The sequence below is a fragment of the Myodes glareolus genome, chromosome 17 (genome assembly GCF_982192425.1).
Source record: "Myodes glareolus chromosome 17, mMyoGla1.1, whole genome shotgun sequence".
NCBI classification, from domain to species: domain Eukaryota; kingdom Metazoa; phylum Chordata; class Mammalia; order Rodentia; family Cricetidae; genus Myodes; species Myodes glareolus.
Genome location: NC_142042.1, coordinates 48,594,362 through 48,658,252, shown reverse-complemented (window position 1 = coordinate 48,658,252; position 63,891 = coordinate 48,594,362). Strand labels below are relative to the sequence as shown.

At 44.6% G+C, this 63,891-nt stretch overlaps 2 protein-coding genes across 4 annotated transcripts; both read right to left on the bottom strand.

Moving 5' to 3' along the window:
- Positions 1–3,912: 3,912 nt before the first annotated feature.
- Gnai3 (G protein subunit alpha i3) lies at positions 3,913–39,983 on the bottom strand. 2 transcript variants are annotated; one of them, XM_087897635.1, is made up of 9 exons: positions 39,736–39,983; positions 20,209–20,251; positions 19,958–20,099; positions 14,728–14,885; positions 12,576–12,704; positions 9,003–9,132; positions 8,515–8,668; positions 6,017–6,227; positions 3,913–5,926 (listed from the first exon to the last, which is right to left on the bottom strand). In XM_087897635.1, the coding sequence occupies exons 1-8, from the start codon at positions 39,851–39,853 to the stop codon at positions 6,037–6,039; spliced, it is 1,065 nt and encodes a 354-aa protein (XP_087753761.1). In that variant the 5' UTR covers positions 39,854–39,983; the 3' UTR covers positions 3,913–5,926; positions 6,017–6,036. The 2 variants fall into 2 exon arrangements, with proteins under 2 accessions (XP_087753761.1, XP_087753762.1); XM_087897636.1 differs by lacking the exon at positions 39,736–39,983 and adding an exon at positions 22,820–22,847.
- Positions 39,984–42,484: 2,501 nt separating this feature from the next.
- Gpr61 (G protein-coupled receptor 61) lies at positions 42,485–48,794 on the bottom strand. 2 transcript variants are annotated; one of them, XR_015735330.1, is made up of 3 exons: positions 48,694–48,794; positions 43,633–45,799; positions 42,485–43,005 (listed from the first exon to the last, which is right to left on the bottom strand). XR_015735330.1 is itself a non-coding variant. In XM_087897634.1 (2 exons), exon 2 carries the CDS (start codon positions 45,222–45,224, stop codon positions 43,875–43,877), a length of 1,350 nt encoding a protein of 449 aa, XP_087753760.1. In that variant the 5' UTR covers positions 45,225–45,799; positions 48,694–48,794; the 3' UTR covers positions 42,485–43,874. The 2 variants fall into 2 exon arrangements, 1 of the variants encoding a protein (XP_087753760.1); XM_087897634.1 differs by having other exon boundaries at positions 42,485–45,799.
- Positions 48,795–63,891: the final 15,097 nt, after the last annotated feature.

Below are 63,891 nucleotides of genomic sequence, written 5' to 3'. Positions count from 1 at the left end.
GCCCGAAACAATTTTACCCCGTTATTCCTTCTAAGAGAGCTGCCCCTCTGGACTGCACTGGCTTCTTTGCTTCTACCGATCTCTTTGGCTGCTAATATTCACACTCGCCCTCCAGTGTAAGAGCCAATGGAACAGGACTTCTGGCAGAGCAATGAAATTCTCAAGCCAAAACCAGCTGCATTTTAGTCTTCTCCTGTTTTCTGACAGTTTAATCTTTAACCGGCTCACAGATTCACATAATGTACCTTGCATGCACATCTCACAAAATGACTCTCTTGGCAGACACAGGAGACAGTGACTCCTGAGAGGCCCACCTCCCCAGCTGCTCTCAACTGACGTTAGGATGTGGCTACAGACACTAACACTGTGGGCCCCACTGGGTCCCATGCACCTGCTCATCCATACCTTAGAACAAAGTCAAAAGGACTTCCTGAAACTCGGCCAAGGCTCACCTCCAAGGAAAAGGGGAAACGTAGTTGCTGGTGCCATTAACCCTCGCCCCAGTTCAGCCTGTCCCCTCTGTTCCACTCTCCAGAGCTACAGAGAAATTTTTACTTTCATATAAATGGCCTGGTTCTCGATTGTTTTGTTTTTTGCTTGCTTGCTTTTTTTTATTTTTGAAACACTGTATAGACTATGCTGGCCTCGAACTCAAAGAAACCTACCTGTCTCTGTCTCTCAGTTGTTGGGATTCAAGGTGTGAAGAATCAGGTTAAATAGACTATTTTTATCTCAGTCATTTTGATTATGTGCATGAAAAGATTTTGTGTAAAAAAAAAACCACAAAAATGCCTAAAATCAAATCTAAGCCATTTATTCTGCTCTTTCTTTTGCCTCATTAAAAGCTGACGTTAGTCACTACTGTGAGATGTCACATTCTTTGTAAGCCAGCAGAGTGTTCTCACTAACCCAGCCCTCGTCTTCTACTGCAATCTTAGTTCTTAGAGAGCTGAATTCAACAGGAACTCAACTAAGATAAACAGGTTCCCACACTGAACTGAGCAGCACAAAAGTATAATCAAATCTGTTTATCGGCCTAAGTTTCTGGTACAGCCTTAAACGGCGCTGAGAGGCTGTGAGATACTGCCTATCACCATGATTATAGAACACTGTGACAATCTGGGAGAGGCTGCTAAAATCTCACATAAATCTGATGAGTATTTTAATACTGGGATGACAGGATGGGACAGATACTGTGTAAATCCGCTTATCCGCGGAACTTAAGAGCATGAAAAACAGAGAATGGTAGTACCAGGGCCTGGAAGAAGAGGGAACCGGGAGTTACTATTTAGCATGTAGAGCTTCCAATTAGGAGAAGAACTAAATTCTGGAGATGAATGGGGGTGATGGATATGTAATAGTGGGAATGTGCTCTTCAAATATACTTAATTATAAAACCTGGAGTTCTTGTTATGTATTCTTTCCTGCAATAAAAACAATGGAAAAACAATTAGCAATGTGCTGGACACTTTCTGTGGGTAAAGGAATGAGACACAAAAGCAGAAGCCACAGTGAAAGACACACATACTTTAAGAACACTGACGTTGTCTGAATTCCCTGCTGTTTTCAAGGCCAAACAGCACTTCAACCCCTCTCTCTGCTTGGAGATAAGTGGGAGACTGAAGTGTGCCACGGATGCCGGAGGTGCTGTGCTGGTACTGGTGGTGAAGGGGGAGGCGCTCACCTCCCACTGCCCTTTCCCCAGCACAGCCCCCAGAGCCTGACTCCACTGCTGGCCAGGGACTGCAAGCGCTAGAGCCTGGAGTGCTGCCTGCGTCACACAGGCATACAGAGACCTTCAAGGGAGCACACCAGCGGGAACAGAAAATAAGATGGCTGAATACAAAACAAAGACGTTACTCTGTTTCACAAGAAGAACAGAAATTCAGGATCAGCTCCATCCATGTCTGCCACATGCTGTCTGCACAGCATGCTGCCGTAAACAGGCGTTGTGGGACATTAGTATAACCTGATTATCATAAAGCACATTACAAAACATCTTCAAATGTTTATTTCTATCTGGTCAAAATTATAGAGTACCATACCTGGTATTTATTCAGTGCAGCTCACCTTTGGACAACACAAGAGGAACGTAAGACTGAAAGTGACCTGCTCAAAAGTTCACGGCTTAGGTAGAAGCTGCGAAAGAGCGGAACCCAATACTCCAAGTAATTCTCAGTCTCCTAAGATTTCTAAGAGGTCTCAGGCCTTTTGTCCTACATGAGCAAAGATTGAAAAAAAAGTAATTTCTAGAATTCTATCTATCTCACAAACTTCTCAGTTACAACGAATATCGAGGTGGGCCCGGAGATAGGTAGAAGATGACATGAGTCAGATCCCACAAAACCAATTTAGCCAATGTATTCAAGTTAGCCAATTTAACACACTGCAATAATGCATCACTAATTATGTATTACTTCTGCCACCTTGTGATCCCCATAAATGCATATTTATCTGTTATTACACACAGTCATTTGTTACAGTTTGGCTTTTTAAGACAGGGCTTCTCTGTGTAGTCCTGGAACTCGCATTGTAGACCAGGCTGGCCTTTGATCTGCCTGCTTCTGTTTCCCTGAGTGCTGCTGGGATTAAGGGTGTACGCCACCACTGCCCGGCCTTGTCACGAGATTTTTTTAAACATTTTACTGCATAAATAAATACTATAAATAAATGATGTGGAAATAAATGTTTGGGTGCCCCAAGTCTCTTGCAATTCTGCATAAAAATTAAATACTCTGCATCTGAGCTGTAGAAATGGTTTGACCCAGCAGCCCTCACACCAACTGTCTGTACGAAAGGCACTTTTAAGGCATGTGAGAAAATAAATTTAAAAATGTTAAGACATTTTTTTCCGTGTATGAGTGTTTTGCCTGTATCTATATACATGCTTGACCACTTGTACCTGGTGCCCACAGAACACGTCACAGTCCCAGGGACTGGAGTTATCAATGGTGGTGAGCTGTCATGTGGGTGCTGGGAACTGAAACCAAATCCTAGGGAAAAGCAGCCAGTGCTCTTAACTACTGAGATAATCCCTATTCACCCAGAAATATTTCTAAATTACTGACAGAAACCCTGTCATTCACCAGTGACTTCGCGATTATGCATGAATGGTTAAAAAGTCTATGTGTATGTATAACTATATGGAAATTTTTAAAAGAAACTTTTTAAATTGGTCCACTTGTCCTATGATTTTGGTAGCTTTTAAACAGTAACAACCCATCAGTTAAGTAATACAGTGAGCTAGAGCTGTACAATTTAGAATTCAAATTATCTAAGAGGAAAATATTATGTGAAGCTCCAGTGTCAGACACCTGTAGTAGTTTCGGGAATTTCATGGCAGGTGTAGTCTATTACAAACCTGAACTGATTAGGTAAGGAAAGACAGTCCATTAGAGGAATGCCTCCCATCTGCCCAAACTTCCATTCAGGAGAAGATGTGGCTGTCAACAACAAAGGCTATGGTTGCCATCTTCCCAACTAAGGTCAATCTATTGTTTTTTATTAAATAAACATTAATTTTTCTTACTTGACTTCTTAGATGACCCAAAGGTCTGGCCACCTCAAAATGAACATTATCCATTATAAAACTCCAGCATTCTCCAGATGAAACTCCTAACTTTCGGCTTCAATCTTTTTTCCTCCAGGCTCATAGGATGCTTAACTCCCACATTCTGACTCTGCCTAAGATATATTCTTCAGAATACAAGTTAGAGATCTGAAAGTCTAGCTGAACAGAAACGCTTTAAAGGTCACAGATCACCAGCCCACGACCAAGAAGTCAATCTCTTCAGCCAGTTTCCGTCATTCTCCCCCTCAGGTCATCTCAAACTGCCTCCCTTCCGTCCTAAATGAAGGAACCTGGCTGGTTAGGAGGATTCCACGTAAACAGAAAGCAATAGAAGGAGTATGTAGAGGCGAAGAAGTGGAGAACTTCTATTTTTAATTAACAGAAAGGTTTAAAAAATAGACAGATTCAAATGAAAATACAAAACGCATTCTAAAGTAAAATTAAGCTTGGATTATCTATTATTTTAATTATCAACACCATTTCATTAAACCCAAAGTATAGAAAAGTCATGAAAACAACATTTCACTAGTTCTCGTTCCCAGATATTTTATATTACAGAATACAACAAAGGAAAGACAAGTTCAGAGTAGGACTTAGGAACCCCTACACTTGGGAATTAAGTCAATTGCTGATTAAAATCAATACTTTTCTTTCTTTCAGATGATATTTTCCTAGACCTAAAGAAATGCATGTCAGATAATAGTTATACTGTCTGCACAAGAATGATTTCCTGTGAGAATTAAAAATTTTAAAAGCTGCCAGCAAAGGCACTGGTCACTGTGGCTTGCTCTCGGAAGCTGTTCTGACCATCAACCTTTTAAATGAGTAGGAGGTGTCATCAAAAGATGAACCGGGTCCAATCTAAAAAGACTGGACCTCAAAAGGCACTGCTCAAACGACTGATCTGAAATGCTCAAAATGCACTCTCTGTTTGCCAATCTCAGTGGTCTACTCAGTGTTCAATGACAGTTGCTATACATTGTACAAAAGGACCGTAGCTCTCAGCACAAGCAGAATATAAATCAGGAAGCAGGACTATGACTCATACCCCTTGTACACAGACTGGACATAACAGTCCTAGATTTGAGAACAGTACCACAAATCCAGAGACCCCCATTCTATTGAAACCCACTCTCAAAGGCCAAAGCATACTCAGCAGGAGCAAAAGGAAACAGAAGACAGGGTTTCCAGAAAGGACTAGCTACAAGCAGGAGTAATCCTGGACTCTACTCACCATTTTAACACTGCTGCCAACTGTAACATATTACCATCTGCACACACGACAAAGTGGAAAAAAGTCCCCAAAGGCAAGTTTTAGAAAAAGAGCAGACTGACTATGGATCACTACTACAATTAACACCGCTACAGTAAAAACAATGGCAAGCAGGGATTTGGCACTACATTTACAGGAAAAGCATGCACTGTTAATACAATTTAGATGTCTCCCAACAAAAAAGGCCACGAAGATGGAAAACAGGGGCACCTTATACAAAATTCTCCATGACTGAGACAAACAGGCAAGAATCAAGTGGTCACTTTAGTAGATCTGTAGCAGCAAGTCAATGGTTCTCAATTTAGCAGTCTGCATCTCTAATTGACAGCTATCCTGTGTGTGACTGTATCCAAGAAGCGGAGTTTCTATCACATTACGTCAGTACTCACCTAGAAATAACAAGGCTAACCTTCAACCACAGCTTAAGAAATGAGTGCTAGAAGCAAACTGTAGAACTCTCCAAATTAATTGCTGGTTAGAAGCCACCATGGCACTTTAAACATGACAGTAACATGAATTTCATTCAGAAAAGCTGTAGTAACGTAGTTCCGATAACCAGGAAACAATTTTAATTATGGAAATATTACTCCTGACTGTTCCAAGAGGTAAAAACAAACAGCTCCTACTAAGAGGAATATTTTCAAGATGTCTGGTCACATCATGTGCATAGTTAAGACTGAGTTCTCAGAAGATTCTTTTGCAAACAAGTAAGATTTCTTTAGTTTTTCTTCTCTTGATGAGAAAAATCTTAGAAACTAACTACTGGTGATTTGTTAAGAAGGAAAAAAGTAAGCTACATATTTAAGTTCTGGAATGCAGCACCTTGACGTCAACACGTCCTAAACATTTGAGATTAGAAAATCCAAGCGATGCCTCGATGAGCCAGCCACACGTTACAGCTGTTCCAATTCCAATGTCTGACGCGAACGCCTCATGCCAACTAAACATTCCCTAATACAGAAGATTGTGCTAAAGAGTGCTAAGATTCTGCATGCTGCTGCCATTCCCTGGTCCCGTCATGCTTGCAGCTGACCCAAGAGACAGTAGGTGGTGTCAGGTCTCAACACTCTTCATTGCAGTAACTAAAAAAGAAGAACACCATTAATTAGAAAAACAACTACAAAGGCAAAACACACCACCAGAGCACTGTAACTAAACTGCCGAGAGTTTACCTTTCACTAATCCCATCTCCTCAATAAAGTCCACATTCCTTTAAGTTGTTTTTAATGATGACATCTGTAACAGCATCAAAAACAAACTGCACATTTTTGGTGTCTGTGGCACAGGTGAAGTGAGTGTAGATCTCCTTGGTATCTTTTCTTCGGTTCAAATCTTCGAACTGGCACTGAATGTATGCAGCTGCCTCTTCATATGTATTGGAACCTGAAACAGACAACCAACACTGTCAGCTCCAGTCATAACAGCCATCCGTATGTACTTAAGAAAGGCAACACAACACAACCGAATACAAACAGAATTCTTCCTCTATTTCTGCTGTCATTAGGATTTTCTATAATCACTAGATTCTTCAGGAAAACAGACTACCACTGTAACTAAAATAAAATCACCACACACAAGGAATAAGGAAAAGAACAAGTTTCACTTCCTCTTCATTAAGATTGTTCAGCTAAAAAAGAAATCTAGACAGGGTACAGAGGAGCTAGAAAAGCAGGCGGGATGTTTCTAGAAAATGCAAGGGTTTAATTGGCACATTTTGCCCCTTGGGGTGATCCTGAAATAAGGATCCCAAGAAGGTAAAGCATTCATTTCAAAATCATTCCAGTTTTTAAAAGGCTTAAGTCAAGGCAAACTAGCAGACGGGAAAGAAGTGGGACCCTAGTTCCATACTTTGACACAAGGTCTCACTCTCATGACTTCCTACCTCATCCTCCCGAATGCGGGCACTCAGGCATCACCATTATGCACAGCTAGCAACACTTTACAGGGTGAGTTCCATCTCAATAGAGTTGTTGCATTTTAAGGAGCAGGAAAGACCAACAGTAAGCCTTACTTTTAGTATGTATAATCAGCATTCGCCATCTACTTTCTATATCATCTTTTGCCCTTGGGAAGCCTTTAGTTAGGACAGACTTAGAAACTGCCTGTTAAAGCCAGGTAAACTACAAAGACAACATGCAGCTTGGTAGTGTTGGTCTAGAGGGATGGCTCAGCCCTTGAAGGCTAGGTTCACAACCAAAACTTTAAGAACAGTTAGTTCGCCAGATGGTGGCAGCACATACCTTTAGTCCCAGCATTCGGGAGGCAGAGGTAGGTAGATCTCTGTGAGTTCGAAGCCAGCCTGATCTACAAGAGCTAGTTCCAGGACAGGCTCCAAAGCTACAGAGAAACCCTGCTTTGAAAAACCAACCAACCAACCAATCAACTAAACAAACAAACACAAAACACTCCCCACAAAACAAAACAAACAGTCAGTTCCAAAGGTCATTTTCTAGTCCTTTTAAAATCTGTATTGCTGACTAGTCACTTTGTAAGCATGTACCTTGCTTTCTTAAAAAGAAAAGAAAATTATTACATTTATTTGTTTGTTTGTTTGTTTATGGGGTGTATGTATATGGGTTCATGCATGCCACAGTGTGCACATGGTAGTCAGAGGGCATCTTCCAGGAGTTGATTCTATGTCCCAGAGACCGAACTTGGGTCATCAGACTTAGCAAAAAGCACCTTTACCTGCAGAATCATCCACTTGGCCCAGTGCCCTAAAGTAATATACTGGTTGTTTTCTTTTATAGACTTTATAAACCTTTATTTCTCTCCTATAGACAGCTAGCATGTTTCTCACTTTATCTTTTTCTCTCCTCATTTTACAATCATCTCTCTGACTATAAAAAAGAATATTGTGTCTCAGCTAACAAGAGTCCTTCTGTGGAAATAGTTAACTATGGCTTTTCACAAAGTGGTACAGTCCTGCCATTCTTGTTTGTGATCCCTAATCTCAAATAACTGACTGGCCTCCAGCTTTTTACCTTCTCCTTTTTTTTCCACAAGATTTATTTATTTATTATGTATACAGTATTCTTAGTATTCTGCATGTATGCCTGCAGGCCAGAAGAGGGCACCAGACCTCATTACAGATGGTTGTGAGCCACCACATGGTTACTGGGAATTGAACTCAGGACCTTTGGAAGAGCAGGCAGTGCTCTTAACCTCTGAGCCATCTCTCCAGCCCTTTTTTTGGGGGGTTTTCAAGACAGGGTTTCTCTGTAGTTTTGGAGCCTATCCTGGAACTAGCTCTTATAGACCGGCATGGTCTCGAACTCACAGAGATCCACCTGCCTCTGCCTCCCAAGTGCTGGGATTAAAGGCGTGCGCCACCACTGCCTGGCATACCTTCTTTAACCATTACCAGAATCTTTTGCTAGAAACTCAACTTGAGGTTAAGCAATCCCAGTGCAGCCTCGTTGTTTTAATGGAGGGGACACAGAAATGGTGGCAATGCCATCTTTCATCTTATGAACTGAATAGCCAAGAAAGTTTGCAAGTGAACAGAAAAGAAAGAATGAACACGGAGTTGAGGTAAGAGATAAAGGTTACTTGCAGTGGGTACAATATGTACAGTATGTACCCACCGGAACTCCATGTTACACTCAGTGAATGCGTGAGTCATCGCTGCTGACCTAAAGACACACCCAACAGAACCCACAACCTTTACCTGTGTATTCTGGGTAACAGATTGTTAACGGGCTCCTCTTTATTTTTTCCTCAAAAAGGTCTTTCTTATTAAGAAAGAGGATGATTGATGTGTCTGTAAACCACTTGTTGTTACAAATGCTGTCAAACAGTTTCATGCTTTCATGCATCCGGTTCTGAAAAACAAACAGGATTTGGACGGGTTAGCAGCAAAATGAGCTCATGGAACTAAGTTAGGCATTAGCATAGCTTGAAGCTGAGTCAATCTTGATTTGTGCAATTCTTGGGGTTAGGAAATGAGAAGGGCTGGCTGACGAGATGCAATCCTGTGCACAGAATGTGGCTACTGAGAGCAAATGGAGCCTGGAACAATTAATTGGTTTTGGAAATCTAACCTCACTGACAAGAAAATAAAGGGCATTAAGTTTTGGTTTTCGTGAGCAAATGGTGGCAACCCATCTTCCTAGGAGTTCTGTCCATTTCTTAGCTGCACCGAATGTTTCAACATACCATTTCCTCATCCTCGGCCAGAACAAGGTCATAGTCACTGAGGGCCACACAGAAGATAATTGCTGTCACCCCCTCAAAACAGTGAATCCACTTTTTTCGTTCTGATCTTTGGCCGCCTACATCAAACATTCTGAGTAAAGAAAGAAAGCACAGATTCAGCAAAGTCACATTTATAGCTCTCTCTAGTCTGTCATGGTTAAGAACCTCCCCGTTATCACATATTCAAACCCCATTTATAACAGAAAAGACAAGGTTCAAATCAAATGTGTCTAAATAATTGTCAGTGGCTAAAAGTAGAGGCTACAGCTGAGCTTCCTCCCTTTCAAACATGTAGTGGATGTGCCAAATGTCAGCGGAGTTAGGAACTAAAAGTGCATTGAAGGGAGGAAGGAAAAGAAAGAACCCAGGCAGAGCTGAAGGGCCCAGCTGAGGGGAACTGCAGCCATAACAACTGTGTTTGCTGGGAGTTTACCATGGTGCCAGGCACTACACCCTAGACCAGCTGGCACTCTAAATCCACCTCTTTCTTTTTTTCTAAAAATTTATTTATTTATTTATTATGTACACACTGTTCCGCTTGCCTGCATGTTTGCATGCCCAAAGAAGGCACCGTATCTCATTATATGATGGCTTGAAAGTTCCCAAGAAGGTGCTGGGAATTGAACTCAGGACCTATGGAAGAGCAGCCGGCACTCTTAACCTCTGAGCCATTTTTCCAGCCCCTCTAACTCCACTTTCTTTCCTCAGCCTCACTATGCTGCCTCTCAAAGTGGTTTGTCTCTGCACACCTAACTTGCATTCTGAGTCCCAAGTTTATTTGCCTTGTGTTAATGAAAAACATACAGAGATACCTGCAGAAAAAAAATAAATTTTATATTAGAATTCTAAGAATTTGATCAATAATTTTTCTTTAAATCCCAGTGCCAAGTTTGGGGGTAATGACTCAGCCAGTATTCTGGAGGCCTAGAAGAATGGCAAGTTCAAGGCCAGTCTATGCTACACTGCAAGACTATCTCAAAAATAAGTAAGCGTAAGCAGTATTTCCCAACACCATTAGGTTCTAGCTTGAACCTAATCATCAGCAGCAAAGCCTCAACTGCTCACACACTATGTTCTGTTCCACATTTATTTTAGACCTCTAAGTGCTAAGTTTGTGTCAACAGTGTCTGTTTTTACTTCCTACAATGACAGGAACCGTTAACCTCCTCTGATGGGGTCAGCAGTCAAATGCTCCCACACTCTCACGATCCGTGCCTGGCAGCAATGGTAAAGTTTTTAAAGGCTAGTGACTGAAATCTTCAGTAACTCAGAGCCTAAATGTCCAGGGATTTTTTGCCCCTATAGATTAAGAAAAGTAAGATCCATGTGATTTCTCTAAGTACGCTTGACGTGAACATTCATCCTCTCTCTTCCTGGCCTAGCTCTCCCTTCTGGAGGATCTTGCAGTTCTTTGCAACCTTTGGTCTTGTGTGACAGCTAAATGATGTAATCACAAATTGGCCTTACTCCAGAGTCGTACTGAAGGGTTTAAAAAGGCTAGCATTTCACCATACAAATCTTTGAAAGAGAGGCACATTAGTACACCAATAATTCCAGTTAACGTCCCATTTTCTGTAAAGTCCATAAAACTAGCAGAATGCTATAAATTCCCACTACCGGCTTTTAGTACATAGTAACACAGTATTATTCACTAACAGATCAACATTTTATAAACATTACCTCATAACTGAGAGGCAAGTAAGCAATTACACAATGCCTTGCATATGGTAGATGCTCAATAAATGTTTGAATAAATGGATAGTGGTTTTGCCTAGAGAGAAGAGGAAAAGGAAGAGGTGATAGTACTTCATAATCAGATATCTCCAGCCAATAATAATGTGAATGTGGCACTTTTATCCTAGCATAGAAAGAGAGTAAGTAATCTGACTTGGCTACTGACCCTTACATAGAAAGACAAGGTTACCTAGCTAAAGACCAATCTATGAATGATCAAAAATGTTTTCCACACTAAATATTGGTTTTGGTATTTAATTAGAATTGAATTATTAATTTTACAGTACACAAAGAAACATCTCATTCCTATGGCTTCAAGGGTAATCCATACAGTTTCTGCTGATTTTGTTATTAAGTTCATCAGTACTTAAGATAAGCAGCCAGTTCACCCTAAAATCCTTCACTAGGTTTCAAATCCAAGTTAGTGTACTAAGATTCCAATACCTTACCGGGTTGTGGTGTACGCTTTTAATCCTAGCACTCAGGAGACAGGCAGATCTCTGAGTTTGTGGGCAGCCTGGTCTACAGAGTGAGTGAGTTATAGGACAGTCAAAGCTACATAGAGAGACTAAGTCTCAAACAAATAAAAAGACTCCAATACCTTGCTGGATGGTAGTGGCGCACACCTTTAATCTTTAATCCCAGAACTCAGGAAGCAGAAGCCAGTGGGTCTCTGAGTTCCAGGCCAGGCTGGACTACAGAGTAAGTTACAGGACAGCCAAGGCTACACAGAGAAACCATGTCTCAAACCCTGCCAACCCCAAGAAGAATTCCAACCTCAACTGGTACTGGGGTTTAAGTCCTGTGTGGACTCGGACTTGCCCTGACTCTTCACTTGAGGATCTGAGGTAGTGCTCCCTTTGTGTGCAGTAGCGGTGACTTCCACACATCACACAGTCACAACCAAGTAACCTCTCAAAACCTTACCACACCACATTGAAGGGGGAAAGGTTGCTTCCAACTCAAAGGTCACAAACAGAAAAAAGGAACCAACAGCAGTTTTAGCATTTTTAAAAGACCATTAGCAAAAAGGGAGGCGGAGGCTTTTTCTTAGAATTCCTGGTGTTAGGAGGAAACCCTTTTAAAGCACTAGAACGTCCTCTGAAACAATTACTGTTCGAGTCATCACACCGCCATAAACGCCTCTGTTCCCAGGCCTGCTTTGCACTGCAGACATCAATACAAAAGCCAAGTTTAGCTCCACCCCATTAAGCTTACCGGGAAGGGGCCATTGAGAGAATGCTGCTAAGAAAATATTTCTATTTTAGTATCACAATGTCAGAACAAAGCCATCTATGAAAGATATTTTCTAACTACTTAGCACTGTTGCAATCCTAACAACACTCAATACCTATTTGACAACTAAGAAAAAGTCTTGAAAATAAATGTGAACTAACACAAATTGGCAATTACATGATTAAGTCTAATGGTAGTTAAATTGTTAATTAGTTTTATATTCAATTTCCTCTAAATGAACATAAATACTGATGCTACTTGGAGAAAAAAAATAAATATGTGGGCTTCAATTAGATGCGACCTTAAGCTAATGGCCAATAAATATATTTAGTTTCTAAACAAAGGAACACTGCTTACAAATCTTTACACCCCTACAGAGAAGTTAACTAAGGGGACTAATAAGCCAGGTGTGGTGGTGTATGCCTCAGCACTCGGCAGTTAGCAGCAGAGGATGCAAGTTTGAGGCCAACCTGGTCTACATAGTGAGACCTTGTCTCAAAAACGAAAACAAGTCAATGTTGGCTAATCTGTGCCACGCACAGGCAGAGAACGACTTTAACTTACTTGAAGTACAGCTCCTTGAAGGTGAAGTGTGTCTCCACGATGCCTGTAGTCTTCACTCTTGTCCGAAGAACATCTTGTTGAGTTGGAATGTAGTTGGTCTGGGATATTCTATCCAAATCATTTAGGTAACTAGATGAAATACACATTGGTTTTTACTTGGTAAAGCCAACCATGGACACAACAGGTCAACAGACTAAACTATCTACTTAGCAAAAAGTAGATTCTGAGACTAGCTAGGTACTAGATGTGTAAGCTCCAAGGTTCAATCCTAAGTACCAACAAACCACAAAAAAAGTAGACCCTAAAACTCACTGAAGGGACAAGAATATTAAATCTTCAGTGTCATAGAACGAGAGGGAAAAGCAAATCTAGCAGGGGAAAATTAACTATGCTGTGAAGGCAGATTTTAAAACCATGGCAATTTTGTTCCTGCTAAAGAAAAATTTCTAAAATCTAATATGGAATGAGTTATGTACTGATACAGAAAGAAACAAACCTACAGGTGGCACAGACCTGTAACCCTGGACTCCAGAGCTCCAGGAAAGCCTGGGCTACATAGTAAGACCCCATGAAAATAAAACACAAAAAATTAAAACACAAGTTCTTGGATACTTAAATTTATGTTGGTTGCATACATAACTATTTGAGAGCTCATTAGGAGATGACATCTGAATTACAAAAATTAGAAGAACTACTACACTCAGTGTCTCACCAGTACATGCCTGTAAAACCAGCACTTGGCAGAGGCAAGAGGCTGCAAGTCTGAGAGCAATCAGGAAGATACACACACACACACACACACACACACACACACACACACACACACACACACAGGAGTTTCAGGCCAGCCTGGGCTATGTAACAAGATCCTGTTTCAAAAAAGGGGCAAGAGTAGAGAAGAGACAAAAAGCTAAATCTTCACTGATTCCAGACAGAGAAGTACAAGAGCAGGTGGCACTACTTGAAGTGTGTCACCCGGATCTTCTACAAATCAAATCCAAATCAAGCTCAGATGAACAACTTTGGAGGGAGATAGCTCTATAGCCAACACGTAACTGGGGAGTCAGAGCTTACCCACTATATGACAGAAGAAGCAATTTAAATACCATCTAATTTCTCATAACAATTGTGACAGAATGAGGATGGGGAATATAATACAGAGAAAATACCTTAACAATCAAAAGCGCATTACCTAGCTCAGAGAGGGCTACAGATGACAAGTACTCACGAGCCCCCCAACACACAAACCACATTTTTAAAATACACCATGAATACAGGCCTTAAAAATAAACGTGTAGGGGCCAAAACGGGATCCCATGTAATAGAAAAATAACAGTAGTAGTTACCAATTCTTTAAAACTAATACTCAAGAGAACTTCCTTGATGAAGAAATGATTCAACTCTATTCTATGACACAATATTCTCCCTCCATAGAAGTCTACTAGCATAGTCTGGCACAAGGTGTGAATGGTGCTGGGTTCGGTGGTGCAGGCCTGTATCTCAGCTATTTAGAAGGCTGAAGCAGAAGGATCACAAGCTCAGGCCTGCCTGGGCTATACAATGAGTTCACTGGCAACATGAGTGAGATTGTGTCTCAAAATAAAAACCAAAGAGGGTTGAGGATGTAGCTCACTGGTAGAGCATGCGTTAACATGTAGGAGACTTTAGTTCAATCCCTAGTACCCACCCCCACACAAAATTAAGTGGCAATCACTACTACCAGAAAGATTCATAGTACAATAGAGAGAGTGTAAAAACAGCTGACACACCAGATGTGGGCATAGGCAGGTGGATTTCTGTGTTCAAGGCCAGCAGAGCTACACAGTGAGATCCTGTCTCAAATACAACAGCAAACCAGGGTGTGTGCACGTGTGTGAGAGAGAGGATATATCCCGTTTTAGCTTCCCCTGCAGCTGGCCGTCAGTGCCTGTCCTATACACAGGGAACCCACCTCTACTAGGTGTCTCAGCCTCACCTGCCTGCTAGAAATGCACCAGAGAGAGAGTCTTAAAGTGGGAGCATTGTAACAAAGGATTCTATAGACTTCTGGACGTTTCTCATACTTAAACATTTCCTTAAGATAAGTACTGAACTTTCTCTAGACTCACCAAATCATTTTCTATTACAGTTTTAAGGGGAAAAAATTACTTACTATGAGGCAGAATCATTGAGCTGATATTCTCTGGATCTGCTGAAACAAGCCTGCACTCCACCATCTCGCCATAGCCGTTTAATCACGCCTGCGAGTTCTGAAGTCATGACTCCTTCTTCAGCACTGCCAGCTAAGACAAACAACTGTCTGGCATCATCCTGAGGAAAACAAGAGAGGGACAGATGAGTTCCCGCTTCTTTAGGACTAGACGAGTGTCACTTTACACACGTTCATGCACATACACACACTTTAGATGTCACACCGCCATCCTTCTGATGGACTCACAATCCTCTCTCCTCATGACTTATGATTGATGCCTGGGTGGGAGTGGGGGATACTGGTCTGTGAGACACAGTATAAAGACAATGTAATAGATCTCCATGCTGTTAAAGTAAGCCCTGAAGGAGGACTGGGAGCACGGCTCAGTGGTCAAGCGCATGCTGTGCAAGCATGAGGACCTGAGGTTGGATCCATGTAAAAGCTGGAGGCCACAGCACAAGTGAGCCACATCCTGTAACCTCAGTGCTGGGAAGCAGAGAAAGAAGGATCCCTGGAGGTCACTGGCCTACCAGTCTGACCAAAATGGCATACTCCCCATCTGGAGAGACACTGTCTCAAACATAAGGTGGAAAATGGTAGAAGAAAACACCTGCAATCACCCTCCAGCCTCCCACACTCTATGTCGACACATATACACACAGGTGTATACGTTCCCGAGACCTGCGGGGTGTAGCTCAATGGTAGAGCATGTGCCTACCACTACATAGAAACAAGATGTGCGCATTAACAAGTCGAGTCTGAACATGACTCAGGGACTACGACAAAGGTTGCCTGCTCCGTCCCCTTCACTGCAGAGAGCAGACAGGAAGGGGATGATTAAAGCCCAGTAACAGGAATCAAGCCCTCAAGGAAAATGTTTAGTCTCTGGATTTCCTAAGGGAACACCACCAACATTCTGCAACAGGAGAAAAGATGGCAGCAGGAGGGGAAACGGCAGCAGAGAAAGGCGATCATAATGTCCTGACTTTCAGACGGGAATTTTATTAGTTTGTAAGCCTTAAAAAAGGTGGTATGAAAATTTTGATGGTTTAATTTATTTTATCCATTTCTATACACACATAAAACTGAACACAGCAGGACAGTGGTGGCGCACGTCTTTAATCCTAATACTCAGGGAGGCAGATGCAAGCAGATCTCTAAATTCATTGTGTATAGATTGTGATAGGACAGCCAGGGTTACACAGAGAATCCTTGTCCCAAAACAACAAAACTGAACCCAGATCTCAAAGATTTCTCTATATAAATTTAGTATTTACAATCTTAAAAAATTCCAAGTAATTATAAAGATGAAGTTCTTTTTTAACCACATAATACATAAATAGAAAGTAAAGGGAGAAGAGATTATGTATGTCTTTTATTTGTTTGTTTTGTTTTTCGAGACAGTTTCTCTGTATAACAGCTCTGTTGTGGAACTCACTTTATAGACCAGGCTGGCCTCGAACTCAGAGATCTGTCTGCCTCTACCTCCTGAGTGCTGCAATTAAAGGTGTGCGCCACTACCACCTGAGATATTTATATCTTAAGTATCATTAAGATAACAAAAACTAGCAAGCAAAAAGCACTGTGGAACACAGACGCAGTAACACCGACAATTTGTACATCTACCTAATCACCCACAAAATCACCACATTGCACTTAAACTAACTTTGCCAAACTCTACGTCCAGATCCTGTCCGATATTCATTCTGGCAACACTGCAGATCTCTGTAACAATTTTCATGCATGATCTGCACTTCCTCTATTGCTCTTGTTTCTTTTTTCATGTGGTGTGGGAGTACTGTATATATGTGTGGACATACACCCACATATGTGCATACAGGAGAGCCAGAGGAAGAGATCAGATGTCTCTATCATCCTACCTTATTCCCTTGAGACATGGTCTCTCACTGAACTTCAAGTTTGTCATTTAGCTAGACTGGCTAGCCAGCAAGCTTCCAGGATCTGTCTGTCTCTGCCCCTAGTACAGGGGCAGCAGACATGAAGGACCATGCATGATTCCCTGTAACAACGGTACTAAGATTTCCTTATGCTTATACAACAAGCACTCTTAGCCACTGAATCATCTCCCAACCCCTCTTCTCTCTTTCAAAATAATAATGATGATGATGATGGTGATAAATAAAAGAGCAAATAATTAAGAAATGTTTAAGCATTATACAAACTGTCAAATATACTAAATAACAAAAAAGATTTTTTTTTCCACACACGGTATACTGCTTTATGTAACATCTGAAAACTACAGAAGTCCTGAAATTTGAGCTGTACTCAAGCAGGTATACAAATAATTAAGCACATGTATTTTTTAATACCATGTTATTCAAATTTTAGAAACTTCAAAATACTATATACTGGTACTGTTCTGTTTTGATAATGTTCTTTTTAGTTTGTTTGTTTGTTTGTTTGTTTGAGATAGGGTTTCTCTGTAGCTTTGGAGCCTGTACTGGAACTAGCTCTTGTAAATCAGGCTGGCCTTGAACTCACAGATCTGCCTGTTTCTGCCTCCCGAGAGCTGGGAATAAAAGTGTGTACCACCACTGCCTGGCCTCTAAGAATGTCCTTAAGGAAAATTTTCCCCTTTCTACTTAATTGCCAGCCTGCTCCAGCTTCCTGAAAATAAAGCCTTCTCCGTAGGCTTACATAGGGCCCCTCCTGACAGCAAACCTTGTAGTTCTGCCCTTAAACAGATACGAAAGAGAACTGTACCATACTCGGCTCTACTCTTTTCAATCTCTTAACAACCATTAAAAACTAGAGGAATAAAAAAGATAAATACAAATATAAAGCCTTAGCTATGAGAAAAAAAAGAGAAAGTACGAAAGATTAAAACTTTAAAAGCTTATTTAAAAATGACTTTTGATCAAGTTAAGCGGTCGCTGTAAAGACTCAGGAGTCCTGGGAGGGATTATGAATGTCAGGTCTCCCTAGCGACGCAGGAGTGTTACTGATAACAGCTGTGTCTGTGCGTGAACACAAGCATGTGTGTGGAGCAAAGGACAGCCTCAGGTACTGTTGCTAAGGAGCATCTGCCTTGTTTGTTTGTCTGAGGCAGGGTCTCTCTTTGGCCTGTGGCTCACTGATTCAGCTAGGCTGGCTGGCCAGAGAGCCCCCAGGATCCTCCTATCTCAGTCTCCCCGGCGCCAGGGTTGTAAGTTCACACCAACAACACCTGCTTTTTCTGAGTTCTGGGAATCAAACTCAGGTTGTCACAGAGAGCAAGGACTTCACTGACTGAGCTCTCTCCCCAGGCCCTGAATACGTCTGATGAAGGAAGGAAATGAAAGGGAGAGGAACGGTCAAGAGAAACAGAGGTGGACAGGTGATGGAAGGAAGTACGAGCTAAAGGAACCGTCCCAGAAACTAAGAGAGACAAGAAAAATCAATAAACACAATTCTGTTAGTCAGCTACAGAATACAAGTACTAGAGAGAAGTAGCTGGGTGACATGAAGGAGAGAAAAGAACACGGAAGAACTCCAGTACAAAGAAGAAAAGTCAACAAGAAACAAAGACTGGGAAGGGCTAAGATAGGAATAAAAACTTTACTTGAGCCGGGCGGTGGTGGCGCACACCTTTAATCCCAGCACTCGGGAGGCAGAGGCAGGCGGATCTCTGTGAGTTCAAGGTCTACAAGAGTTAGTTCCAGGACAGGATCCAAAGCTACAGAGAAACCCTGTCTCAAAAAACCAAAAAAAAAAAAACAAAACCCGAAACAAAACAACAACAACAAAAAACCCAACTTTACTTGAACTCTCCAATTTCCTTAAGAACAACAGAGAACTAGCCTGAGTGGAAGACTACTATGAATTCAAATCCAGCCTGGACTAGTGTGTAAGACACTGTCTCTAAGAACCAATGCAGGCGGGTCTGAAGAAAAGGCGCAGTAGTCAAGAGCATGCATGGCTCTTGCAGAGAACTGAAGTTAAGTCTCAGCACTCACATAAAGTAGCTTCCAAGTGCCTACAATTCCAGCTCCAGAATACCAAACCCCTCTGGCCTCCAAGGAGATCCACACACATAGGGACATATCCACATCTAGACACCCATAGACACATAATTTAAATAAAATTCAAAGAGAAAGAAAAGTGGGCAGAAAACTGGGCTGAATGCTGCTCACTTACTCACCTAGCACTGCGGGCCCTCAGACAATGCCCAGGAGGGAAGAAGAGGCCCTAACCTATGTCATATGACAATGAAAGTCACTCACATTTTCCTTCTCCTCCTTTTTCACCATTCTTTTCTCCCGTGACACTTAATCTAGGTCTTGTTCCCTTATTTCACCCCAAAGATATATCTACTCAACAACAAATCGAAACCACAATGGCCCTTTTAATATGTTCCCTTCAACTTCCCACTTACCAAATATTAACTTGCACTTGATAAACTGAGCAGCTGATAAGAGTCCCTAAGCGACTCAAAAGCATACAGTTTTGTCTTTCCAGGTAAAGCCCCCAAGTCTCCTCCATTTATTCTCCCATGGCACTGGAGTACTGTGTCACTGAACACAGCTGACATCCTTTGATGTACTCTGTACTTCTCTAGTACCTTCCTGAGACTGAGCTGGTGCCAATATGAAAGGTCTCCTGTCTTCATTTTGGCCCTTTCTCCACTGGCATCAAACATCCTACTTTACAAACTGCCCTCAAGTCTACTAAATATTATTATTATCATTAACTGACTTTTAAATTCTAATGTGTGTAAAGCATTAAAGAATTATATTTGAGTAAGTAATAACCCAGAGTTCAATATAAGATTGTGATAAAACATTTTTTGAATACCTGAAATCACTTTTAAAATTGGAGAGTTTGTGTTTATGGTCTTACAAAATTTACCCTTGACCCCTACAGCTCTGAAAGCAGGGACAACTACACAATCTGTCTTTTAGAGTCTATAGTTACTATCATCAATACGATAAAATAAAGGTCCGTGGTACTGTGACAGAAGCGACTGAGTAGAGCCCATCGAGACCTACACTCTATTGACAGAATCCCACTCCCGGGCTCTGCTTGCAGCAGTAACTTACTATCAACTGAGTCAGACAGCCATCACATCAAAAACAAGCACACAGTATTCACACCATCTTATCTTCTTCTTGTTCCCTAAAATATGACGCAAATCTGGCTTAATTGCATCTACAGAAGAGCAGCAAGTGAAGAGGAAGTGAGAAATACTTACTGCTCTGGCAGCTTCCCCAAAATCAATCTTTAACCGTCCCATGGCTCGTATGATTGCAATGATGGACTGAATAGTATTGCTGTAGACAACTACTTTGTACTGTTTACATTCGTCCTCTGAATAGCCATCCTCATGAATGATTCTTCAAAAGGAAGAAAACCACAAGTCAATACCATGAACGGAAAATGAAAACATTATGAACTTTCTATGAAGAGGGGAAATTCAGTCTTGCAGGCCCTATGTGAACTTACTTCATCTGTTTCACAATGGTACTTTTACCAGATTCTCCAGCACCTGAAAAATAAAAATAGATTTTTAATTTCTTTGTACTCAAACAAAGGTATGGAATAATATGACTGGTAAGTCTAGGTTAATGGAAAATACAGGTCCTGTGAAATTTTGTGAGCTTCATGTTTATCAGCATAGCTGTGAGTCCCTCAGTGAGAGCACTTTGCTTTCTTTTCTTTATATTAGTATCATTTCTGCAAAACAGACATTATTCAAAGATAGCAACACATATATTTCTAGCAGCATCATAAAGTATGAAATACTCAATGAACACAGGCATAAGAGCAATTGTGAATTTGTGGCTTACAGCCTATTCATAGTTATTAATTCTCTGACTGGCCAATGGACCTGAGGAATGTTCCAGAAGTGATCCTTCCAGTCACAGGGCTAGAAAGGTTCCAAACAGCAGAACCTGTATTGCCTCTACCTTTCGTGATACAGCTAGCTCCTCTTCCTGGAAGGACTGTACCGCCCTCCTAAGGTAACTGGAATCACTTAAGCTAAAGATCAAAGGTCAAGTAAACTTCCAGATCTTGACAGTCTGTCTGCTAGATCTTCTCTGGTCAATAATTCTTCCAACTTCCAAAATGCTATTAAAATGCTACCACATCTCTCCAACATCAAATGCTAATTCTGACAACCCTGCCCATCCTTTTTAGACAAAGGCCATCAGAGAACATTAACTCATTTTCCTACAACCAATCTACTAAGCTACCTCTAGCTCCACTAATATTCTCTAGCTTCATCAACGGATGAGCTGTCTCTGACGTCCTCACTGCTCTGCCTATGTATCTATCTCCTTGGCTTCACCTCACCTGTGGCTGCTGAGACGTCCAGTATCACTGCTCTCTCCTTACTACGTCAGTCTCAGCACAAACTGTTGAACTGCCGCTATACGCACCACCCCATCTTTCTCTGACACCCCCACACACTCATTTTCCTCTAGCTACTCCTCCACTTTCCCCGTGCCTCTTAAAGATCTACCACCGTTACTCACTATGGGGGTGGGGGAGGGAGCAACAACACACACGACAGAGCGTATGTGGAGGGCAGAGAGCAGCCTGCAGGAGTGAGTTCTCTCCCTCTCCCTTTGCTTAACTCTACCTACTGAGTTGCCCCTCTTTATGTTTCTTTGTAGCAAAATTTCCCTAGTGTGTCTTCCACACTTCCAATTAAATATCTCCAATTTATCCCGATTACTACTGAAACCATTTCTCAAGGTCTCCAAGCCACTGGCACCCTGTGACAAACTGAACGGTCATTTCTAGTCCTTATTCTGCCTTTCAAATCTGCTTTTTCCAAGTTAATCCTTGTCTTTTTCTTTATCTATACTAATGCTCTAACTTTCCTAATTTGGTGGTTTAAAGCACTATTCATGAATAAAATAAACCTCCAAAGAGTAAATGTATCAGGATGCTCTACGTACTTTGCTACCATTAACTCATTCAATCCTCACCCCTCTATAAGGTAGACACTATTACCCTCATTTTATAATGAGATAAATGAAGCAGGAAGGGCGGGGAAATTGTCCACAGTTATATCTGGTGGCAAAATAGACATTTCCACTTAGTTTCGCTTCAAAGCTGGCATGTGCTAGATTCCCAAAGACCTTCAATTTTACTTTCTAAACTCGGCTTTAAAGTCATTACCTACCGTATCTATCACAGTAGATGTCCCGTAAGCATCTCAAACTTAATGCCCAATTCTGACCGAGTTACTCATTCCCCACTTCCACCTCAAACAAGCCTGCTCTTCCTTTAGTCTTTTCATCCCAGTAAAAGGCACTAACATTTAACTAACATGCTAACTAAGGTCAAAACTGGTAAGTGACATAGAAGGAACAGTGTTAATACATGTTAAATATTACTAAAATTTTGTGTGTTTTTGTTTGTTTTGTGTGTGTAGTTTGTCAAGATAGGGTTTCTCTGTGTAATAGTACTGGCTGTCCTGGAACTCTCTCTGTAGACCAGGCTAGCCGTGAACTCTGTGAGGCTAGCCTTGAACTCTGCCTGCTTCCACCCCCCACCCCCCCTACCCTCCAGTGCTCAGATTAAAGTTGTGCACCACTACCACCGTAAAAAACTTAGTGTTAAAAATACACTGGAAACCACAGCCTACCTAATTCCTAGCAAAGCTTTTGTCAATTTTTTTTTAATTTTTAAAGCTAGGGTCTAGCAGTTGGGCAGTGGTGGCGTAAGCCTTTAAACCCAGCATTTGGGAGGTAGAGGCAGGTGTATCTTGTGAGTTGAAGGCCAGCCTGGACTACAAAGGGAGTTCCAGGACAGAGAAATCCTGTCTACAAAAATGAAAACAAACAACAAAAAAGATAGGGTCTAGCTATGTACCCCTGGAAATCTGAGACTTCTATGGATAGCAAGGTAGCCTTGTACTTATAAGGATCCTCTTCTTTCCGCCACCCAATAGCCCAATGGCTGGGATCACAAGCATACAGCACACTTGTCTGGATCATGTCACAACACTGACTAGAGTTGCCTCGTGGCCTCTATTTACACTCAAATTACAACGTGTGGGCAATAAGGTCCAATATACTCTGCTCCCTGCCTACCTCCTCACCCTCATTTCTCATCTGTCTCCACTCTGTCCTCAAAGCTCTTGTCAGGCCAGCTTCTTCGGGTTTCCTCTAACACGCAAAACTGGTTCTCAGCAGGCTGGATCTGACTCACGGTTTTCACATCTGCTGTTCCATCTGACTGAAATAATTTTTGCAAGATTTTCTTCTTCACTCACATTTCCGCTCCCTCAGAACAATTCCTGATGAAATTACCCAAAGACCTCCTCCCCACACTGTGTATTTCTTCACAGCACGGATCTTCACAGCACACTTCCTTTTCTCATCTCCCCACTAAAACAAAAACTCTGCCAGATTGTTCTTCCCTGTGTTCCCAGGGGCCCCAACTGGGCCTGATAGCAATTAGTCAAATAATTAATCAAATAAATATTGAACAAATGTGCTTTTTTTCCTTCTGGTTTTTCAACACAGGGTTTCTCTCTATAACAGCCTGTCCTGGAACTTGCTTTGGAGATCAGGCTGGACTTGAACTCACAGAGATCCACCTGCCTCTCCCTCCTGAATACTGGGATTAAAGGCCTGCACCATTATGCCCAGCACAAATGTACATTTAATATGCATGATAATGCACTAAATATTTCTTCATTTTATCAACAAAAAATTCAAGTTAAAATAGCATCTGAATATAAAAACACAAAATAACTACACTCTTGCAGAATCAAGAAGTTTTTGTATGGGGCAGAGAGATGGTTCAGTGGTTAAGAGCACTGACTACTCTTCCAAATGACACGCGTTCAATTCCCAGCACCCACATGGCAGCTCACAGCTATCTGTAACTCCAGTTCAGGGGATCTAGCACCTTCATACAGACATACATACAGGCAAAACCTCAATGTACATAAAAAAATGAATAAATCTTCAAAAAATGTTATTACTCTTATCACTACAGTATTCAAGTATCACAGTGTCCTTCTTATGACACTGTCAAAATATGAATTTCGTTATGCATACCTAGAAAAACTTTTCAGTTTTGGGGAAAAATCAGAAATGCATGCTAAATGTTTTTTAAATTACTAAATTCAGATTTCCAGACCATGTGAGCTTTAGTGTAAAAGGTACTAAATGCTCTCCTTTCAATATTGAAAATGGTATTCCTATGCTCATGTCAGATTATTTTGAAAGGCATTATAAATGAATCTGTTAATAACACCACTAATATCTACCCATCTCACTAGGTTCTACTCTATGAAAGAGTCTCTCTCTCTCTCTCTCTCTCTCTCTCTCTCTCTCTCTCTCTCTCACACACACACACACACACACACACACACACACACACCTGCCTCCCTCTATGCTGTCCTGCTTTTCTCTCATTTTTCAAAGGTTCCCTAGAGAATGTCATTTTGGGAGCTGGAAATACAACTTAGTGGAAGAACACTTGCCTGGTATGTACAAGGCCCTGTTCATTTGCTGGGTTGCAAAAAGAAGAAAAGGAAAATGTGTGCTTGCCCTTCCTTTTATTATCACTCTGTGTATTTCTCCCCTAGCTTTTATTACGTGTTCAGTCTGTTTCATAAAGGAAGACAACTCTTATTGCCCACAGGATTTGTTTTCAGTGTATGTTACTGGGCATTTGCTATACACAGAGTGAATCACATTTTATATCAAAAGGCCTACTTAGCCCATTCAGCTTGTAGACTCATGCAAAGTGCCACCATTTTGTTCATCTTCCAAGTACACTCTGAAATCTGAGTCATTTGGAATCCACTCACTATTCTAGATGTCTTAGTTAGGGGTTTCTATTGCTGTGATAAAACATCAGGACCCAAACTTGGGAAGAAACGGATTTATTTCATCTTACAAATCTCAGTGCACACTCCATCACTGAGGGAAGTCAGGGCAGGAAACCGAAGGCAGAAGCTGATGCAGACAAAGGCACGGAGGGGTTCTGCTTACTGGTGTGCCCTCATAACTTGTTCAGTCTGCTTTTTTATAGAACCCAGAACCTCCAGCCCAGGGAAGGCACCACACACAATGGGTTGAGCCCTCCCCCATGATCACTAATTAAGAAAATGTCCTGTTGGGCAGTGGTGGCACACACTAAGGAGGCAGAGGCAAGTGACTCTCTATGAGTTCAAGATTCAAGGCCAGCTTGGTCTACAGATCAAGTCCCAGGACAGTCGAGGCTACACATAGAACCCCTGTCTTAAAAAATTAAATGAATAAGTAAATAAATCCTACTGGCATGCCTAAAGCTGGATCTTAAGAAGGCATTTTCTTAATTGAAACTCCTCTTCCCAAGCTTGTATCAAGTAAGCATAAAATCAGTCAACACAGTAGCTTACCAAAGTGAAACATAATTTTCTCTCTCCTTAAGTAATTCTCAAATTATTTTAATATCTGACTCTTCACATATCTGAGCCTAATACTGTGCCTATTATATTTCTCAAAGCTCCTGCGCCTTCACCATTCTGAACAGCACCACTGCACAAACCACCAGCTAGTGACTCTCCCAGTTCTCAGCCACACGCTCTGACTCTGTCCTCTGAGGTCTGGCCTCCAGCCTCACCTGAGATACATCACTCTTCCACAGCACTTCCCTCTGCGGTTTTGCCCACCATGTTCCATACACTGTACTTCCCTTGCCAACTACATATGATGTTTGGACTTCCTAATTTTACCTACATTTTATCCTATATTACTTCAAAAATAGTATGTTTAAAGGAATACTGACTTGCTATAGACTACGGCAGAGAAAAAAACTACAGCGTGGAGTAGGAGAAACTGAAGATGACCCTATAGACAATAAAAACGGGAACCATGGAGGTGGAGGCTATAAGGAGAGAGTTGGGAGCGTTATTCCATACATTCCCTCTTTCTTTCATCTAACTAGGGCCAGTTCAACAAAGAAGGTCCTAAGTGTACTGTGTCCTGTTCTGCTCACATGCCATGAAACAGGATGGTTTCCACAGGTGTAAAGCAGTCAACAGAAAATGCTTTGGGCAGTGCCCGGTCCACAGTCCTGCTCAGTGACCGTTAGCCAGTCACTGCTCATCAGACCGCCCTCACTGCCGAGAACATTACCAAGTGATGTTAGGGCCTCAAAGGACTTTAATTTCTAAAAACTACTTTGATATTGATGTTGGTACAAATTCCTAACAGAAACGGCAGTTGTATTCAACAGTTGTTTCAAAGTAATAAAACTCTAGAAGGATCTAGAGTCACACATATTTAAAAAACAAACAAACGTGCAAGCTAACAGCTACTGCAAACCAGAGCAATGTATCAGTCATTCTCTCCAGCTCACCCTGAGGAACAAAACTCTCTTCCTCGGGTTTGTCTGCGGTTCTGGCTGCCATCCTCTCTCACACGCTTCACCCATCTTGGTCTCAGAACTTTTCCTCAAGTGTCCCCACAGGTCTAACCCATGTCAGAGGCTTTCCAGTGGTGCCAGACACACCTTTTTCTTTTAAGCACTTGTTTCTATAAAGCCACTCCACGTAATAACTAGAGCACAGTCTGGGCAGCTGGGTCCCAGACTGACACCACTTGTGAATAACCTTCTAGTAGACTCTCTCCTTAGACTTCTATTGACATATACATGAGCAAAAAATAAATTTTGCTTCTTTCTATCTTAATTTCCTAGCTGGTGTCACCATATAGTAATAAACTCAATGGGACAGTAAATTTCAGTGCTACTATGCCAAGTGTGCAGCTATGTGACCTTGGGTAAGTTACCTGACTACAAAGTCTGCCTCCTTATCTATAAAGAATGAAGAGCTTTGGCCTAGCTGGACTACAGTTACATCCAAAGCTAACTGATGTCTTATTCTATACCAGACTCAAATCAAAACCACAAGTGCACACCATCTTAACAACTCAACAATTTAAAACAACTACCATATTACAGGTATTGGTCTATCACCAAGACAGCGGGAAGTACCGGTGTGAGGAAGCAAGAGTCACTGGACACACCAACTCCTATATTCATCTCGCAGAGCATTCACATTTACACCGCTGGACGGTCGGAATGGGGGTGCGGCTTCAGGGTCGGAACAGTGCAGAGAAGAGAGGGAAGATGGGAGGTAAATGATGAATCGCGACTACTAAAGATGAGAGGAGCACAAACCACGTTACTTCCAACAGGGACAACTGCTTTCACGGATTCTCTCCTTCTACCAAGTGGGTCCTGGGAACCAAACTCAGAACACAGGTGGGCAACAAGCACCATCTTGTTGGCTTCGTGACTCATGTTTAAAATTTATTCATGTGAGATATGTGTGTAGGGTATGTTATATGTACATGCACACAGGGGCCTTGAGACCAGAAGAGGACCTAAGGCTCCTTCAAGCTGTGGTTACAGGTGGCTGAACCTCCTAACTGGGGTGCTAAGAACCAGACTGCGGTCTGTGTGAGAAGAAGCAAAGGCTCGTACAGACTCAGTAATCTCAGGCCACCCCACTCCCCACCCCCAACCTCATGATTTCTTTTGTAATAATAGTAAAAATTTAGATCAACGTTAAGAATATTTCATACAAAATGCTTTTTAATGCAAAAAAAGGAAGGAAGGAAGAGGGTACAATAAAAACTGGTCAGACAGATGACTCAGAGGTGAAGAGCACAGGCTGCTCTTCCAGAGAACCCAGGCTCAATTAGCAGCACCCACGTGATGGTTCACAACTGTCCATACCTCCAGTCCCAGAGGACCTGATACCCTCTTTTGGCCTTCAAGCATTGTATGAATGTGGTACACCTATATACATGCAGACAAAACACATAAAGATACATCTTTTCTTAATGTCATGAAACTGAAAAATAAGTAAACTAAAGGTTAGAGGAGTTACGAAGGAAAAAAAAATGTCTCTGCACACACACACAAAAACTGTTTTTCATTTCTATTTAAGAAACGCCTCCTGCATGCCGGGAACTGCTAGACATGCCGTCACGTGCAACTCAGTTCCGGAATCTGGGCTGATGAGAGACGTCAGAGGGAAGGGTTTCCTTGTGAAGCTACAACACTCCTTGGTCTAAAGTACGAACAGAGCTTTTAACCTCAGGCCTCTAAGCAGCCAAGCCTTCCCAAATGCTTACTGAAGGCCATCTTCAGTCCTTGCTGAAGCCTTTGCTGATTTCTGCCAGGCAGAAATCTCCAGGGTGGTTGGAACCGGTTAATCCTGTGAGCATCAGTCCATGGGCTAGCATCTGAATTAACTCTGGCTGTTCCTCTCACCACTCACAGCATTTCCTCTGGCTCGCTGCGCAGCTCTAAGCATCTTCCCCACTCCTAGTCTGCCTTGGCATGAGCTGTTCATTGAATTTCTTGGTTTTGATTAGTACAGTTCTGAAACCCTTTTCAGCATAACCTGAAACGTTTCCATGCTTGTTTACCTAACCAGGCTTACCCTGGCCCCACAGGACACTGTAACACAAGTACTTGGCCATTTTTTTTTTTAAAGTAATTGAGTTTGTGCCTGTTTAGAACTCTACCAGCCCTAAACTCAAGAGTAAAATCCTTCGAAGTATAAATAGTGCCTTCTTTCTGTGGCCCACTCCTCCAAACTGAGAGCACAATCTAGGACAGAGAAGACTGAGCAATTAGCTGTGGGATGAATGACTTAGTGTCTATGATATTCAGTGGTTGCCCAATCACATTTTGTAACTGCTACTCACAATGGACGGACTTTCAATGTGGGCAGTTAACAGGGAGATTTCCACTCCTCTGCTCTCTTCACTCGGCCCCACACCCCCACCCCGGCTATGCTTTCAACTCTCATCCTATGACCAAAATGACAATAAATTTGGACTCAATGCTTGCCTCACTTCCTTCTAGCCTTCTCTCCTGAATCCTTCTGCACCCACTCTTGTGTTCCAATGGAATAAATAGCTACAAATCTGTCCATCCACTGCGATCCTAACTCTTGAGGGTGTAAGCAGTCAACACTCACAAGTATCTGTCCAGTGGATGAACAAATAAAACAGGGCAGTAAATTTGCAATTAAGGCAGAGATCATGGGTCTTTTTTGAAAAAGTTAGTATCATCAAAAAGATTTAAAGGATATTATGAGAAAAAAATTTATAAAACATTAATGGCCATCCAATTTTTCACCAAAGTTTTAAAATCACACATTGGAAAAAGCCTTTTCAACAAATGGTGCTTAGAAAACTTGATATCCACGTGTAAAAAACTGCAACTAAGTTCTACTCTCACCCTGTATAAAAACCAGTCAGAAATGGATCAAAGCCTTAAGCAAAGACCTGAACTCCAAAACTGCTATATGAAAGCATAAGGACTACACCTCAACATCCAGGCATAAAGGACTCGAAAGGAAGACAATAACCCAGGGCTGTAAAAGTGAAAAATGGGAGAATGTTTGCCCCTGGACACCTAACAGAATATTAATATGTACAATCTATAAAGAACTCACAAAACTAAATGCCCTAAAACTGCTCTATGAACATGAAAATGAGTTGGACAAACAGTTCTCAAAGAAGAAATACAAATAGCTAATAAGTATAGTATATGAAAGATGTCTCCCTAGCCATTAGGAACATGCAAACTGACATCATATTGAGATTCACAGCTCACTCCAGTCAGAATGGCTATCATGAAGAAAACGAACAACAACAAGTGCTGGTAAGGGTGTGGGGAAGAGAAGCCCTTACATGATGCTGGTGAGATGTAAACTAGTCTAACTACCATGCAAATGAGTGTGGCATTTCTCACACAGCTGAAAACAGAACTACCATGATCCAGCCCCACCACTCCTGCGTGTGTAACCAAAGGAGTGTAAACCAGCACACCACAGAGGTACTTGTACATCCATGTTTACTGCTGCACTAGCCACAGGAACCAGCACGTAGAAACAGCCTAAATCCCATCAAAAGATGAATGAAGAAAACTGTAGAAATTGTGTATAAATACACAATGGTGTTTTATTCTCAGCCGTAAAGAATGTGTAATGACATCACCAGCCAGAAAATGAGTGGAACTAGAGGGCATCATGCTGAGTGCAATAAGCCAGACTTGGGAGGACAATTCTGTGTGTGTGCATACGTACAGACGTCGGCCACTGCCAATTGTGGGGTAGGCAGGTATCCCCAAATTCTACCATGCGTGTGCACACACGCGCACACATACACACATACTTCCCTAATCAAATATTCCTAACAAGACAGTATATGGTTTATTGAGTTTCACATCTTTCATCAAGTACATGGATATGATCCTACAAAAACCATAAAACAGAATAGTACTCAAAGCTCAGAGGGTAAAGCACTTGCCTAGTCAAGCAAGGTCTTAGGCTTTTGATCACCAGCACTGTAAATCAAATAAAACAAATCAATAAATAAAAATAAAAGGGACTGGGAATACAGTTCAGTTGGTATAGTGCTTGCCTATCAGGCAAATTCCTGAGTTTGACCCCTGGTATAAACTGGGTAGACAGCACACATTTATAAACCCAGCACTTGGGAGGTCAAGGATCAGGAGTCCAAGGTCATCTTCAGCTACACAGGAAATCCAAGGCCAGCCTGGGATACTTACAGACACACACATAGAGGGGATAAAGCAGATTTTTTAAAAATAGGAAGATCGATTAACTTATACCCATAAAACACTGAAAGAAGACACTGGTCGACTGGTAGTTTGGGAAAAACAAAAACAAAAACAAAAAAAACACCTCACTCAGCTCTCCAAACATTACCAAAATGTCATCACTTATCATTTTGCACAACTATGCCAACATGATCAGTGCTGGTGACTGGCTGGGTAAGTGCAGACTGCGCCTTGGTTCCTCACCTTTGCAGAACACAAGAATGTCTGGGAAGCAGTCACTTGTGAGCAAGGAGCCAGATTATGCTGACTGCTTCAGAGTTCTAATTCTGGCCTGTGGTGAGTAAGTTTCCTTTTTTTCCTTTGAAAGCAAGGCAACAAAAACCCATTTTGGTGCTAAATTATATGGTATTTATATGTGCCATGGCTTAAAACTATTTTTTATTTGGAAGTAAAGGAAATAGAAATGCCACAAATTGTAATGCAGTCCAAAGATCTCATTTTAATTCATAAAATAATTCTTCATTATAGTGGAAAATGTTCTCCAAGACTAATAGCAATGCTAAACTCATTCATTAAACCCATATATTTTAAAATGTTGGAATCATATCCTATGCCAAATCCTCAAATAATGATGGCAGCATAGAGTACCTCTACACTCTTACTTAACCAAATGTACATACCATACTCTAAAGAGTCACTGACATTAAAACATTACAAAATGAGTAAAGGCCTACAAAAGCAAAGTCTTCAATTTCAATTTCTTTTACCATAGTAAAAAGTTCAAAGAAGTCTGGGTTTCATATACAAACTTACTACCTCTATTTTATCTTTTGTGACAGTATTAACTGTGGTGGCACCTCCAGAAAAAAAGTTGGCAATAAGAACAATGCAAAGTCTCTAGACCCTGAGAAACACATGCACTTGTGTGTACAGTAAAACAGAGCTTAAAACAGCTACTAAAAATTTCAATGAAGGATCGGCAAGATGGCTCAGCAGGTAGAAGCACACACTGCTGGGGACCCGAGTTGGATCCCTAGCACCCAGATGGGAAGAGACCTCTGACTTCCTCAGGTGCACTAAAAACACCTGCATTCAAATTCTCCCTGTCACTCAACTCAACACAATTATAAATTTTAAATATCTTGAATGTTTCAAATACTGGCTGGAGAGATGGCTCAGCGTTAAGGAGCACTTGCTGTTCTTGCAGGTCAGAGTTTGGCTTTCACTACCCATGTCGGGCCTCACAACTGCCTTTAACACCTGCAATATGCATGCGTGTGTGCGCACCCATAATTTAAAAAATAAACCTTAAAATGTTTCAATTAAAGCGAGATGTGGTGGTACACTGCTGTGATCCCAGCACCTGGGCGGCAAAGACAGGAAGATCATCTCCTGCATCCTGTTCTACACCAGTCGTCAAGTCAAATCAATCTGCCTGCTCACTCGTGTCTGGTGCCTTTGCGCACTTCTAGAGCTGGTGGGCACTTCAATGGCAGAATAATCCCTAGTATGGGCTCCATCTCCAGCACCACAAACCACATCAAAAGGAGTTCCTGTATCTCTTTCAAAGACCATCTCAAATGCCATGTCTTCTAGAACTTCCTTTCCAAACCAACTCCTATAATCAAATGCATTCCACATATCACCACTGGAAAGCTGAAACAGGAGGATCACGAGTTCAAAGCCACCCTGGCTAAACAACTGTCTCAAAAAAATTTTTTTAAAGGAGAATGAGGGAAGGAAGGAGAGAACCTTCGTCTATGAAAGACAATCAGAAATGCATAATCATAAATAATACATGAGTCTCCTGCTAGAAAGTACAATATTGGAAACCACAAAGCCCAAGAAAGCCTTAATTAAGTACAATGTAGCATACTAGATTGACCCTAGACCAGAAAGAGAACATTAGTGGAAAAGCTGGTAAAATTTAAATACTGTACTAAAGTTAACATTTATATAACAGCATTAATTTTTTGGTGATGATAAATTTACCATGGTGATTATTTAGAAAGTCAACACTAAGGAAAACTAGGAGAAGAGTACACAAGAACTCTCTGCATTATCCTTGCAATTTTTCTGTTAAAGTATTTTTATTCCAAAATAAAAAGCTTACTAAAATATTTTATTCTAAAAATTTTCTTCATTTACTTATTTTATGGGTATGACTATTTTGTCCACATTTATGTCTGGTATCCAGAGAGATCAGAAGCAGGCATCAGGCCCCCTGTAACTGGAGTTTTTTGAGACAGGGTTTCTCTGTGTAACAGCTGTCCTGGAACTCACTTCATAGACCAGGCTGGCCTCAGACTCACAGAGATCCACCTGCCTCAGCCTCCCAAGTGCTGGGATTAAAGGTGTGTGCCGCCACTGCCCAGCTGGTCATTCTTGTTTTAAGATTTTTATTTTATTGTATGTGCGTTGTTGTTTCGCCTGCATACTGTTTCTTTAAGGATGCCAGATCCTCTGAAATGCGGTTACAGACAATTGTGAGCTGCCACATCCGCACTGGAAATTGAATCTGTGTCCTCTGGAAGTACAGTCAGAGCTTTTAACCACTGAGCTACCTCACATTATGTGGAAGCCAAGGAGGTTTAGGTGTAAAGACCAGCTTCTACTAAAATCTATTTCTAAGCTCTGAGAAATTATTCAGGTACAGCCAAATGTGGATTCTCAAGCACCTTCCTCCTTTGCTTAGTTCACACTGAATATATTAATTTCTGTTACAACTGAAGAACAGAAGGAAATTCACTTACACAGAGTAATATATCCAATCTAGAACAACTGAACCGGCCCTAACAGTGTTGTTGGGTTCAAACAGTTTGAATTACAGCAATGATACAGCTGATCACTAATCAGGTAACGGGATAACCTGGACAGATAAAAGCTTAAAGATAACAAACAGCAACCTGCTAGAGCCTGCACAAGAGCTATATAAAAGTGAAGACAACACAGAGAAAATCAAATACTGAAATAACCTCTTTTCTCTGTACTCTGCTGAACATTTCCACCGTGGGCAGTTTATGACGCATGTCTTTAGTTTTCAACTGTCTTCCTAGGCAGGTCTGGGATGTTAAACTAACTTCAACTGAACTAAATAGGAAAAAATAACACAAAAACAGTCCTCTTTATCACTTGTTAAATTATATAAATTTCACAATCAAGGGACTCCCAAAGACCCACTTCACTGGTTCAGAGAAGGGAAAATGAAGTTTAGAGATTAGATTCAATCTCACAATGTTGAAGCTCTATGCCCTATATTATATGGTGTCTCCATTTCTGAATTAGGTTACCAGTTCTAAGAGGTTTACAAACACTAGTATATTAAATTCTGCTGGCTAGAAAACACATTTTAAAACTAATCATCAGGACAAATTTAGTGCCCATGGCGCTGCATCCTTCACAGTAGGAGACCCCCATCTTATGTTGGTCTTTACAATTACTACAGTAACTCCTGAGTAAAGCGGCTCTCTCCTCACTTCCCCTGAGGATCCACCCAAGGAAAAACTAAGCCCAACTGAAGGCCTTAAGAAAGCGACAGCACAGGGAGCTAAGTTATCTGTGCCCTAAAGCTGCACTGCCAAATGTTTTTACCTCCCCCTTAAAAAAACCTCTAAGCAAAAGTTTTACCAACCCCTTTCTTCTTCTTTTTGCATTGGTGCAGAATCAAGTTTATTTGCCTTATATATAGATCAGGGTAGTGGGAAGAGTGGCTGTACATTTTTTTTATTGAGCTCTACATTTTTCTCTGCTCCCTTCCCTGCCTCTCCCCTCCCCTTCAACACTCTTCCATGGTTCCCATGCTCCCAATTTACTCAGGAGATCTTGTATTTTTCTATTTCCCATGTAGACTAGATCTATCTATGTCTCTCTTAGGGTCCTCATTGTTGTCTAGGTTCTCTGGGATTGTGATTTGTAGGCTGGTTTTCTTTGCTTTATGTTTAAAAACCACTTATAAGTGAGTACATATGATAATTGTCTTTCTGGGTCTGGGTTACCTCACTCAATAAAAGAAATGGAGTACAGACCTAAACAGAGAACTCTCAATAGAGGAATCTAAAATGACTGAAAGACACTTAAGGAAATGCTCAACATCTTTATTCATCAGAAAAATGCAAATCAAAGCAATTCTGAGATTCCATCTTATACCTGTAAAAATGACCAAGATCAGCTGGGCGGTGGTGGTGCACGCCTTTAATTCCAGCACTCGGGAGGCAGAGGCAGGTGGATCTCTATGAGTTCGAGACCAGCCTGGTCTACAAGAGCTAGTTCCAGGACAGGCTCTAAAGGCATGTGCCTCTACCGCCCAGCCCAGTACTCTTTCTTAAAAGCAGTAGACAAAAACATTAGCTAGAGAGAAACCAGAAGTGATGAAACATAGTCCCTGAAAAAAACATTGGCTGTCTGTATTTTTTAACTGTTAATTTAAATTAAAGGTAACTAAATCCAGGTGACATAACCTATTCTGGATTAGATGTGTTAATAACATCCTATTTCAGGAGAATTTAAACCTACCTGCCAGCTACACATAATGACAACTTAACATTGAGAATAATCACACATGAATGAGAGAGAAACTGAAGTAGTGATGGGCTTGGTTCTTCAGTACTTCCACCTATATCCAACTTAGATTTAATGAACGTCTATTAGGGATAGACACTGTCATTCATTAATCATTATTTCTCTAGCCATACCCTTTTCCTAGAGAACCTGACCTCCTTCGACACTTGAGTCAGCCTTGTAAACTCGAGATACTCCACCAACTCTACCACGCAGCCACCAAAACTCTGGTGGGTACCTGACAAGGTTAGACCAAGCTGACACTTTCCCAGGAATCTGGATTAGGGATCCCGAAGCCTGTATGAGATAACAAGACAACTACTAAGCACGGCAGTATACGAAGCAGAAAAGGTACAGCGTAAGCCGAAGCTGAAGGCTGGTGTGTGGTGGAGGACGAGGAGTATTAGAAGGAAGCAGAAAAAAGATGATACGAAGAAGAGACTTAGCTAATAAAGCCATGTAAGCGGACAGTGACAGTCTGCTCTAGAAGTGAGTGAGAAGGTACTGTAATTCATGAGCATGCTACCTGCTTCTATTTCATTTCCTACCTATTCTCGCGGCCTGAGAAGCTGCCTAGTAACTTACATCTTGCCTATGAAGCCCTTCTTTACTCATACTAGTGTGACTGTTTCCGGTTCCTTACACATCTTTAGATTTTACTAGGTCCTGCAACAAAAGATAAAGAGAAATCCCTAGTGTTCCTGCCTAAAGGACCAAAAAGAAGCACGCTGGGTGTGTGCGTGTGCACGTGTACTCATTAAAGGTGACATCAAAACAGCATAAGATCTCAAAATGACAGGGACAGACTGTACCCACTTCAGAACACCAGTAGGAACAAAGCTCAGTTTCACAGACCTCTGAAACAGACCTCCCCGTCAAGAACCATTCTTAACAGAAACAACTGCCCCAAACTAAAAGACTGTTATATAAGTGTAATCAGCTGAAATTATCTTTAAAAGAGCCCACTTGCAGCCTCAACTCGGAAGTCACATGTTCTGTAAATCTTCTAAGCAATGAACACCTACTCCATATTTACCACCGCCTACAACAGCGCAGCAGAGAAACCACGGTAGGACATGGAGAGGTGCTACACTCTCAAGCTGCAGAAGGCATGGATACACTCACAGGAAGGCACCAGAGGTGGCTGGATGATGGCTCGATAGCTAAGAGCACCTGTTGCTCTTGCAAAGGGCTCAGCACCCACAGTGGTCCATAACCATCCTTAACTCCAATTTCAGGGGATCTGAAAGCCTCTTCTGACCTGTGGGCAAGAGGCCCACATGCAGTGCACCTACCTACAGGCAGGCAAAACACCCACACATTTTTATAAAAAGTTAATCTAAACGTTTTTGCTGTTTTGTTTTTTCGAGACAGGATTTCTCTGTGTAACCTCGACTGTCCTGGAAGTAGCTCTGTAGGTCAGGTTGACCTCGAACACACAGAGATCCACCAGCCTCTGCCTCCTGAGCGCTGGGATTAGATGCATGAGCCACTACCACCTGGCTTCTAAAAATAGATTATTTAAAGACACAAAAATAAGGTTATTAAAAAGAATCTTTTTTTTTCAGTGCTTGTCTCTTTTTATTTCAGTTTCTTTTTTTTCCCTCCAGGTGTGATAAATCCTCACGAGAAAATTAGCTTCTACAAACCTTCTCCTAATAAGTGGCAAAAATTATAATGACTATCACCCTTACAGGGTAATCAAAGGAGAATCTTACTTTCAATAACCACATTCTATCAGTAATTTGCAAACTAAATTACAAGTAATTAATTGTATGATGTAAAATTTAAATATAGTATTCCAATTCTCTGTGTGCATAGGTTTGCCATAAAATAAATTATTATCGGCACAAAATTAGGAATTGAAGATCTTTGCATATCAACATGAAGAATGTCAAGGGGCTGTCCGAAACACTTGTCAAAAACAGAAACTAAAGTGATAGACCTCACAAGCAGACTCAAAACTCGGACATAAAATTAATAAATTTAAAAACTCCCAGCAATTCTGAAGAATCTCTACTTTCTATACCTTAAAAGTAAAGAAACTGAGGCAAATGGAAATTACTTTCCTAAGGTCACAGCCAGTAAACACAAATTAGAATTTGAAGCATTCTGACTTCAAAGCCCATCTTGCCTGCAATCACTACATGAAATTATCACTACATACAAAAGAAAATATACAAATCAGGGGAGTCAATGGAAGATTTCAATTTAAACTAAATTGGATAGTCTCATAGTGTTGAAGTAAAGATGGCTTCCAAGTACCAAAGGAAACTTTCTGCTGTCAGAAGAGTAGGGGGTAACTGAATACCATATAGGGCATTTTTATATACCATATAGGGAAAGTTTACTTAAAGAAATATCATGAAAGATCATTTTTTAAAAAGTTTTTAAATTTATTAATTTTATATCTGAGTTTTGAATCTGTATGTATGAGTGAATATGTATCGAGTACATGTGAATAGACAGTTGGAAGCTGCCACGTGGACACTGAGACCCTAATCCAGGCCTCTGTAAGAGCAGCAAGCACTCGGAACTACTGTGCCAACTCTCCAGTCCCAAGGATGATCGTTTTACCTTCACATATGCGTTACTACACAGTTCAGGTAAGACCAGCTGCTTCTGCAACCTACGTCAACTTACTGACTTAATCTGCTCAAAATATTGTTGTAAAAAAATCCTAAGAGGGGAAGAAAGATTTCATGGTGTTGGACACGCCTATAATCTCAGCTACAGGATCTCATGAGTTTCGAGACCAAGATTCTGTCTCAAATCAAAACAAAATGCTTTAAAAAAAAAAGTTGGTTAAAAACAAACACAAATGTTTCAGTACTTTGACTTTTATTTAAACTTTTCAAATTCTCTAAGCTATGTTGTATTTATTTTTTTTTAAATTAAAGGTCTTAGATAGTACTGCTTGCTAGGTTTTTATCAATCGTCACTATAAAGCAAATTACAGAAGACAAGAGCACATTTTAATTTCATAATTGACTGATCAATATAGAAAATGCTAATGTCAGGGGCTGGAGAGATGTCTCAGTGGTTAACAGCACAGGCTGCTCTTCCAAAGGATCTAGATCCAATTCCCAGCACCCACACAGCAGCTGACAACTGTAACTCCAGTTCCAGCAGATCTGACACTCTCACACAGACATATGTGCAGGCAAAACACCAATGCTATGAAATTTTTAAAAAAAGTTTTAAAAATAGAAAACGCTAATGTCACTGATATAGTGATATACACTGTAATCCCAGCACTGGGGAAGCTGATGTAGGAGGATGGTGACTTGGAGGCCCACCTAGACTACATAGTGATAATTGTCTCAAAGCACAAAAATTAAGGCAAGGCAGAAAACTAGCAAGTGGGGTGTTTTATATCATACTTCTGAAATGCCCCCATGAATCAATGTCCACCACGAGCTTGATCAAGCTGGTTGGTTAATAGTAAATACTTAAATGCCAGCTAAGTACCAGGAACCATGTACAGAAGAGGCCTGGGATATAGACACTGGCAGACCAGAACTATGATTTGACTTCCTATCTTCTGGAAACTCAAACTCCATCGCGTAACTTTTTCTTTATATTCAAGCTGCCTCGTAGAGCTTCCAAAATATATATAGTTCCCAGCACATCTTAGAGCACAGAGTGAGTCTGAGATTATGGTGGCTGTGTCTGTCCCTGCAGCTTCACAAAGGGAAACTTGCACTCTCCAGTGACCCTCAGCACTCAACCTATCTACAAGTTCTGCTACTTACAGAACTGTGACTCAAACATATTCTCACCGAACAGATGCCTCAGAAATAAGAATAATGAAGGCGGCTGGATTTACTCGTAAGCTATCACCAGAGGGCCTATCGAAGTTTAAAACTCAATTATCCTGACTAAAACATGTCTGATTATATATAAAAGCCACTTGAGTATAAAGCAGCATGCTGCAGTCTGGAAGCCAGTATTTTTACTTTAAAAACAGAGTAAGAAATAACTCCCGCAAATTATCATATCTTTCCAGTAATACACCCCAGTCCATATATTATTCTGTTCTAACTCTATTCCCAACGCACATCACTCCTAGAACGTCACCACTGCAATCTAGTGCCCACTAATATATCACAGACCTCAAAGATGACATTCTTTCCACTTTCTCAGCTTAACACCATCCCTATCCCGTTAATAAAAACAGGAGTTACAAAACCTCAAGAGAATGTTTAAGATAGGAAAAGTTGAAAAAGGAAGCCGGACTCTACACCCAAGTTCTTTTCTTCTATACCTAAGAACGTCTCATTTATTTCACCTGCCTCCCCCTTTATGTTCCTGGACATCCACCTTACTAACAGTACAAATATAAATATAAATGTGTGTGCGTGTGTGCGCGCGCGCTCTTTTACAAACAGCAGGTTCTTTATTTGACCCCTCTGTCCCAGATTCTCTCATCATTCAATCCTCCCAGCTTTATCCTGCCATCAGGTATCAAACTCACACAAACCCCGGACAAGCCCACCCGACACCATACACTATCCTCCTCAACACGTTCCAATCCAACGTAAAACCTTCCTTAATATCGGTCCCTTCCATTATGAGCCTTTCCCGAATTCTCAACACAGTCTCAAAGCTCCAAACTTCCAAACTCTGCTAAGCACCATCCCAGGCCGGTTACACCCTCTCCAACCTGAAATCCCCACGCCTTCCGGGGCCTCAATCACCAAGGCCAAAACCCGCCCTATGCCGGGCATCCCCTCCCGGTCCCTTCGGGGTCCTTTCCGCAGGCCTAGCCAGACCCCCATCAGCTCAGCTTGCTCCCCGGGCCGGGCTCTCGGGAATCTAGCACTCCAGCTCCGCCCCCAGCCCCCTCACCGAGCAGCAGCAGCTTCACTTCTTTGGCCGCTTTCTCCCCGTCCTCCCGCAAGTTGCGGTCAATCATCCTGCTCCGCTCCACCGCCGCCTTGTCCTCGGCGCTCAACGTGCAGCCCATGGCGGCGGCGGGAGAGGGGACCGGGCCCGGGCTCACTCACACACCGCGGGAACCACGACTCCACCGGCTGAGACGCGTCTTCGGCTGGGCGGTGGCCTTCTCCGTCAGCTCCCCTAGCGCCCGGAAGAACCGGATATCTACTGTTTACGACACTTCCGGCGACGCCCAGCGGCCGTTACCACTCGGAGCACTGTGGCGGTGAGAAGCGAAAGAGGTACGGAAAGCGGAAGTCCCCGGGAGGCTGGCCGGTCTCGTGGAGTGATGGAGATCCGTCGCTCCGCAACTCCCGGCCTTAACACGCGTTTACCTCTTGGACTCTTGGGCTGGCACAAGTGTTGCAAAGAGGCCCTTCCAGCTCGCTGTGCCCTCTTGAGGTCGCACAGAAGGTTTGGTGGTGTGGACCGGATTCCTAAATAAGTGCTCACAGCCCTCTGGAAATTTAACCGGGAAAAAGTCACCCTGGCTAGAAAAACTCTTTTGATCTGTGATTGTGGAGCCCGGGTCTCTGCCCAAAGCCGAGTGTTGGATACTTCAGCCAAAGCTGTCCCAGCCTGATCTTTGAGATGGGAACAATTGCCCAGCCTGGTTCCATCTATGCCTCATGCTACACCCCATTATGCGTAGGAGTAGGCTTCCTCCTCCTGCTCTTAAAGGATACCTTAGTCCTTCTGCCGCAAAGCATGAATTTCTGTGAGCTGTGCATTTGCCTGGCACTCCTATGTTGGCAAAGGATCGCTCGACTTCTAGCAAATAATAGAACATGGAAAATTGGTGTAGTTCGATGCTTCCCTTTCTCCAATATAAACCAAGGGCTTTGTGTTAGAGACTTAGTCCCATGTCCAGAAGCAAACCAGTGCATCCTTCTTTAACGAGAGTTCCTGTATTATAGCCACAGCAAAAGGGAAGTTTAGTAAAAACTGTTTCTTTAGTATCTGAAGATTTGTAAATACATCATAACCTTGTGAAGGTAATCCTGAAATGCCTGTACTGCCAAATAGCCCCACAGTGGCTCACCATTTTTAGGCAGCGGCACCTTTTTCTGCAGCCATTGAGCCCTTCCCTGGAATTTAAAACAGATTTCTTCAGTAGAAGCAAAATTTAAAATACAAATTCCCAACAGAAAGGTCTATACAGTGAAGATTAATTAGAACCATTTAATTAGAAGATTGGCCTCACCCACTTCACCATAATGCTTATCAATTCCAAGTCTGAAAAGTCTCCCACTCATTTCCAAATGACCATTAAAAAGAAAGAGCCTGCTTTTCCTTCATGATCACTTCCGGGGGAAAGGGGAAACACATTTATTGAATACCTATTTGTCAGCTATGGCTAGGTGTTTCCATGTCTCATCTCTTAATCCTCACAACAACCCTGTGAGGTAGGTAATATCGACCCCCATCGCCACTGATGAGGAAATAGGCTCAGAGAGATTAACCAGCTTTCCCATGTCCACACAATAAGTACATCCACCTGGTCTTAACTTTACCTCTTTTCCTACCAGGCCTCTAGAAGGGCATTGCTTGGGACCACCCAACAACACAAAGTCTGACGTTTTTATCACCTCAATAACAAGATGTAGGCAACAGTAACTGACAGGGTGATTGCCTCATCCTGTTGTGCCCGGAACACCTTTCCAGAGCTAAGGATTGTGTTCTGAACTTTACCAATGCATCTTGGTGACTAGAAAATTCCTGGACGGTGGGTATTGCAAAAGCTGCGGAGAAAGTTCTCGGTATAATAAAAAGAAAAGTTTTACTTCCTTTATGATCTGTTCCTACAGCCAGGAAAAAAATGACAAGCGAATTCTTACATGCCACTTACTAGCTAAGGGCAGCAGGGTCTTAGTGTCAGGGTATTTCAGTATGAATTAGAGCTACCCTTGAATGTAACACTTCCTTTTATGTGAAGCAAGGGTCAGAGGGCAAAGTTTAAAAAAAAAATTAACAAAATGGCTACCAAGCAGTGTTTTACTCTCTCTCTCTCTCTCTCTCTCTCTCTCTCTCTCTCTCTCTCTCTCTCTCTCGCCCATTCAGGCCTTTCCTGTTTCTATAGGGCTCACACTGCCATCTTCTGGCAGTGTCTGGGTCTACTAGCTAATTGGTGGATTCATGGTTTATGAAAGTTCTTCCCTTATGATACTGTAGGAAGGAAATTTCTCTGCCTCTCAGAAGAGAGGGAGAAATGGTTTTGAAGATGAAAGGACGCTCCTTACTGTGTATACTTCCTAAGGGATTTCCCCAGTGTAATAGGCCCTAGACTAGAAGACTACACAAAAGATAGGAAGACAGAAACCTGGAAATTCAACTAATCCGAAAGGGGAAAGCTGTTTGCCAGGTTTCATCGAATGGGTTGTTTTCATCACTAGAGCATTTTGTTTCCACTCCCCACACTTCGCACAATCTGCAGGGAGGCTCTGTGTATCGCTCAGTGGACTCCCAGAAATCAGAACCATGGGTAGATTCTCCACATTATGCTACTTTATCAGATCTACATGCTCTACAAAAATACAAATATCTGATCACGTTAGACTATGCCCTCCTTGAAGGCAGAGACCACACACCATCTGTGTGTGTCCCAGCAAATGTTGGCGTTCAACTCTTTATGCACTGAATAGAACTGAAGGAGTCAGTGTTGATATCAATATAACTTTTATCATAAAATTTATTAGTTGTCCAAAGGAGAAACTACTCCACCCCAACACATTTTCCCCCTTTGTTATTCAGTGAACCAGAAATTTGTTCAGGTATAGACCACATCACCCTCTAGTTCTACCTTGACCCTTTGGTATTCGACTAAGGGAAGTGGAATGGACAGGAGGTCCCAGATAGGTAGCCTGTCCAGCTTGCAATTAATCCCTCTCCATGGAAAATATCATTACTGATACTAACCAATATGGTTCCTATAGTCTTAATCAATAAACAGCAAAGCCCGACTCTCTGCCCTCTCTCCAACCCAGGGCTGCAGGTAGGAGACACATTTAAGTCTTTATCACAGAAGCTAATTTTGAGAGCAATGAACGAGGAGAGGGAGGCATTTCATGGACTGTGGAAACCCCACCCTTCCCCTTGCCCGACCTTAGTCTCTTGTACCCGATTGTCCAGGGGGCTGGAAGTGGGTCACTGCCATGAGGAGAGAGATCAGGGAGGCCAGTCCTGGAAAGAAAAGATTGGCAGTATTATTGATCAGAGTAACTTACCTGGCCTTTCTGTATCCAGCCTCGAAACTAATTCAAAGGCTAGCCACCACTCTCAGCTGTCTGATCCCCCAGTTAGTCTAGCTACTCAAAAGGCAGGGAGGAAAGGGGCGGCCTGTCTCATGTTTGCCTGTGCTGAGGTCAGGACCCATGCCTCATCTCCTCCATGCAGGGAAGAGAATAGGAGAGAAGCTGCAGAGAGTTTTCCTGTCTTCTCCCCCACTACCCTTACTGCAATTTTTTTCTTGCCGCTGGCAAAATCCAAAAAAGAGTTCACCCTACTGGTCTGCTCACTTTAAGAGAAGTTTTAGACATTTGACTTTAAAAAGGGATCTAGTAAATCATGGTGACACTTGGCTACAGTTTTGTTCTGTTTTTAACCTAGTAAGCATGAGAAGACGTGGGCCGCTCCCTTAACTTGTTTCAGTGCAAGTATTACCCTGAACTATTACACCAGAGAGACGTAAACCTTAATGGTCCCCAGAATAAACTCAGCTCCTAGCCTGCTGCTCCAACGCCTGCTCTTAGGAAGTTTCCCTGTCTCCTGAGGCATGAAAAGTTCACTGGTAGAAAGGTGTCGCCTCACCTTTGTGACCCTTTTCTCTCATCATCGTCTCACCAAACCCAGGTTCCCTCCCCCAATAGTCAAAGAGCACAGCCAAGTCCAAGGCTTTTGCCACATGTCCATCCTGTCGACTCTGGTCCTGACCCAGGAAACACCAAGCAAAAGCTAAGTCCAGAGACCCCAGCCCAAACCCCAGCCAGCTGGAAAAGGCAGTCCTTAAGATCAGAAGCCAGCCCCAAGCCTTATTTCCCTCCAGGTGTTCATCAGGACTCCAGCCTTTGTGAGGGGGCAGGACGGAGGTAGCTGTCTGACATGATGATGTCACTGGTAAGTTGCTGCTCCAGGAACTCCGAGGTCTCCTCAGCAATCTGGCCTGGGATTCGAAAGTCAACAGCAGGTGGTGGCTCCCGCTTAGGGCTGGGTAGGGGCCTGGAAACCCAGTTCTCAGAGGTCCCCTGGAGGAACTGCAGAAAATTCTCCTCAATAGAGCCCTCTCGACTAGGCAGCCTCAGCTCCTCCTCTGGAGCTGCCTTGAAGAAGCAGACAAACTGTTTGCTAAGCTCGCCCCGGATCTGACGGTTGAGACATCCATAGAAAAAAGGGTTGGAAGTGAAGCAAAAGTAGCCGATCCAAGTCACCACGTTCTCCACCTGCCCTGTCGAAATGGGCTGAGCGCTCAAGGCCACGTAAAGATGGAAAGAGAAGTAGGGTAACCAACAGAGCAGGAACTGGCCTCCTACAGCCAGGAGGACCACTGCTGCCTTTCCACCCCCAAACGTCCGGTGTGGAGTGGTCTGGTGAGCCCCGGAGCTGGTGACCATAGTAGAGCGGCTACTGAGAGACTCAGAGCGTTGCCGGGGTGTCTCCATCCACGTGGGCAGCGGCCCGTGTTGCATGGCCGCGACACGAGCCACTCGGAACATGCTGCAGTAAACCACAAAGATCAGGATCAAGGGCAGCAAGAAGTAAAGGACAGCAAAGACCACCACAAAAAGCTGGCAGTAGACACTATGGTTCCATTGGAGAGAACAGCCAGGGTTAACACTGGGAGCACCTTCCTCCCAGGAGACCCTTCCCAACACTGGCACAGAAGCCATGGCCAGGGCCTTTATCCACACGCCCACTAGCACGGAGGCCACCAGCCCCAGTGTCATGCGTACCTCGTAGCGCATGGGGTGGACCACATAGTAGTAGCGCTCCACGTTAATGGCAGACACGGAAAGGATGGCCAGGCTGACAAAGCAAACGCTCAGGAACAAGTAGAGGCGGCAGGCCACCTCCCCGAAGAGGGCGTGGTCAAAGAGAGCAGAGCTGGAGAGCATGGCCAGGGGCATGAGAGTCAGAGCAGCCAGTAGGTCCACCAGACAGAGATGGAAGACAAAAACAAATTTTCGGAGGGCAGGTGTCTTGGCAATAACAGCCATCACAGCAGCGTTGCCGGCCACAGCAGTAAGGTCCAACAGGAGCATGAAGAAGAGGGCCACGGATTCTGAAGCCACGTCCTGCAGGCCCAACTCGGGGACCCCGCTGGCAGTAGAGGGACCTGGTGTTTGAAGGGCTCTTCCCAAAGTGGATGAGTTTCCTGATGACCGGGGGATGGGTGAGGACTCCATGGGGCCGAAAGAGGACACCCAGGGCTCTTCCTATTACGGGCCCATCCCCCATCCTACTCCTCAGCCCTGGGTGGTAAAGCCCAGGCCTAGGCTTCCCGATGGATTTCCTTGGGGGCCTTCCACTGGAGTCTGTAGGGCAGGCCTTTATCACCAGCCTTCCAAGCTGGGCTCCTCTGTAGTGGTGCCAGGCTAGGCAGCTCTGAACTCAGAAGCTCGTGTCCAGTTTCTGTCAGGAGGTCAGCCCTGGTGATGGGAAGCCACCAACAGGTGAAGGACAGATCCTCACATGCTCGCTGTATTCCACCTTCCGAGTGGCCTGTGGCACCTTTTCCCCCTTCTTTTTCTAGTTCTCCATGCTTTTCTTCCCTTTTGAGGGCAATTCTAAATCCTCTGTCTCCCTTCTCCAGGGTCCTGATGAGCTCTAAGACAGTGCCCAGGCTTTAGGGTGCCTTGTGTGAAGTTTCTGATTTCTCATCAGAACTGGGAGTAGGAGAATACGATTCAGCTTCTAGATCCAGTTCTGGGCATTACTCACTCTGCAAGTCTTCTGGACTCCAGTTTCCTCCCGAAGGCATCTGTTAAAGGAAGGAATAACACCTATTTCATAACTTCACAGTGTCTGGTTTGGTGGCTTACGAGTAGCACTGATCACAGGGAGCGATGGTCACGTGGTGCACGGCACACGCCGGACCTGTCCTATGCACTCCGTGCCATCAACTCGTTTGCATCCTCACCCGATCCTGGATCCTGTGAGACACACAGTAGGATCTCCATTTCTCCACAGATAGACCTGCAGCCCAGAGAAGGGAAGGAGCGCACCCCAAACCACACAACGCAGGAGAGCCGAGTTAAGGGAGTCTGGCACCAGGGACAGTTCTCTTGCCTACTATCCCTTGCTATGCAGGAAAGTAGCTTCCATATCGACTAGAATCATAAATTGAGTACATCACTGTCAAGCTTGATCAGCCCCTACTAACGTCTCTCCCCACTCGAAGGCTATTGCCCAGGAAGGACAGCTGTGCCTTAGTCCCTCCTGACGTCATGACCCCCAAACAAAAGCTGCCAGTTTGGGAATGATGAGAACGCTGCGGTGAAGACAGAATGTCCAGCTTCAAGGGACGCCAGCTCATCTGCTCCTGAACTCCCGCGGCCAGAGGGCACACGCCACTTGAAAGCTGTCCTTCCCTTCCTACTCTTTTGTTTGTTTATTTGTTTTGTTTTTGAAACAGGGTTTCTCTGTGTAGCCCTGGCTGTGCTGGAACTCACTCTGTAGACCAGGCTGGCCTCAATCTCAGAGATCCGCCTGCCTCTGCCGCCACCGCCAGGCTCAGCTACCTGCTCTTTAGCTGCTCGGGTCGCTATCCTATGTCCTATGTGCTAGCTGGTGGAGGAAGGGCAGCTCAGTCCAAGGCACTCTTGGTTCTGGCCTCCTCCCATGGTCACAGAACAAAGGGTGAGACCAGATGCCCCTGTGAATGGGGTAAAGGTGCTGAGAGCAGGGCAGCGGGCTTAGACTGCAGAATTGGGTACACAGAAAGCAGAGAAAATCAGACTAAACCAGCACCTCCCACCTCTCCTGATCAAGTGGCAGGTTGCGTCCATTTTATGTGTCATTATTCATGTGAAGTTTGTTCATAATTGAAATAAGTTGTCCCCAGAGTAATATATACATATACATACATATATGTTTTGGGGATATATATATACACTATATATATATATACATATATATATATATATACACACACACACACTATGTTGAGTCAAGCAGTGTAGAGAAAAGCCACAGACCGGCCATTCTGTAAACAAGTTAAAAGTTTTCTGGGCCATTCTTTCTGCGACTATGAAATGGGAGGGTTGGCCTAGAAGACCATGGAGCTTCTTACGTAGAGCATTTTACTGCTCTGTGAGTTCCTGGGATAGGGAGCACCACTCTTAAGAAAAAAAAGAAAAGATCTTTCATTTCTATAACTGCAGTGAAGAGAACCACACAGCCTGCCAGAGCCTTACTTCTCTCAAAGTTACTCTACAATCACCATAGGTTTGGGGTGTTACTATAAACCTCGCGCTAATCCAACTTCTAACATGCCTTTCATGCATTACGTGGTCAGGGCAATTCCTGTGAGCTGAATCAAACTCAAATTGACTAATCGAATCCTGGCCCCAGAATACAAACTCCCAGCATATTCAGTCAGTCATCTGTGCGCCAGCTAGGGGATTCTCTTCTGAGAAGGATTGCCCAGGCTCCTGGATTTGCGGCTTCCCTAACTTTGAACAATTGCCTAGAGACTTACATCTCTCTAGGGAGATGTCAGATTCTCATAAGACAGTCTACCAGGAAAAAAAAAAATGCCCCAAAGAAATCCTAGATGATGCATCTTTACCCTTTATTCTTCGTATTCATTCTACCTGAGAGTGGGGTCTAAAAGACGGGGAGTTCAATTCAGCAACACCTAGCTACTATCCCCGGCTGAGAAGAGCGGGCACGGTTTTCATGTGGACACATGGACACACAGGGGTGCTATGCAGCCATGATGGAGCCTTGGGCAAGAAAGCACTGGGCATTTTTCTTTCTTATACCCCACCGCCACCACCACACACACATACCGGTCTTGTCAAAAAATTTTTACAGTGGCTTCAAATTCCAGGATTCCTATTTACCTCATAACAGACGGGACCAATATACTTGGCTACTTGGTACTCTTTCACTGATGGGCGGTTATAGAGGGGAGGGTGGTGGTGTAATGGCTTCACAGGGGAAATCCACGGAGCCTGACTGCACTCCTAGCTCATGTCATCACGCCTTCTCCCTCCACAGACGCATCCTCCCACTGCCTCCTTCAGGACCACCTCCAAGACCTTTCAGTACCTGAAAGGCTTTGCCACTACAGGCTCCGAAGTCTGGTCTCTGGCAGAGCCGTGATCGAGTGACAGAGATCCTCACTTCAGGATGTAGGATGTGCACATGTGCCTAGCCCAAGGCCACATAGGTGTTGTTGGGATTCACATGTACCTGTGTCTCACATCCAGAGTCTCTGGGCTGAGGATCAGAGCTGGGCCGGCCTTCAGGCAAGAATATGGCCCCTCTTAGGCCAGGGGAGATTTCCGGGGACCTTCAACACCTCTCCCTAGCAGAGCTGCCCACGCCCAGGACTCGGATGGCCATCATCCTGGAATGCCGAAGGGCCTATTCCTTGGATGTGGGGACCTATCTCTATGACATAGAGCAGGGCAGACGGAGAATGCTGTCTGTTGCAGGATGCAGTTACTCTTGCTAGCAGGAGATGACCAATCTCCCATTCCTAGGTTTTAGAGATGCCTGCATCCCTGTACTACCTTTGGGACACCTGGGACCCCATCCTCCGACAGAACTGCCCACCGTACCACAGGGTGTGCTGCCCCTTGGAATACCACCCTACTGCAGCACTCACCACCAGGCCCTGGGTCTGGCCTAGTCGGCAACTCCTACCTTGGCTGAGCAGCTCCCAGCTCCTATGTGATAGCTCCTCTCAGCTGATGCTTCTCCAAGGCTGCTGAAGCCTGAACCACTGCAGTAAGCGGAGAGAGGCAGCCAGCAGAGCAGGATGCTCAGAGAGCTTCTGGGTCCTAGTGGCCTCCTGCTTTCCACCAGCCCCCTTAGAACCACTTCTGGAGCAAACAGCTGGGCCTCAGGGCTCCCAGGCAGAGGGCTCAGGAAGCTCCATTCCTCATATTTCTCTCAGGATTCTAGACTGTGTCTCCAAAGGCAAGCAGGCAAGGGAAACTCTCCCAATTGGCCTGATAAAGAAAAGGCCCTGGGCACTTAACAGCTGATTTACCTTGGGCGAGTCATTTCCATTTGGCCTTTGTTTCTTATCTGTTCAATAGAATTATGGGGTAGATAACCCTTGAGGTTTCCAACAGGGTTATTATTTATTGCGTGGTTCTGTATGATACCAGAACCAAGGTGCTTCTGTGTAGGCAGGTCAGTGGACAGCCAGAACTCCAAGACTAGACATAGGGAAAGCTGAGGCTCCTGAGGTGGATTCACGGTTTGACTCTTTCAGAAAGTAACACATTCATACAGCAGACAGATTAAGGGGTGGCAGTGGGATCTGAAGAGGAGTCAAAGGCCCCATCTTGACCCTGCACTTGCCTCCACCCAAAGCACATCGCCATTATTTTCCTAAAGTGGATGTTTATTTGGAATGCCTGTGAAGGTTTATGGAGACAGGGGGATCTAACACCTCCTGAACTACCTTCTGCACATCCGCACCTCTGCTCACAGAGGCAGCGTAGAAGCCAGATTCCCAGGAAGGCTCCGGATGGTCTGCATTTGGGCTGGACAGTAGGCACTTCACCCACAAAGTGTGACAAACCCTTAGAAGGGAGAGAAGGGGTCTGGCCTCCTGCTGGCTCTGAAGAATATTGTTAGTGACTGATACCAAGGATAGGTGCCTAACACGGCAGGTTATGATTTCCCCAGACTGTGGACTCAGTATTTTCTCTCTTTTAGGTTTGTTTTGTGTGTATGGGTGTTTGCCTGCACATATGGAGGTCAGAAGAGGATGCTGGATCCTCTGAAACTGGAGTTAATGGATGGCTGTGAGCTACCGTGTGGGTGCTGGGAACCAAACCTGGGTCCTCTGCAAGAGCAGCAAGTGCTCATAACTGCTGAGTCAACTCTCCAGCCCCAGAGCATCCAGACTCTGGAAGTGAAGATATTACTCCAAGTCTACCCCTCATGGAGCAGAGCCTCCAGCCTGAATAAGCAATTCAGATCAGATCTGGAGCTGTCTGCCCCCAGAGCCTCATAAGAGGGCACATGCACATTCAACACCTCCTTCTGGCTCCAAGGGAATTCTAGAATTGTTTACTAGATCTAGACAAGGAGCCATAAAACCAGTAACTTACCCAGGGGACTCAGAAGGTCAATCTGGCTTTTTTTTTTTCCTTCGAGACAGGGTTTCTCTGTATAAAATCCTAGAATTTGCTGTATAGACCAGGCTGGCCTTGAACTCAGAGATCCTCCTGACTCTGCCTCCTTCTGCTGGGATTAAAGTCTCATGCCACCAGCCAGCCTGGTTGGACAAGAGAACTGACTTCCTAAAGCCGGTGAGTGATCATGGCTACCACCAATCACCGTCTCGGAATTCTTAACGAGTGACAGACTCATGACCCACGACATCTTCGGTGCTCATGCCAATGTTTAAGGCAGCGATTGCCTCCGAGGAAGAACAGGGCACAAGGTGAAGCGTCTTCCTCCAGGCCAAATAAAGCCAGAATCAATATCTGAACCCAAATCTGTTTAAAGATAAAATGATTTCTCAGTCTTCCCCGGTCACATGACCTCTCTGGAGTTCCGAGGTGACACTAAGAAACAAAAGCGCAGATTGTTACAGGACCCGGAAGCCCGTCCAAGGATTCAGAGAGAACTCGAGCTGAATTGATTGGGCATTAGTTTTTCCATACGTGAAAAAGGCAAAAGTCCTGGCTCCCCAGTGTCTCTAACAGGGAGTTAGAGAGGCTATAATACAGATGGAATATGCTTCCCAGGGAGCTAGCACAGCTATTATGACTGGCCAATAAGCTGGGATGGGGCCAAGGGCAAGGTCAGGAGCCCTCTACTAAAAAGCTCCTGGGGAGAGGAGTATGAAGAAGATGGTGGGTTCTAGCGCATCTTCCCAGATGCTGAAAGCCATCTTGGCTCAGGCAAGAGGGAAAAGGACCAGCGGGCAGGGGAGGAGGCTGCCTAAGGCTGGAGCAACTGATAACAGCAACGCTGGTACCAGTCAAGGGGCGGAGGCTACCTCTTGAGGTCTGTTCAATGAGGGTTCAGAGTAGCTGTTGATACAACACCTTTACTCTAAGCCATTTATTTAGGGTTTTGTAGTTGTTTGCTCGTTTTGAGAAAGTGCCTGGCACTGTAGCTTAGGCTAACCTTGAACGTGTGATCCTCCTGCCTCAACCTCCTGGATGCTGAGATTACAGACCTGAGCCACCGTACCCAGCTCAATCCCCTCCAGTACAACGGAGATGAGAAGACCAAGTGAGAGAAACTGGGTGTGGTCTTCCAGGTCCCACCAGCAACCCTCGGTCCAGTGTGCACACCTAGGACCCCTGTTACAGGATGGAGGGGAGGACCCCCACCCCACAGCGTCATGTCTCTTTTGAGGGTCAGGTGGAGCCTTGGGAGCTGATTGCTCCATCCTAAACTCCTCAATAGAGCCTTACCCCATCTTTGCCCATCCTCCTCTCTTGGTGGGCTTTCTGCATCCCATCCACCCTTTTCTGCCCAGGATGAAACCTGGAAGCTGGGCGTGTTTACCTTTCAGCTGTACCTTTACTCAATAAACGGTGAGTGGCTTTCTGGATGCTCCTCCCCACCTCCCCGAAGTGCCTCCCCTGCTCAGTGGTATACCCTCTTTTCCTTCTAGGCCCCTCTGCTTTCTGCCAAAACCTGCTCTCAGGAAAGAGCTTAATCAATCCGTTCACACAGAGAGCAGCTTCGTGTGCTCTCTCTCCGGGGAATATTAACAATTTAAGAGGAAACAAAGGGAAGGAGCAAAATGTTAGGACGACAGCAAGGACCAGGAGTGTCCCTGAGATCTCATTGTTATATACAGAGTGCCTATGAAGCCACCTATTCTCCCGTCTGGCCTCACCCCAGCATGTCAGTCAGCGGCACTGTGTCCTCTCTGTACCCATCTCCATCCCCTGGACATCCAACCATTCCACCCCATCACAGACACCCAAAGAGCAGGCTCTCAGCTGGGGCCTCTCCACTATGGCTCAGGCCCTAGCTGTCCAGAGAGCCGGAGCATCAGCATCAGGGTACCTACTCCCTGGGCATCCACCTCCCCTGCCCCCATTTGAGAGGGCTGGGCAGAGGTGAGAGCCTTCCCATTCCTTTTGTTCCCCCACAGTCTGGCCCACACCCCCTGCCGGGAGCCAAGATCCCACAGTATATTCAGCCTGCAGCTGCCACTGGTCATGTGAGCCCATTGCTAGGTTACAGGGACCCAAAAATAAATCCTTCCCAACCAGATTAGAAACTGGGGGCCTCGGATGAACCAGGCTCAAAAGAGTGGCAGGAACATCCACAGTGAATGAACGGGCCTGGCCATGCTGTCTGCTTGCTAACCGGCAGTCAGTCTCCACCCTGGACCCCCCAAAGAAAAACTGCAGACAGCTTCTGATTCCATAACAACACAATAAACAGGTTTATGGGCCGAGAGGCCATCTCAGTGGCCGTAAAGGGCAGCTCAAACCTCGCTTCTCTGTTAGGAGCTCCCATCCCAACACCCTCATCAGCTTGCCCCCCCCCCAGAGGCCTCGCCCCAGAGCCCCATGCAAAGCACCACTGACCATCTGCCTGGGACCTGGGGGACAGTGAGAACCAGTTGTTTTCCCATCCAGAAAGCAGGCACAATGCTGGACCCTTCATACACGTAGCCCAGTCTTCTGGGTCAGTGCAGAAATGGAGGCTCAGAGAGGTTGTGTGACTTCCTCCAAGCAGCAGAGCTGAGTTGCTAGGATACAGCATCACTTGATGGGGAATGGGGTGTGGAAGAGGACAGGAAGTACAAAGGAGGAAAGGGGAGAGGGTCCCTCAAAACTCTTCCCTGGGGCCTAACTATCTAATTGTCCCTGCTTGCTCTGAATCGGGATGTTGTCTCCACCTGCATGACGTCTGCCTCCTCCAAGTGAGAGCACAGCTTATGGAGGACACAGAGCACAGAGACACTCCCCCCCTCTGCCCCTGTGGCCACAACCTCTGGGTCTTTGGGGAGACTGACTCTGCTGTTGAGGCCTGGGGAGCAAGATGACAGTGTGAGAGTCTTCGGGGTTTAGGAGTCCAGGGCTACTCTTACAGATGAATAGACCCAGAGGGGGACATATTTGCCCCAGGCTGCATAGTTACAGTGAATGGGGGCCAACCAGACCCTGAGATTCTAGGTTTTATCCCTCTCCCCCATGCTTGGGTCTATGACTAAGAATGTGTAGACTTGGCTCAGGGCAGTCTGGAGTCCTTCCCAACACCCTGGCACCCTTCCTCAACCTACCTCATTCCCAAGACCCTCCCAATTGCTGTACTCGTCAACAAAGGGCTGTCTCCTGACCAGGTTCTGGGAGGGCCAAGACTGTACCTCACCGTCACTGTACAGGCCCTGGATCCCCGTTCTGCATACTCCTACCATCTTCTGAGTCACACAGCACCCCTTCCTCACCCCTATTCTGCTCCCTACAGCCCACACTGCTGGCTCCATAGATCCAATCTGTGCGTGTTGTGTTCCTGCTCTATGGGGAGTGGGATCCAAAGACAAAGTAAACCTTGCCCCTTGCTGCACAGAGGGCAGGTTATAAGCTGTAAGGGAGAGCCAAAGTGCTAGGTAGATCCAAAGGAGGAGGGGGAAGAGGAGGAGCAGGAGAAGGAAGAGGAAGAGGAAGGAGGAGGAAGAAGAGAACCCCCTGAAGAAACAGAGGAGAGTTTCATGAAGTAGCATGAGCTCTCAAGGAGGGATAGGATTTGATTTGATTCTCTTCTAAAAATTGAAAAATTATCCTTACTGGACTAGAGATGTGCTCAGCTGGAAAAGTGCTTGCCTAGCACACTCAAAGGCCTGGGTTCAATCCCTACTGCGGAGACTTCATAAACTAAGCACAGTAACACACACCTGGAATCCCAGTGTTGGGGTGATGGAGGCAGGAGAATCAGAAGTTCGAGGTCATCCTTGACTACATAACAAATTATAGGCCAGTCAGTACTACATGAGCCCCTATACCCCAAACTGTAAATTATTATTAATTTGCATATCTATTGTGTGTGTGTGTTTGCAGGTATGTGTGTATACATTTGGGTGTGTGCACATGCGTGTGAGGCCAGAGGTCAGCCTTGGGTGCCATTCTTCAGGATCCATCCACTTTGTCTTCAGTTGTGTGTGTGTGTGTGTGTGTGTGTGTGTGTGTGTGTGTGTGTGTGTAGGTATGGGTGGACACTTGTACGCCATGCTGCACATGTGGAGACTAGAAGACGAGGTGGGGCATCAGTTCTCTTTATCTGCCTTTACATGGGTTCAGACCAAACTGAAGCTGCCGAGTTTGTGTGGCAACTGGCTCTACCCACTGAGCCGCCCAGTCCCCCCGACTGCCTCTACCCACTGAGCTGCCGTGCCATTTTGTTTTGATTTTTTCCAACACTTACTTATTTTCTTTGTGTTTGCATATTGAGAAAGTGGAGAGAGAGAGAGAAACACACACACACACACACACACAGAGAGAGAGAGAGAGAGAGAGAGAGAGAGAGAGAGATCGGAGGATAACTTTTGAGTGGTTCTCTCTTTGCACTATGTGGATCCCTAGGACTGGTCTGAATTCAACCCCACTTTATTTTGTTTTGTTGTTTTGAGACAAGATTTTTCACTGGGAGCTGGAGCTTACTGCTCGGGGGCTGGACCTTGGGGCATCACCTGTCTCTACATCCCACATGCTGAGATGACAAGCCTGGATGTTTTTGTTTTTTGATACAGTGTCTCACTATTTAGCCCTGTCTGTCCAGGAACTCACTCTAAGACCAGGTTGGCCTTGGATTCACAAGAAATCCACCTACCTCTGCCTACCAAGTGCTGTGATTAAAGGTGCAGTCTGATATGCCCAGCTTAGCCTGTCAAAAAAAAAAACAAAAACAAAAACAAAAAAACAAAACAAAAAAAACCCAAAACCAAAACCAAACAAACAAAAAAACCCAAAGAGTCTAAGAATCAAACTCAGTTCCTTATACACAGCAAACTTTTTACCAGCTGAGCTATCTCTCCAGCCTCAATTCACATGGCCGCACTTAGAAATTGTATGGCTTAAGGCACAACCTGACATTTTGACAACTATATACAATGTGCTAATAATTAGATCATGGTAATTGACATCACTACAGAATTTACCATTTCTTCATTTCCTTCTTTTTTAAAAACATTTATTTATTTATTTATTTATTTATTATGTATACAGTGTTCTGCCTGCACGTATGTCTGTCTTTCAGGCCAGAAGAGGACACCAGATCTCATTATAGATGGTAGTGAGCCACCATATGATTTGGTGGGAATTGAACTCAGGACCTCTGGAAGAACAGTCAGTGCTCTTAACTGCTGAGCCATCTCTCCAGCCCCCATTTCTTTCTTTTAAAGATTTACTTATTTTTATTTTATGTACATGAGTGTTTGTTTTGTTTGTTTTTTTTTTGAGACAGGGTTTCTCTGTGTAGCTCTGGCTGTCCTGAAACTCACTGTGTAGACCAAGCTATCCTTGAACTCAGAGATCTTCCTGCCTCTGCCTCCAGAGTACTGGGATTAAAGACATCCGCCCCCTCCCCTGGCCTGGCTGTATGTGAGTGTTTTGCCTGTGTTTATATATGTGTACTGCATGTATGCCTGATGCGCATGGAGACCAGAAGAGAGCTGATCCCCTGGAACTGGAGCTAAGGACAGCTGTGAGCCACCATGTGGGTGCTGGAGCTGAACCCAGGTCCTCTGCAAGAACAGTAAGTGCTCTTAACCCCTGAGTCCTTGCTGCAGGCCCTTTTTAAAATCTTATGTGTATGGGTATTTGTCTGAATGAGTATGCAGTGCCTTCCGAGGACAGAAGAAGGCCTTGACTCCACTGGGACTGGAGTTATAGACAGTTATTTGTTGCCCAGTGGGTGCTGGGAATTGATCTCAAGTCCTCTGAAAGAGCAACCCTTGCTCTTACCCTCTGAGCTATCTCTCCAGCTCCCTCCCATTTATCATTTACTTATGCTGAAGCATTCAACCCACTTTCTAGGAGCTATTTGGTGTACGTTTTGTTCTGTATTTGCTTTGTATTCTTACACAGCTCAGACTGACTCTGAACTCCCAATCCTCACACCTCAGCTTCTCAAGTATTGGGATTACAGACGTATATCTCCAGGCCCAGTTCTAGGAGCTTTTTTTTTAAATGATAGAATAAACACAAGCACATTTTTTATATTTGTTTATTTATTATGTATACAATATTCTGTCTGTGTGTATGCTTGAAGGCCAGAAGAGGGCACCAGACCCCATTACAGATGGTTATGAGCCACCATGTGGTTGCTGGGAATTGAACTCAGGAACTTTGGAAGAGCAGGCAATGCTCTTAACCTCTGAGCCATCTATCCAGCCCTAGGAGCTGTTTTTTTTTAATGTATTTATTAATTATGTATACAGCGTTTTCCCTACATATATGCTGCACACCAGAAGAGGGCACCAGACAGATCTCAGTACAGATGGTTGTGAGCCACCATGTGGTTGCTGGGAATTGAACTCAGGACCACTGGAAGAGCAGTCAGTGCTCCTAACCTCTGAGCCATCTCTCCAGCCCCCAGGAGCTGTTTTAAAAGAGTCTGTTACTTGCTGACCACAATTAGCTTGCTGTGATGTGGAATATTAGAAGCTACTTCTGGGTGGGATGTTAACGTGAGTGATAGAAGGAAGCTGAGGAGGAGTGGCTCTGGAGGAAGGCACGGGCTTAGCCAATCGTGGAGAATGGAGGCTTTGATAAAAATCTATCAGGACTTGTGCAGTGCTGCCTCATTCTCTGTGAGTTCATATGTGCCTCGATACTGTTGTGGCTGTGTAGAGCATCTTAGTTCCTTGGGGCCTTCCAACCCCTCTGGCTTTTACGTTCTTTCTGCCTCCTCTTCCTGAGGGTTCCCAGAGCCCTGAGAGGAGGGATTTGATGAAGACATCCTGTTTAGGGATGAGTATTTTCAGGTCCCTCACTCTGCATATTGTCTGGCCATGGGCCTCTGTGTTTGTTCCCATCAACTTCTCTGGGAGGGTTGAGCAAGGCACTGATCTATGAATATAGAAGAAGGGCATCAGGACTCATTTTATTGCTATATTCCTTTAATAGGACAGTAGTATTTGGTTTTACCCTAAGCCCCTGGGCTAGATAGTCTCAGGTTCGTGGTCACCCAAACAGTGGCAGGTATGGTTAGCTATCTCCAATTGACAGTCAATTGCAAATGAAAATTTAGTTTTCTCCAGGGGAGTCTCATGGGGAAGCAAACTCCTGGGCTGGTAGGCCTCATGCCCAGCAGCAGACGGCTGGCAGGAAACGCACTCAGCGGGGACTTGGGAGGCTCCTTGTCTCATAACGTTGGGTCAGAGCTTTTTCTTGTTTAATTTTTTTCTTTTTGCTCTCTCTCTCAGTTTTGTGTTTTTATGGGATTCCTGGAAGAATAAGTGGGTTCTGCATCTATATCTGTTCCTTGTGAGCATTCTCGGGTTCATTTCCTTTCGTTTGTCTGTTTTGTCCTGTTCCGATGTGTTTGTTTTCGTTTTATCTTATTATATTATTTTTGTTTGTTTGTTTTGTAATGACAGACAGACAGGGGGTGGAGCCAGATGAGGCAATGTGGGGATGAACTGGGAGGAGTAGAGGGAGGGAAATTGTAATCAGGAAGTATTATATGAAAAAAATATGTCTTCAATAAAAGGAAAAAAAACTGTATCAGTATCCCTGAATGACGGTACACCTTGTAATCCTAGCACTCAGGAGGCTGAGGCAGGAGGATCATGAATTCAAGGTTAGCTTAAGCTACATGGAGACTGTCTCAAAAGAAAGAAAAGATCAGAGAAGATGGCTCAGATGTTAAAGCACCAGTAGAACAAACATGAAGATCTGAACTTGGTCCCTAGAATTCATGTAAAAATTAAAAATATCAGAAGTGATTGCAGGGGTGTGTAACCCATTACTGAGGAGGCAGAGGCAAGAGAATCCCTGGTACCTTTTGGAACAGCTAGTCTAGCCTAAAGGGTGAGCTCCCAACCAATGAAAGACCCTGTATCAAAAGAGGTGTAAGGCATTTCTGAGAATGTACTTGGCGCCCATATGCATACACATACATGTGCACATGCACTCATCACACAGACCTTTGCACATACAGGGACATGTACACACATACATACACACATGCATACACACATACACAAAGAAACAGAGAGGGCAGGGAAGGAAAAAGGAAGGCAGATGGAAAGGAGGAAAGGAATTATCAGGATGTTTTCAGTCGTCCACTCGATGGGAAGATCATTTCTACATAGGTAAGAAGTGAGAATAAAGAAGCAGCTGTACAGGACTGTGGCAGTCTTGGGAGCCAACCTGAGAGGCCAGCCTTGGAAGTCAACACAGCAAAGTGTTCTGAGCAGGGAAATTTGAGGTCATCACCACTGATTTTCTTGAGTCAGTCCTACAAGTTCCAGAGAAAAGGGGGCTGAACTAGACCCTGGGAATTTTCATTCTGTTTCGGGACCGGAGAGAGGAGCATAGAGTGCCTATGTCATGAAGGAGCTGGGGCCTGGGAACAGAAGGCCAAGGAAGATCACAGTGAACACAAAGAAGAGGACAGGTTAGAGTGAGGGAGACGTGGAGATCCGGGATCCTTGGGCTTCCAGAGGGGCTTTGAGAGCTCCGGCCGAGGTAACTGTGTGCAAGCTGCACATCCATTCTTTGAGCAGGAGGTGAAAAGAAGCAGAGCAGCAATTTGAGCGCCTGGAAATCACCCCTCTAGAGTCCTGATGTCATAAGAAGCCGCCCAGCCTGATCTGCAGACATGTGGTACTCTAGGCCTCGCAGATGAGCATCTCAGCTTGGAATGCCCAACTCAAGACCAGCTTCTTTAGCGTTGGCCTAAGAACAAGGAGCTGGGCTGGATTTCCCACTGGAGGGAACCTAAACATTCCCAGGTATTTCTTCTCTTACTCTCGGGGTCAGCTCTGCTCTAGGCCTGGGGTTCCTCCCAAGTGTCTCATAGTTAGCCATATCCAACCAGGCCCTGCTGGGCTCCAGGGAAATCTAGCTCTTCCTCTCTAGGCTGGTCAACCACCGCATGATCTTTTCCCCAGCATCTCTCCTTCCCGCATCATTCTCTCCCTGTGCTTCTGAGCTACCTAAAAACAGAACCACGCTTTACGGGGTCTCTCGTTCCCGTCTGACCACACTTCAAGTCCTAAAACTCTCAAAGGCTCCTTAAGGATAGGGAGATAGCTTGTGACTGTCCCCTCAGAGATGGGTGAGGAAAAGTGGGAAATGACATGTGGAATCTATCCCTCTTACAGTCCAATAATCTTAAGAGAGACAGGGGTTCCTGGACGAGAAGGATCTAGATGAGAAAAAATAGAACTCCGCTGGGATAATTCAGGGCCCTTAGCCTGCACTGGTAGATTTTAGGCACAAGAGGGCAGTGTTGGCCACAGAGCTCTCAAGTGTCACCGCAGCGTCTTCAAACACACCTTCTCTTTCCAAACCCACACCTGCTTTCTTTATCCTGGGGATGTGTGGTCCTGCGTGCATCTTTTTGCACCTCTGCGCTCTCAGCTGTGCAGGCTGAACAGGAAGGGACAGAAGTCCCAAGAGAAAAGACTGTGAGGTGGATTTGATGAACTGGGTTCCCCGCAGCAGCCCTGTGTGACAGTCAGAGGTCCCGCCACACTTGGGGACCCTTCCCCAGCTCCTCCAAGCTTCAGCTTTTAATGAATAGTTGAACTAGGACTGTTGACCATGAAGGTCAATTAATGTGTGTATTTTGAATCCGAGTCAGCAGCTATGGTTCTTGGGTGGCTCCTCTCTCCATGGGTGACAGCCTCAGAGGCTCACGACCTGGGCAGGCGGGCTGGAAATGAATGACAGTGGTCACTTTTGATCTCTCCAGAAAGATGGGTCGTCTTTCTCAGAATCACGGCCAGGCAGAAACCGTGCCCAAGAACTGAGGATGGGCCAAGAAAGAGATACCATATCCAACTGCTTGGTTCATATTTGAAGGTGCAAATGGTGTAAGAACTAAAGAATGCACCCTTTTCAACCCAGACCACCCCTAACCATCGTAGAGGCCATACTGAGCTGCTCTGAATCAGAAGCTATAAAAAGCCTAGAGCCCCGCCCCCCAGCCTCCTCCCAGATCCCTACAGTAAGTCCTCCTCCAATCTGACTTTTGCTCCCAGTTCCCATCTGAACCCACATCCCACAGTGCACAGTTCACTGGCTTGCCCATCCTTCAAGCCAGCGCTTCCTACACAGTCATGATCTTGCCTTGTGCCCTTTTGACCCCAACCCTTCTCTCCCTGGTCCTGAAATTACACACCAGGCCCCTGGATAGTTTCTGCGGCACCTCAGCTTCCCTGGTGGGGCATCTGATCTGGCACTTGGGGCTTGACCCTCTAAGCACAAGGTGTGCCCTGCTTCTGTTCTCTGAGCTCCTACTTCTTCCCCGGTGCCCCATTTTCTCACTTTTCTGCCTCTCTTGTTTGATTTTTTGGTTTCTCTCCTTTGACACCTCTCTCTCTCTCTCTCTCTCTCTCTCTCTCTCTCTCTCTCTCTCCTCTCTGTATCCTGCTTCCAGTCTCTCCAAGCTCTGGGCCATGGGCCTTAACTCCCTGCTCTACTCGTGTCTTTGACTGAATGTATACCTTTCTCCCGTCTCTCTCCACCCTCACTTCCTCCTCTGCAGTGAGTACGCTGAGAAGCTGATCCATGTCTCCCTGGATGAGGGTATAAATAGCAGAGGGAGGCTGGGCCAGTAGCCAGGCTCGCCTTTAGACCCTGACTTGGGCATCTGGGACCTGTGTAAGGGAGAGTCCTGGACAGGGCCTCAGACCTACGGAGCCGGAGGGGATGAGGATTGGAGAGGCACTGCACAGAATGACTGAAAGTAAAGGACGTGACAGAAAGTGAGAAAGTGGAGGGAGAGGGGGAGTTCTCTCTCTCTCTCTCTCTCTCTCTCTCACACACACACACACACACAGAGAGAGAGAGAGAGAGAGAGAGAGAGAGAGAGAGAGAGAGAGAGAGAGAATGATTCAGTAGCCCCAACTTCTGCCTTTGGAGAAGGAACTCAGCCAGAAACCCTCCCAATGGCCACTGGAGGGCCCTGCCGACTCCTCCAGGGCACAGATGCAGGGGCCCAGGTGGCTGCCAGGCGACTGCAGCTGGGGACCGGCCTGAAAGCTGTGCCCTCAGGAAACAGGCCACACTTTCACCCCAGCCAGTTCCCGGCCTAATTAGAGACCGGAACGGCATTGATCGTCCCTGAGCTCATTATGTCACAGCTGGGGAACAGCTGGCCAGTCTTTTTCAGGCCATTAGCTGCGCCATGAAGTGGGGAAGAGGCGGGGGTGAGCGAGCAGGATCAATACTCTGTCTGTGTATGGGGGAAGCAGCTTGGTGGCTGCCTCCCCTGGCGCTCTGGGCTGTGCTTCTCTCAAGGACTGCCTCCTGCTCACAAGCTTTGAGTTCTCATGTGGGAGCCTGGAAGAAGAGTGCTTCTGGGGACCTTTCCAATCTCCTCTCCTCGGGGCATTGGGAGGGAAAAGGCTCATATTACCCACGCAGTCTCAAAGGGGACCTTAAAAGTCCAGGTCCTCTCCACTCTGCAGGAAGATGACACCCAAGGCAGCTGTTTCTCTTGGCCCCCAGCCACTTCAGTGTGCCTCTGGGTTTGGCTTTCTGCGGGATGGGAAACGGCAGAAGATCTTCTGACCCTTGGGGAATAGGGGTTGCTGGAAGAAGGGAGGGAAGAGGCGACGGTTCTCTCTAGGTCCCCATTCTGGCCTGAGGCTTAGCTGGGTGGCAACTGAGGCAGGTGTGTATGCTGCCTGACCCCAGGAGTCTGAGGGAGCCCAGCATTACTTAGCAAACTGACTCTTTACTTTCCGAGTTTTAAAGTGTCCAACCTGGAAGGACGCTCCGAAACCTTATGGCTTCTCTCTCATTGGACTAAGTGAGAGAGAGGGCTGACCTGAGCTTTGAGTTCTGCTGTGCCTCACTGATCCTTCTACCTGGTGCTCCTTTCTGGTCCCTTCCACCTCTTGCAAGCATCCTACGTGGAATTTTTATGTCGCCTGGAGGTCTCCAGGGCACACGTCCTGGAGTTTCTGGCACAGGGCCTGAGAGGAGAGTGGCTCTGTCAACTCTTGTCTGTCGTGAGAAATGGCCCCAGCTGCTTGCCAGACTGTGACCCCACCCCACTGAACAGAGGCCAGACTACACAGAGCACCCTCTGCTCTCTGGACACCTATGACAGTCCCTGCAGCCTCAGCAGTGAATGGAGCATAGACCATGGTCGGAATCCTAGACTTGAGCTCCATCCGGGCCCAGCTCCAAGCCCTTAGAAACCAGTGCTTGGCTCTAAGTAGAAACACAAGAAAGGAAAAGGACGCTTGGAATTTGTGTTACTGATGAGTAGACTGTGTCTCAGTGAAGAGACTTTGCTCAAGGACATCCACAGGCTGACGAGAGGTCAGATTTCCCAACTCCACCCTAGGGTTAGTGTTGGTGAATTTCAGCACATGGCCTAGCTCTGAGATCTCCAACAAACCAAGCCCCTTCCCCACTCCCCACTCCACCCCACACACCCTCTCCACTCTCCCCCATCCTCACTTCAGACTCTTAGAACAGTGAGGGGACCATTTCCATCACTGCCAGCCAGGGTCATCTATCAGATGAGGGTCAGTAAAGCAAGGAGACACTGCCACCCAAGAAATGTAACAGAGACCACTGGACTTCGTTCCGTCTGGCGTGGGGCCATTCTGTCTGTCTGCAGCCGGGCAGTGCTCAGGGCGGACAGAACCTGGTGGTAAGTTGGTCTCAGCTGAACTCCCTCCAGCCAGGAACACAGAAATGAAGGTTGAGGGACTAGAAGAAGCCAGGGTTGCTCTTCCTTCTGACACCGGAAGGGAAGGGGGCATCTACAGAAGCTAGAAGATGACATAGTAATAGGACAAGGAAGGAGGGAGGGCATGGAAGTGAGTTCTGGGCCAGCTTCCTGGAGCCTCTGGCAGGCACCCTCATCTTCGCTTCCTTCTCTTGGCTCCAGAACAGGGCGTGAGTGACAGCCTCAGCAGCAGGGACCAAGATGCTCACCCCTGTGGTTCTAGCTGGAATGTGGGGGCTGGGGAAAGGGATGGCTGTGGCAGCTGGAGCAGGGGCAGGAGCAGGGTATTCCAGGGTTGAAGATCTAGCAGTGGATGTCCTGCGATTGAGAAGGAGAGCCCCGAGAAGCCAAGGACACCAGAAAAAGAACCCCCCCTTTCCAGGTGGGGAAAGGGGGGCCAGAAAAAGGAACAGAGGGAAATGACAATGTCTGTGGTGAGGAGCATTACTAAAGTCCCAACTTTGTTCCTTTGGGTGTCATTTATTAGCATTGTGGCCTATGGCAAATCCCAGACCTGATCAGGGCAAGTTCTGATCTGTCAGAAATACACCCAGCAGTTCTTGCCACCCAGGGTTGCTGTGGCTTTGAGGCTTGCACGAAGGAATGTGGGTGAAAGGCTTCGGGAAGTGTCCAGACCTCAGCAGTGATTTTTATTAGCCCATGCTGCTGTCTGCCAGTGGGTGTGGACCCGGCTTCCTACTGTCAGAGTAGCTGGCATTGTAACACTGTGTGCACAAGTATCTCTGTCACTCTTGACTAAAGCAGAGGGCTTTCCTTCTAGCAGGGACTGTCCAGGGCACTCAACAGATGTTAACGAATCAGCAACAACATGCATCATGTCTCACAGCATCTCTGCAGACACCGAGAGCACTGGAGACCCAGGCTTTCAAGGTTCCATGTGGTTGCTGGGAATTGAACTCAGGACCTCTGGAAGAGCAGCCAGTGCTCTTAACCCCTGAGCCATCTCTCCAGTTCCTCAGAGAACTC

Excerpts from the sequence above, each read along its gene's own strand:
- Gnai3 (XM_087897635.1), bottom strand. The coding sequence starts at position 39,853 with ATGGGCTGCACGTTGAGCGCCGAGGACAAGGCGGCGGTGGAGCGGAGC. Across the intron at positions 20,252-39,735 it reads AGTGAAGCTGCTGCTGCTCG|GTGCTGGAGAATCTGGTAAA; the intron begins GTGAGGGGGCTG and ends TTTATTTTTCAG. Across the intron at positions 12,705-14,727 it reads CTCAATGATTCTGCCTCATA|TTACCTAAATGATTTGGATA; the intron begins GTAAGTAATTTT and ends TATTTCATCTAG.
- Gpr61 (XM_087897634.1), bottom strand. The coding sequence starts at position 45,224 with ATGGAGTCCTCACCCATCCCCCGGTCATCAGGAAACTCATCCACTTTG.